The sequence below is a fragment of the Parasteatoda tepidariorum genome, chromosome 2, assembly GCF_043381705.1.
Source record: "Parasteatoda tepidariorum isolate YZ-2023 chromosome 2, CAS_Ptep_4.0, whole genome shotgun sequence".
In the NCBI taxonomy this organism is placed as follows: domain Eukaryota; kingdom Metazoa; phylum Arthropoda; class Arachnida; order Araneae; family Theridiidae; genus Parasteatoda; species Parasteatoda tepidariorum.
In genome coordinates, this window is record NC_092205.1 from 91,656,720 (window position 1) to 91,719,100 (window position 62,381).

At 30.3% G+C, this 62,381-nt stretch overlaps 2 protein-coding genes across 2 annotated transcripts; one reads left to right on the top strand and one right to left on the bottom strand.

Annotated features, from left to right (window-relative positions):
- Positions 1-8,561: 8,561 nt before the first annotated feature.
- Positions 8,562-49,156, top strand: LOC107439709 (fatty acid synthase). The gene is made up of 28 exons (XM_071177918.1): positions 8,562-8,766; positions 11,551-11,752; positions 13,743-13,895; positions 14,991-15,164; positions 16,329-16,529; positions 18,886-19,008; positions 19,092-19,322; positions 20,220-20,653; positions 22,260-22,496; positions 23,471-23,660; positions 24,347-24,576; positions 25,406-25,707; positions 26,474-26,844; positions 27,617-27,859; positions 28,164-29,550; positions 30,555-30,700; positions 31,967-32,170; positions 33,383-33,712; positions 35,039-35,158; positions 36,107-36,229; positions 36,822-37,054; positions 39,353-39,703; positions 40,500-40,743; positions 42,545-42,784; positions 43,685-44,151; positions 45,600-45,875; positions 46,815-47,066; positions 48,764-49,156. Exons 2-28 carry the CDS (start codon positions 11,620-11,622, stop codon positions 48,872-48,874), a joined length of 7,506 nt encoding a protein of 2,501 aa, XP_071034019.1. The 5' UTR covers positions 8,562-8,766; positions 11,551-11,619; the 3' UTR covers positions 48,875-49,156.
- A 2,513-nt stretch (positions 49,157-51,669) lies between these two features.
- Positions 51,670-60,190, bottom strand: LOC107439711 (N-glycanase Pngl). The gene is made up of 4 exons (XM_016052391.3): positions 60,037-60,190; positions 56,317-56,395; positions 53,092-54,397; positions 51,670-52,019 (listed from the first exon to the last, which is right to left on the bottom strand). The coding sequence occupies exons 2-4, from the start codon at positions 56,359-56,361 to the stop codon at positions 51,847-51,849; spliced, it is 1,524 nt and encodes a 507-aa protein (XP_015907877.2). The 5' UTR covers positions 56,362-56,395; positions 60,037-60,190; the 3' UTR covers positions 51,670-51,846.
- Between the last annotated feature and the right edge of the window lie 2,191 nt (positions 60,191-62,381).

Consider the following 62,381-nt stretch of genomic DNA (forward strand, 5'->3'; position numbering starts at 1 on the left):
TTCTGCTGCCGGCTACAAGTTCTAATTAAGTTAACAAGAGAGATCCAAAGAAGAGATATTTTATGTGTGGTTGGTACGTAACTCATTGAATTTATTTCTTTTATTTAGGCATTTATTTGAAGAAAAAATATGTAATTTACTTTATAACATAAGTCCTAATTTTTTTTTTAGTTGTTTGGTTGCATTTCAATTTGTTCAGTATTTTGATTTCAATTAAATAATCTATTTAAATACACCATTTGAGTCTTTTTAACAATATCTTGAAAACAAAATCAAAAAGAAAAAAATAATATTTTTAAAAATCACGTTTTTGTAGTGGAGAATAATAATTAAAAAATAAAAATTTGAAAAACTAAAAACGTGGGGAGCATGAAATACATAACAGTAATGTTATGTCAGTGTGTGTATGTGTGCTTATGAGAATATGTGTATGTATATCTGTAATTGTATCTGAATGTGAAATATGTTTGTGTATATGCATGTATATGTGGATGTGTATGTGGCTATGCATGTGTATGAGTAAGAAAATTTGTATATGTACTGTTATGTATTTCATGCGCCCGACGTTTTTCGATTTCAAAATTTTTATTTTTTAATTATTATTCTCCACTACAAAAACGTGGTTTTTAAAAATACTATTTTTTTTTTTTGATTTTTTTTTTGTACTCACTTCCAAAATCTCTTTTCACTCACTGTGCACAAAACTTTTCAACTGACATGTGACACTAATTTGAAATAATCGAATCGACAACAAAAGACAATCGCGAAAATATTAATTTTTCTTTAATTTTAATTTTATTTTACTTTGTATGTCTTCTTCCTCTTCATTTTCATGCATTGTCATCCAATTCTGAACTATGTGTCAAATTTGAAGTCTGTAGCTAGTCGGGAAGTTAGTTTAAAATCGTTTACGAAATTCCACCCGAACAGACAAACACGAAGGCAAGTTAATATAAACGTGGTAATAAAATAGTGTTTTTATTTGCAATATATAATCATTAGAGCCCGGAAGTTCAGGCAAAATGCCATAAATGCCCTTTTCTGCCTTTTTTAAACGTTTTCTTCTGAAAATGCCTTTTTCTTTCCTTTTGTTCATAAATGCCTATTTCTGTCTAATTTAAAATTTTTCTGCAAAGCTTTTTGTGCTTTTGACCGAGCATAAACGCAAAATGAGGAAATTTTGAAGTACAGAAATGGTTGACTGTCATCCGACGTATTGTAATGCATTTATAGAGATTAAGACTTTTGGACAACTCCCTCCCTCTGAGGCAGTGGTCACCCCTCGTACAGTACAATGGCTATTCATCTGAGTTGTTCATCATGAATGGCTATTCATCATATTCATCTTTCAATTATCTTCTCGCAAATCGGAATTTGCAATGGATTTATGCAGATCATTTATAGATGCCGGCATTCTGCTGTGGAAACTTGAAAATTAAAAGCATACGAGCTTTTTTGCAAAAATATATGAATCAAAGTGTGCCCTGTGAATCAACTTTAAGGAAAACTTATTTAGATGACTGTTACACCGAAGTTCTTAAAACTATTCAAAATGAAATCGGAACGAAAAACATATGGCTATCTATAGATGAAACGACAGATGTAACTGGACGATATGTTGCGAATGTTATTGTTGGTGTTATGGACCCATTTGAAAAACATAAAATCTTTTTGTTGACATCTGAGCAGTTGCAAAAGACTAACAGTACTACAATTGCACAGTTGTTCACTAATGCACTGGCTTTACTTTGGACAAATGCTACTGAGCATGAAAGAGTGCTATTATTTCTTACAGATGCAGCCTCCTACATGAAAAAAATCTGGAAATGCCTTAAAAGTTTTATTTCCTAATATAATCCATCTAACGTGCCTTGCTCATGCATTGCACAGGAGAGCAGAGGAAGTAAGAAGTCTCTATCCTGAGGTAGACTCGCTTAGAAAAAAGTATTTGTGAAGGCCCCTTATAGAGTTCAAGTGTTCAAAGAAATTGAGGCCAGACATTCAATTACCTCCTAAACCACATTATAAATATATGTGATCAGCAAAAAAATAATTTTTTTTTCGCCTAAATTTAACGCTCAGGTGTTATTTGAATTTAAACGTCAGCAACAAAATAAAGAATTCGGCATCATTCATCAAGTTGAGACACCAGGTTTCATTCGAATTTTTTGAATGTAGTTTAACTGGAATGTTTCTTAAAATAACATGTATTTTCAATATTTACTACTTACTAAAGCTTGATCAGGCATTTCAACATAATGAAGCTTTATTTATAGTCCCTGACCAAATGATTAGACGCACAATGAGATTCTACGTAAAATCATAATTATCAGGTAATACTATACAGCTTTATTGCTTTTACGCGACTGAAACAGGTTTGCACTTGTTTACGGTCGTGTATCGATTGGTTAAATTAGGCGATATACAATATAAAGTCGACGATTGGATAAATTAGACGATATATTATATAAATACAGAATATTTATTATATCAGGTATTATATTATTATATTGTAATAATTAGATCAAATTATTAGCGCATTGTAGTTTTTTAATAATTACATGCTTTGCACGAGTTTATCTGAAATACTTTTATAGTTAAATATATATGCAATGGGTCTTTATTCAGGAGAGTTTTTATATAGTTCCTATTTGTATTTATTTTTAAAGTATTGCATTACAATGTTAACCAATTGATACACGGACGCAAACAAGTGCAAACCTCGTAAAAACATTAAAACCGCATAGTATCACCTGATAATTAAAATTTTGCATAGAATCTTATAGTACGTCTAATAATTTGGCCAGAGACTGTATATGAAAAAAATTTTTTTTCAACCTATTTAATGCATCCTACTTTTTTTTAATGTTCTCCGTCTCGAAGTCAACTTTTACAAATCCAAATTTTAAAGATCAAGGGTGAAGATGTTGTACAAAACATTAGGGCTGCCTCTTAAAAGTTCGGAGACTGTTTTTATTGACATCATTCTATCTCTCTCTGAAACATTTATTCTTTTAATGACACACGTTCCTCACCTTTCCAATTGAATTTCAAGGTCAGAGGACGAAAAAATAGAATCCATTCAAAACTCGAATAAAATCTGTCACTTTTATGATGAGATGAGTTCCTTTTTCTTTCATGGAGCAGCGTTTTCCCCCATGGAGAAAGAAATGGATTGATGGAAGTCATGAAAAAAAGTCGACTTTACGAACACAGAAAACAATGATTCGGAAATTATTTTATTAAAAAGTGCTGTCGTTGTTATTATGCCTTTAAATAAATCTAAAGAACAGAGTCGTCTTAATAACATGTATTTCCCCCAGGCACAGAAATGTTTTGGACCTATATAACACGTCATAGTGTTCGAAATAGAACTAAATAACTTCACATGCATGAAAAAAAAGACAATAATTTTAAGATATTCAATAATTTTAACAAATTTAATCGCATTTTGATTACCCCAAAAACTCAATGAACATAAAATAAAGCATTTTTAAACTATGCATAATTTCAATAAAAAAAATAAAAAATATATATTAAGATTCTAATCAGTTGCAATCCTCAAATAATGCAATAATTTAAACAATCTTTCCCTGTGATTTAAAAAATTCTTATATTTTTAATACTTTAGTTAGAAAGCACGTGAGTTTTGAATCGCCCATTAAAAGAATTACTTTTTACGTGCTATATTTTTAATTATTTTAACATGAATATAATAAAAAAATTCCGAACGTTTTTTCTTTTTTCTTCTTCTCGTTATTGCTGCATTTTTACTTGTGATTTTGAATATCCTGATATTTTAACACAATCGTGAAATTCGATTCTGTTTTAATTCTTTTTGCTACTTAAAAAGTAATTACGTATCGTAGCAAAATCGACACCTTCCCAAGAATAAAAAAAAAAACGAGATGTGTAACTTTATATTAAACGCTGTCCCTTTAGCAGAAAAATAATTTAATGCACGTGCCTATTTCTATAATCCCATGAACACGCGCTAGTTCAACACACATACCTAACGTATTCTTTTTCGTTGTCACATGATTTAAAAATCACATATCGCGATTCATAATGACGCGTTTTTAAAATCATACGTTTTGATTCTTCTCGCAATTTATAAATCGCACATCGTAAATCATATAAACGCGATCTAAAAATTGCACATCGCATTTCGTATTTATATTAACTTGGTTTATATATCGTCCATTGCGATTCGTATTCACGAGATTTAAAATCACAGATTGCGATTCGTATTCACAAGATTTAAAAACCACCTCATCACGTTTTTTATTCACACAATTTAAAAATCCTATACAAATATGTATTCAAGCAATTTAAAAGTAACATCGCTATTTGTAATTTTTTTTCATGACCGTCGTTGAACAGCTGACACAATTTTATGGGATTACGACTACTAATGTTCAACTCCGTAGCCTTGTAATTTTGAACCCAATCCAGAAGACAAGGGAACTCCTGGATCGAGTATTGGGAGAAATTTGCCTTCTTGGAGGACTTTTTGATGGAACTAACCCGCATTTACGTTACATGGAGAGGAAGACCACGACAACCTCCCACGGTTAACCTGACGGCAAGGGGACTCTAACCCATGATCCGTCTACCACTGAGGATATTTCATGTCAACACTGTGGTCGGTGCAAGCCGTATGCGGAATTCGTATCAACTGGGATTTGAACCCGGTTCGCCTCATTGGAAAGCGAACGCTCTATCCCCAGAGCCATCGCGGCTCGCTTTTTGTATTTATGCTATTTAAAAATCAGGAAAGAAAGAGCACCATCTGGGACAAATTCCAAAACTGATTTGCCCTAAGTTTAGTACTGCCCAAAACAACAGCTCCTGTCGAATTCCCCTAAGTTTAATCACAACAACACCTTTTGTCGAAGGATTGTTTTCCAGAATGAATTTGGCATGTTCAAAATTGCAGAGCACTCTTGAAACAAAATCATTAAATTTTCATTTTAATGGTTCGAAAAAGCTATCACATGATCAAGTAGATAAAATTATTACAATTTTTTAAAAGTTTTTAAATTGCTGGATAATCATTTTCTACCTACATGGACCATTTCATATCATTTGTGATTATATTCTGGGAAATTGTTTGCATATCATTAAATTTCATCAAGATAAGTTTTGTTAATAAGTAATTTAAATTTTAATTAATTGTTAATACACACCGAAGAGCTGTTACAGTATGACCACCCTCCAGCTATAATAATGGGGTCGCCCAGGTTTTCGTGGTTTCTCGCCCAGGAACAATGTTTTCATGGGGGCACATTAGGACCCATAATCCTCATAGAGCAATCCCTGACGTCTCTAAGCTACTTGAACATAGTTGCAGACCAGGTTCACCCATTCGTGGCAACAGTTTGTTGGTGTTTGGCGGGATGGTGTTTACCAACAGGATAATGCACCATAATGTCATAAGGGTCGAATCGTCGAGGAACATTCCAGTGACTTTCAAGTCATGTCTTGGCCCCCAAATTCACCTGACCTTAATCCAATAGAGCATTTGTGGTCCTACTTGGAAAACCAAATTCGTGCTGCCACGCTACCCCCTCGCAATGTGAGGGAATTGCAGGACCAGTTGGTGAGCGCTTGGTACCAAATACCTCAGACTACCTATCAGCACCTTGTGGAATCAATGCCACGGCGGGTGCTAGCAGTTTTGAGGGCTAAAGGTGGTCCTACATGTTATTAGCAGGGTGGTCATAATGTAATGGCTCTTCGGTGTATATTTGTATTAATTGTATATAGTAAGTGTCATCCTGAAAAAGTATTGATCCTAAAGAGTTGTAAACAAGTATCTTTATAGTTTTTTTTATTATTAAGGAAAATAGTTCCTTCATAATTAATGTTTTCTCCCTTTCTCTCAGCCTCTTATAATTTATTTAAAATAAATATTTTAAGATTGAAGTATATTCCCTGTTGAATCTTATTTAGCGCTGAAGGGGTTTTGTTTTAATTTTAATCATCTCTAACCCTTCCTTTTTTTAAATCAAAATATTTAACTTACATTTATTTTAATAACTAGAATGTTTATTTTTTTAAAATTTAATTCTATGAACAACTTTTTTAATGTTAAAATTTATGTTTAAATGGATTTTTGCATTACGTAATATGATAAAAAAAAACTTGAATTTTCCCAATGTGTTTAATTATATAAATTTTTCTGAATCATTTTTTTCTGATAAATTGATTCTGGTTCTATTTTCCCCCCCTAAGTTATCAGTTTCGCAGTTTCTAATTTTAAACATTTAAAAGTCTTTAATTTTATGCAAATATATTACAACGTTAACTAAAAAAAATTATTTCGTGCCTAGAACATTAATGTTTGTATAACAATCACTTCCGACAATTACTGTCAACATGTCTGTCTAAATACTTTGGCATGCGGCCCTTCATTGGTCAATCTGCTGTGCTTGTGGCCCTTCACTCAAAAGGTTGTGGCAAGGGATCAAGACAAATTCAAGCCCAAGGCCCACCAAATTCGCCGGGACCCTTAGAAAATATTTTGAAATTAAATTACTGAAGTTTACATTATATTTTGAGTAATTAGTCCAAACAATAGAAAAGGGCAACTGAAGATTATTTTCTAAGATAAAGTTTATGTATCTATGAATTAAAGCAAAATATAAAACAACATAACAATGCTATGTTAAAATAAAGTAATTACTTTGGTGACCACATACAATTGAAACCAGTGATTTTTGCTGAAAAGTCACTGATTAGCAGAATTATTTTTTTAATGTAAGCTGTAATTATTTTTTTATTTAGTACTTAAACCAACACAAAACTATCTCACCGTTCATTAGATTTTTTACCAATTTTTGACGCCCCTCAGAAATTATGGGCCCTAGGCCCATGCCTATTTGGCCTAGGCGATAATCAGGTCCTGTAACCCTATATCAGAGTCCCCCCCGCCTCCCCCGCCAACGACGAACATGCCCACTCAGCTTCATAATGATGGGTTCCAGCTTTCTTGGGAAATAAAGGTGGCGTGTGCGCAAAGATGACCACATTGCCACCATCATGGTCATGGAATGGTGGAGCTTTTGCCTGCTCAAAGGGGCTGTCACAATGCTTTTATTACACAATTTCAGAAAAGCGTACATTTCTACAATTTAACTTATGCGATACAGAGGTAACATTGACGCGAAATCATACTTTTCGATGTTTTGTTTCATTAAAATAAGTCCCACAAAACAAACGCTCATCCAAGTCGATACAATGAATCTCACTTCGATGACAAAAACATCAAACAAACAACAAGTCACCTTTTATTTTATTTAAAAAAAATTTTTTTTTTTTTAGAATTATTGCAAAATAGCATTTGTAGAAATTTTATGTAGTGAGTCACACATAAATATTTGACGAAGAGACAAAATATTCGCTTAGTCTGATCGTGGGAATAATTTTCCCATCTCAGTTTTAGAAATTTTTATTTTTTAAAATTAATTTATTCCTTTTTAGAAAACATTTTGTTTACGCGACTGTTCATAATTATAAGAAGGCCTTTAAATCACCTTTACAGCCAGTGTTCATGAAATTAAAATTTAGGTTTATTGACCAAAAAGATTTTTTTTTAGAAGCATGCTATTGAATTTATGATGCTGATAGAAAATTTCTAAGTCCATGCTACCGAAAAAAAATTATGTATTTTGTCGTTAGGTTAAAAAAAAAATGCTCTACAGTATGCAAAATAATGGTAACTATAATAATGATAAATAAACAAAGAAAATCATCAAAATTCCAATGAACTAACTAATAATAATTATTTTTTCACCACAAATCCATCAAAAAACTTTTTTCTCAAACATTTTAGATAATCAAAGCTATGATACATAATTTATTGCAATAACAACTTTCTCTGAGTATTGAGAATGTATTAAATCTTAATGGAGTTATGTAGAAAAATATTATTATTTTACACTTTAAAACATCATTTAATATTTTAGTTCGCTTAAAAAAAAAAGTTTTCTAGAATTTAAAAAGTATAGAGCTTTAATTATTCTTGATACCTACTTAGTTTTATTCAATAATTTTCACACTTTCATTTAATTTTGATTAAGTTCGAATATCATCAGAACCAAATTTAAATACTCTTATTTACTGTCAGTTTTTTTAAAAAAAAATTTAAATGAAGTTCATTTGTTTTAATATATTTAATTCATTTCATTATTAATAATTGCAATCAATATAACATAGAATTTATTTCTGTATCCAGGTTATGTTGGAGTCGCCAAGTACTAAAAATAAACCAAAATTATTCCTGAAGTGTTGGTTTATTGATTTGTATCATATCAGAGCATAAGGTATTCTTTAAAAAAAAATAAATAAAAAATATCAGCTCATGCATGATGTCTGTAACATTCACGTTCTCTTTTGAAAAAAATTATTGTTTATTTTTATCATATATATTTTTTTTTCTTTCTTCCCATTCGTGTACTCATGATTTTGTTGCGTGTCCATTAAATGACCGTACCGAGACGAAAAATTTGCGATGCGGGTATTGGTAGTGCATTACCACGTGACGAGTGAGGTGATAGGAATTCGTCGTTCTGATTGGCTGTTTATCCTTTGGTCGCACATCGGATCATTACAGCGGCATAGATAGATTCTCATCCGGAGGAATATTAAAAAAGATGCGGCGAATTAGCCGGTAGTTATTATTTCTTAACAGCTGATTCAGGCTATATGTGTATTATATTTTCTGTAATTATTGAAGGATTTATTCATTTCTTGTACAAATAAGTAAGTCTGTAAATTTAGAATTATTAAATCATTTGACTTAATGAATATATTTTGTAAGTTTGCTAAAATAATACCTAATGCGATTTAAAAAATAGTCGTTAGTTATATATATTTGTATTTAAATAATCCGAATTATAGCTTTGAATTAACGAATTTATTTTCTATAATTTAGAATCATTGAGTGTTTAAAAAATTTTTTTGTTTTTACTTTGTTTCCATTTTGATGAATTGCTAATTGTATAAATTTATTCACTATAAAAAGTTCAATGAATAATGAAAAGTACTTTTTATGAATTTTTTTGTTTTATAGGCTTTTATAATTTGATATAAAATTATTCAGTATTTTATGAATTTCTTTCTATTTTTTAGCTGTTAAGTATTTTAGCAAGTTTAAATTGAATTTTTAATTTAAAATTTATAAATCATTTCAAATTCTATGAAAATATAAAATTTAGAGGTAGAGGTATTTTGAGTTAGAGGTAAAAAATATTTTATTGAAAAAAATCAATTTTACTTATTTTTTTAAATTTAATTAATAAATTTAAATATTTGGAATGTGCTTATTTTACCTGAATGTCAACACTCTTATTTAAACTGGAATTAAAATGCTGCCAAATACTGATTGTGACAGCTTCATGAGTGACAAAATTTAAAACTAACCTGAATTTTGAACGTTTATATCACGAACATAATTGTAAACATCTTTTAAAAATTGTGAATTGATAAATTATTATTTATTAAGAAGGTTTTTTTTCCTTTTTTTCTTTTAAGCAATGAAATTAAATTTCAGTTTGTAATTCTTATAATTTTAAAAATATTAAGTAAGCAGCAACATGTTTTATAAAGTTAAGAATACTTTTACGTCTATTAAAATTAGAAATTGCTAAGCTTAGTAAAATTTTTGAGACATTAAAAAGAAATATATTTTGAGAACTTTAATATATATTTTATATAATTATATGCATTAAATATATTTTTAAGTTTAATATATTTTTAATATATAAATAAATTTAAAACATTTTATTTCTATACTTTAAAATTGTATTTTTAAATTGATTTATATGAAATATAATTTTTGACTGTTTAATAAAATAAAATTTTTCGGTTTTTACTCCAACCAATTTAATTAAAATTATCACAAATATTTTTTTTTTAGTTATAAAAAAATTTGTATGTACAATGTAAATAAAATATAGTTTTTAATTTCCTAAAAGAATATTTTCTTGAAAGCGATAGGTTGCATATCATAAATATAATTAATATATATCATTTTGTTATGCTTTTAGATTATCTCCAGCTTATAAAAATTTATTTTTAAAGTTAAATTCTAAATCTGTAGTTCCTGGCGCCATCTATCCATATTACTTCAAACGAAAAAAGCTTATGAGAATAAATGTGTCATTATTTTAAATAAGAAAATTTAATTTAAAAATGCCTATTAAAATGTATAGTTCTTTCTCTTACAGTACTTTTTAAAATTTTTTTATTTAGTAATAAGTTTTTCTTTGTAAAAAAAAATATAAACGAAACCCATAAAAATATTACCCATTGATTAGGAGCATATTAAAATTCTTGTTAGAATCAGTTTTGTTATTAAATATTAAGCATTTATTGTGACAAATAAAAAAATGTAATTTTTAAAATATTTGAAGTAAAAAAAATATGTCATGATTTGCTAGGGTGTGGCTACAATTTATACCTAAAGAATATATCTCCCGTGTTATTTTGTGTGCCTTTGCCAGGTTGTCACCAAAACTTGGTATAGGTTCCTAAGCTTTCATTTAACACCTGTTTGCGCCTACTGCCACAAGATTGAAAATTTAAAAAAAAACAATGTATGCTTGCCCAACTGTCGCTGAAAGATCTACTCTTTTAAATATATACACTTGTTATGTTTCTTATGCCACCAGCTGTCGCCAAAACTTGGCGATTTATTTGGTGTATGTATTGTAGAGCTTTCTTTATTTTCTTCAATATATATATTCTTTTGTAATTATTTCGTATTATTTTAGAAAGGTATTTTTAGAATAAAAGTTTTTTCCCCGTTTTATATATATATTTTCTCATTTTTATGAGAAAATATACCAGTGAAATTTCCTGGCCTCTCATCACTGTAGAGGCCCTCTTCAGTGTTATTGTTCAGAAAAATGAGAAATAGAAGGAAAAAAAACTGAATATGAGAAAGTAGTTTTAGGCAATATATTTTTAGTATTCAGAAGAAAAAAAAGCAGTAACTCTTTTTGTAATCTTTTGGACAATAGATTATAAAACAATCTGTAATACTTGATATAATTACAGTTTTCAATGTTGCATCATGGCCAATGTACTTTACCCTATCAGATCTCTTCTTTTTTTTTTACCACTCTATAGAAAAATTTAATTGGATTTAATAAATTTCTGAAAAATTTATGCAAAATTTTAATTTTTGTATAAATTTATTTTTTTAAACTGAAGTGTTCTTTGTTTTTGTAACCATGCTCCTTGACCCACAGGCCATATGCATTCATCCTCTTTGCTCCCTCCCCTTGACTTAACCCCTGCTGTCCAGTGTCAATATTTTAAAACTTGAAATTTTATTAATTTTGAAAAATGTAAAAAGAGAAAGGTAACTTAAAAAAAAGAGCTATTAATTTTGAAAAATGTAAAAAGAGAAAGGTAACTAAATAGAAGCTATAATTTTGAAAAATGTAAAAAGATAAAGGTAACTTATAAAAAAAAAGCATAACATTTTTATTTTGTAATTATTACTGCCTTTTGATCTAATTTCTTCTTTCTTCATTTCAGAAAACGAAGCCAATTCATTTTGTATAAATTTCATTTTCATTGAAGAAATACTTATTTATTTAACATTCCATGATGGATTCTGAAGTTGTGATTACTGGAATTTCTGGTAGATTTCCTGAATCGGACAGTATTGCTGAATTCAGTGATAATTTATTTAACAAGGTTGACCTTCTCACTGAAGACAACAGAAGATGGGAACCTGGTCAGTATATTTTGATAATATCCTATTTTCAAATAAATAAAATTTTTTTTTATATAGATAAATAAACCTATTAACATCCCACCTTTAGGTACATTACCTCTAGTCAGATTGCTATTGTCTGAATTACTGTTTTTACTTTTTTTATTTTAAATTTTTATTGTCTTTTAATTTAATTATAGAATATTGCTTAAATATTTAAAAAAAATATCCTGAATTATTCTTTGATGTATTTTAAAATTTAATTTTATATCATTAGCATTTTAGTGGAATTTTTTTGTTTTTATTTTAGCTGCTTATTACCACAGAGTGCTTTTTAGATAATTTTGCTCAAAATTGGGTCAAATTACGTAGTTACGAGCTGAAAAATCATTAAAAAATTTTTGCAAACTGGATTGCATTGTTTTAAGGACTGACATTATCATCTAAAACAAAAATATAACTAATTTCATTAAATATTTTTTTACCAGCATTAAGTTATTACAGTCTACAATAATTATGATTTATATTGTAAATTGTTTGTAAAAAATATAGCCAAAATTATTGAAACAATTAATTGGTTTTTCTGAAAACACAGAATTCAAAATATTTTAAATCAATATTATTTCTTATATTATAACTATTCAGTTTATATAAAAGGTAATAACTATGAGTTGTTAATTATTATCAATCTAAATTTAGTTCTTTGATGCCACAATATAGGCAGTTTTTTTAGATTAGGTAAAACTGGTCGGCAATAATTGTCTAATCTCCACTTAAGCTCATTTTTGATTCTCGACATTTGTTGTTATTACTTATATGTAAGGGAGTAGTGTATGATTAATCTTCAGCCATGTTGGGTCTTTTTAAAACATTTCTACAAAATTTTTTAATGTTAGAAAAATGTGTCACTCTGCAAATTTTTTCCTTTTTAAAACAATTTGTGTATTTATTATTTTGAATTCCTTAAGTTTATGAGAGGGACTTTAAATTTAAATTGATAAATTATTACTATTTCAATATATTTTTATTTTTATTGTATTTATCGGATAGGCTCTTTTATTCAAGAATTGTATAAAATACTAATTTTTTTTCATTATATAAACTTGAATTTCCAAAAATATTTTGAACAAAAAGTTATTGTACTGTTAAAAAAAACAAAGAGGAAAACCTCTAAAATTTTGGGGAAATATCAATCTAAAGGAAAACTTGGTATGAAGAAATATTAGGATCTGAGAATTTTCTACACTCCTAATTATATGTACATGGATATTCCCAGATGGTTAAACTAATTACAACGCACAAACGTTTGTTTAAATGAGTTCATAACATAATTTTTTCAATCAATAAATTTAAGGATTTAATTAAATTACTATCAATATTTATAGTTATTAGAACAAATTTCCTAATTACATATTATTTTATAATTATGTTATAATAGTTTTAGTATGTCCATATTACAGTCTGTGCAGCTCAGCATCAATCAAAAGAATAGTTACGAATTTCGACCTTATTTATGCAAAACTGAAAAATGAACTTGGAGTACAGAGGGCTTCGAAGTTACTTTTTTGTAATTGCATGCTTCGGGGAAAAGGGGAGCTAAATTGGGAATATGAGAAAACTGATTTTACAAATAATGAATAAGATAATCGTTATGCGTTTTTATTTTTACGATGATTGTTTTCGTATTTTTATTTTCAATGGAAAAAATAAATAAATAACAGATTGGATGAATTGAAATTTTACACATTTTTATTTATAATTATTTTATATTTTCTTCACCAAAATTTTTGACAGTAACTGTCAAAGCGAAAAGAGAGTTTAATATTAAAATAGTTCAGGTACATAATTGATTGATCCCTTGTATTTTTATGTGTATGTTTATTTATAAATACTTCATATTTATAATAGCCAATTATCCATGCACTAAAATTTTGGGTTTTTGACAACTCGGCAGTTAATACATTGAAGTGATGCTTTAGTTAAAAACTACTAATTTTTAATAATTCCATAGGTCTTTATGGTTTACCAAGAAGAATGGGAATGCTGAAGGATATTACAAAGTTTGATAACCAATTTTTTGGAGTGCATCACAAACAGGCTCATCAGCTTGATCCACAAATCAGAGTTCTTTTAGAATTGACTCACGAGTCAATAGTTGATTCAGGTATTTTTTTATTATTATTCCTGTTATAATTTTATAAATATGATTTGTCTTAATGTAAGTGAACATTGTTTCATTTGTTTATAGATTTTTTTCTAACTTTGAATAGCCATTTGCATACCTAACTGTTTCTATGGTGTTATGCAGACCATATGACAACTGTCTGGTTAAAGGTTCTACGAATACTGAAATCATAAATTTGTATCATGTCGCTTAAGTGCAATTGAAAATGAAGGAAACTATTTTTTGCTGAATATTATCGATTTCTGCATAATGTTGAAATAAGAAATTGACCTAGACTGCTCAATTTGCTAGTATGATAGCTCCATGTTAAGTTGAAACGATATGAATGAATATTTGTAAAAATTAAAATAGAGTGAATAATATGAATGAAAAAACAGGGTGATTTTTTTCTTTTGTCTTGAGTTGTTTTTACCAAAATTTTGTGAATCCAGAGACCCCGAAACCAGGGGGGGGGGGACTTCAACCCCTTCACATTTTGTAAATGAATGGATACAGCCCCTTTTAAAATTAAAAAATATCACTCATTATTTGTGTAATTAAATTTACAATATGAAAAATAGATAATTTTTTGGTGTCTAGCGAAATTTAAAAAAAATAAATTTAAATAGACTTTCTGAAAAAAATATCTCCATTTCAAGCGAGTCTTAACATTTACTTGGTGAAATCTCTTATCAAATCATCCCTTACTTATCCTCACACAGAGGAAATATACGTTCCTATTACTGACCGATGGGGAAAAGTCTTCATGTCCCATCGAACATATTAAAAAAATAACGTTACATGAGAGATAAATAATTTACAAGTACATATTTTCTGTTATTAATTTTATTTTAATTTTAAAACAATTCGAACCACAAAGTTAAAATTGCAAGTTTGAATTTTTTATTGCCATTTTGTGTGGTTCAGATAATTTGGATTAATATTAAATAATAATTTGGTTAATACTATTTATATAAAATAGTATTAACCAAAGTTAGTAAAAGTTAGTGTTCTTCAGAAAAAAAAGAATATAAAAAAATATAATTATTTTCTTAAATAGTCAAATAGACTAATAGCTCACTTTATTTTTGCCAGGGTATGATCCAGAAGAGCTTAGAGGGAAGAATATTGGCGTTTTCATTGGTAACTGTTCTTCTGAAAGTGATGAATACTTCACTCGAGATCCAAAGAAAATTAATGGTTACGCTATGACTGGTTGCTGTAGAGCCATGTTTGCCAACCGCATATCTTACACTTTTGATTTCAAAGGTATGAGTTAAGAGTTATTATTGAATTTGCGACTCAAGTATTATATTCTAAGTGATTTAACAATTATTATTATTAAAATATTATTAAATTAAATGGTAAAAATTAGCAATTTAAGTACCAATGCTTCACCATTTGATATTTATTTTTTTAAAAAAATTATTTGAAAAAGTTTAAAAATAATGAGAAAGATAATTTTTCACATTTTTAAAGAGATTTGGAGTAGGGAGGATAGTTACATAAAATTTTCACTTCAATATGTATCTATGAATAAATTAATAAAGAATTAATTACTTTAAAAACCTTCAATGTTTTATATTTTTACTCAATACCTCAAGTTACAAACAAGGTTTTTTTTTTCTCTCCTTGAAATATATCTTTCAGGCTGCAATGTACTAACAAACTCTTAAATTACTCTGCAAGTTGATCATCTTGCTGCGCTGACGCTTATTATAATATAAATAGATAAGTCCTTTACCTTGCACTTGTTTCAGAAACAAAGGTTTTTGTAAAGTAAAATTGAGGTTTTACAGTAATTGGCACGAACAAGTTTTTTCTCTGCTGTAGTTCATTGAACACAATTGAACTTCAAACAGTCCCTCGAATATGCTAGAGCATTTCTGTGAAGAATTAAACCACAGCTTTAAACTTTCAATAAAAATTTACTTATATGTAATACTAACACCCTGCAGCGACCAGCAGGTTGACCTAAGTGTATTCGCTGCTTCTTGTCTATCTTGGTCAAACGTGTTCAAATGGCTAATAGCCACAATAATTACAAAATATCTAAATGAATCTTTTTTTTTCTTTTCTTATAATCCCATAAAGAGCATATAGACTAAATATAAAATATTTATCTTGGTAAAAAACGCATTGTTTAAATTTAAGGTCAATTTTTAGTGCCTACGATATATCTGCAATCCGGTATATAGACACACACACAGAAACACTAATTCTTTATTTTATTATCTGTATAGAATTTAATAACACGACGACTTAAAAAATTTTACAAAAAAAATTATTTGCTGTTCAGACATACTAGCAATCAAACTTAATTGCCATGTTTATTTCATGAGTTATTGCACATTAGATTTTAAGAAATAGCTTTTAATTACCCTGTATGATACTTTGATTTTTTTATCATTTTTACACCATCTTTCATTGCAGGTCCAAGTTTCTTGATGGACACTGCATGTTCATCTGGCGCATTAGCCTTATATGAAGCTGTCCGTGCTATGCAAAACAACGAATGTGAAGCGGCTATCGTTGGAGGAGCTAACCTATGTTTAAGGCCTGGAACTGCACTACAGTTTTACAAATTAAACATGCTTTCTGATGATGGCATGTGCAAATCTTTTGATGCTGCTGGTAGGCATATTTTAAATTTTTTTTGGGGGGGGGAACTATTAAATACTGTACTAAAATTGTTCTTATGTATATATACTGGGAAACTTCAATAATTTAAAGCAGAGCCATGGTGGCTTAAGGGATTGGGCGTTCGCCTTTCAATGAAGTAAACCTGGTGTAGGGTCCAACCTACCTTAATAAGAAAGTTTCCATAGGTGACAACTAATAACTAAAGGAAATAGCTGATAAACAATAACAGTTTTTATAGTAAACAAAAATAATAATAACGAAAACAGTTACTTAAATCATTCCGAATGAATCATGATGTTCCAAAATATGGTTACAATTAACCATAAAACAATAGTTATCAAATCATAGTTAAATTACAAAAAACAATGAGCACGAGAGCTTAAACGAAAGGTTAAGTGAAGTGTGTGCGGGGGGAACGGAGTTGCCGCTACTAGTGAAACTCAAAATCGCCAACGGCGCCAACACCTGGTTCGAATACCAGCAAAAGCTGGTCAATATGAGTTCTGCACCTTAATTGCACTGACCACAGTGTTGATGTAAAATACCCTCAGTGGTATACAGATTGTGGGTTATAGTCCCTTAGATATCAGGCTAACCATGGAAGGTTTTCCTCTCCATGTAACTCCCATGTGGGTTAGTTCCATCAAAAAGTCCTCCACAAAGGCAATAATTGATCCAGGAGTTGCCCTGTCTTCAGGATTGGGTTCAAAATTACAAGGCTACGGAGTTGAACATTGGTAGTTGTAAACCCAAAATTGGGTCGGCTGTTTAACGACAGTTATAAGATAACTTAAAGCACAATTGGTAACCAACAAAATGTTCTGATTTATCGAAATTCAATTTATCCAAAATTGAATGAAATGTCCAATTATAACATGAAGACAGTAAAAGATGCACTATATATTTTTTTTAACTTTTGAAACTGTCAAAAGTTTCCAAATTCAAGATTGGTACCTTTGTGCTCTCCATTGCCCTTTTCCTCTTCCTCAACGAGGTTACATTCATCTCTAGAACTTAAATTTTTAATACCTGTTTCTTTTTTCCAAATTGCTGATGCTGTAGAAAAAATTGAATTGGCCTAATGCTAAATCTGCATTGTAAGGAGTTCTAAAAAAATTGAAACAAAATAGAACACATTAAGTAAGTAATATATCATGTAAAAAACAGAAAATAAAATGTAAAGAGAAAACAGAATGAAATCTATAAAGCGAGTAGCGAATTCAAGTGAACTTACATGTACGGGGGGAAGCTTTCAAGAATGATTCAAAATATTTTCGTCATAAGATTGCAAGATTACAAAATATAAAAAAAGAAGCGCAAATGGATTTAAAAGGGTAAATAGAGGAATTTTGTTTTACGGCACGTTCTTACTGTAGTACTGAAGCTGGTTTGATTTGTTAGTTACCTAGGATTGGCCCAAAAATAGATGTGCGCTAGGTAATATATACAGTAGGGAACCGATTATCCGGAACGATCGGGACCATCGCTATTCCGANATCTTTTTTTTTTTTGGGGGGGGGGGCTGTTTAATACTGTAATAAAATTGTTCTTATGTACAATATACAATAACTTAAGGGATAGGGCATTCGCCTTTTAATGAGGTAAACCTGATTCGAATATGAGTTCTGCACCTCACTTGCACTGGCCACAGTGTTGATGTAAAATACCCTCAGTGGTATACAGATTGTGGGTTAGGGTCTCCTTGATGTCAGGCTAACCATGGGAGGTTTTCCTATCCATGTAACTCAAAAACAGGTTAGTTCCATCAAAAAGTTCTTCACAAAGGTAATAATTGATCCAGGAGTTGCCTTGTCTTCAGGATTAGGTTCAAAATTACAAGGTTACAGAGTTGAACATTAGTAGTAGTAAACCCAAAAGTGGACAAAATTGGGAATAACTTAAAGCACAATTGGTAACCAACAAAATGTTCCAATTTATCGAAATTCAACTTATTCAAAATTGAATAAAATGTCCAATTTTAACATGAAGACAGTAAAAATTGCACTACAATTCTTTTCTTTTTCTTTTGAAATTGTCAAAAGTTTTCAAATTCAAGATTGGTAGCTTTGTGCTCTCCATTGCCTTGCTCCCCTTCCTCAACGAAGTTACATTATCTCCAAAACTTAAATTTTTGGAGATGACTGGAAAAAAAAAAAAAATGTAATTTGAAGAGACGTTAAGAGTTAGAAATTGTTTTAAATTGAAATTGTTTTAAATTAAAATTGAAACACTCGATATAATTTTAAACTATATTCGCTTGCACGTTAAGTAACAAGAATTTTATTAGCTGGAAGCTGTGTGCATACAATTGCAGTAAAATCTCTTTTCTGTTTTTAATTCTTAATAGGTAATGGATACGGAAGGAGTGAAGCGATTGTTACTCTTTTTCTGCAAAAATCAAACATGGCAAGGAGAAAGTATGCATCCATTGTACATATCAAAACAAACACTGATGGATTTAAAGATCAAGGTAGTGTTTATATTTCACGTTTTTATGTATAATGTAATTTCGCCATTTTGTTCCCTTAATGTAACAATTTTTTCTCTCTCCAGGTATTACTTATCCATCTGCTGCTGTGCAGAAGCGTTTAATTCAAGAAGTTTATGAAGAATGCAAGTTGGATCCTCTGAGCATTTCATATGTTGAAGCACACGGCACAGGCACGCCGGTTGGTGATCCCATTGAAATGTCTGCAATTTCTGAAATTTTCTGCTCGGGTCGTGGTGAACCTCTTTTGGTTGGATCTGTGAAGAGTAACATGGGACATTCTGAACCTACTTCAGGTAAGTGTTATTTCTTAAAGGCTGCTGATTATTACTTGCTGTACTTTAGTTCAGAACCATCTTAATGGCGTCATGGCACAGAAACGTTTTGGATCCTTTTAATATGTCAGACTGTTTGAAATCGAACTAAATCACTTCACATACATAAAATAAAGCATTTTTAAGATATGCGATAATTTGAACAAACTTAAACACATTTTTATCTCCCCAAAAACTCAATGCACATAAAATAAAGCATTTTTAAAGTATGCATAATTAAAAAAAAATTTGGATGCTAACCAGTTGCAATCAGTAATAAAATAATTTTCAAAGCTAAGAAGCTAATTAAAATAATTAAATTAAAAAACATAAGGCTTTAACAAATCAAAAAAGTTATGAATTATTATGTCAAACTAAAGTCAGTTATTAAATTATCTTTCAATGCACATCAGACATAACTAGTTTAAAAGTTACTGTCTTCACTGTTAAAGTTACTGTGCTGTGTAATTCTAAACGCTTTCAATCATTACTTTAGTTAACTAATTAGGTATTAATACTAAACGGAATTGGTGGTGGTCAAGCATATCTAGAGAAATTAGTTGTGTATCCAAAAACTTAATTTTAACGTAGAGAAATAGATTTCAGTTGACCTTTCAAAATTTTCTGGTGATAAACTATTCAAATTACTGGTGTTTGCATGATAATCAATCATTATTTATAGAAAAAAAAATTCACACTTTTTACACGAGAATATATTTATTTAAAAAAATATATAATGGAATGTTTTTGCTCTTAGTTTTTTTTTTTTTTAATACCATATAAAAAAAGTAAGATTCTCAAGGCGTGAGGACGGTACTGTATGTTATACTTTTGTTTTATACTTATTTATTTGTGTCTTATATATGTTTGCAATTTTAGGGCTTTGCAGCATTGTTAAAGTACTTATAGCGATGGAAAAGGGACTTATACCTCCAAATTTACATTTCTACAATCCTAACCCTAACATAAAAGCACTTGTTGATGGTGAAGTTAAAATTGTGACAGAGCCCACGCCCTGGAGTGGCGGCTATGCAGCTCTCAGCTGTTTTGGCTTTGGTGGTGTCAATGTGCATGCTGTTCTTAAGTCCAATACACATCTTTCAGACAAGATAGAAGAAAGAACAATTCCTCAATTAGTTCTTTATAGTGGACGAACCGAAGAAAGCGTACAATATTTATTCGATGAATTGGACAAGAGTGCTGCGCCTGCAGAGTTCTATGCTCTCCTTCATAAAAGTGTTTTCACTTCAACAGCAAAACCATACCGAGGATATAAATTAATTGTCGAGGATCAAGTGATATCAGATATTAAGGTACCTCGATGAATATTTTTTATGTATAACATTCTTGTAATTATTAAATATTGTATTTCCTTAAATGCTAATGAAAATGTGTGTCTAGAAAAAAATATATAATCTAGAGTTTAATATATATATATATATGTTGCCTTGAATGACCAAAATTGTCGACTTTCGCCGGTGAATGTCAACAATCAAATAGTCGCTTTGGTGAATGCCTGAAATATTTGTTATTTCCCATCTGATGTTAATTTATTTATTGATATTATTATATTTATTCTATATTTTAATATCTACTAAGGATAGATTAGGAGAAACATTATTGTCTGGAGCGCTGGTTAAATGTGCAGTGGCATTTGATCTTAAAAAACATTGATATATATTTAGTATATGAGTATTATATATATGAGTATATATTTCAAACATTCACAGTAACATATATATATCTATATATAAATATTGAGTTAAGCTAAAAATATTGCGAAAACCTGAGAAAGAATGTAAAATTAAAAAAAAAATTATTAAACATTTTATTAAAAAAATGTTAAAACTTTAAAAAAAAACTAGAAAACAAATAATTAAATGGTGTTAATTATATATAATATAAATATGTCTATATATATGGATAAAATTTTATGCCTGTAGTTACATCCTTTCAATTTTTTGTGATAATCTATTTTTTGAATGAGGAAAGAAAGGTGTAAGACGGTAAAGAAAGACTGTGGAATAATTTTTATTTTATGTCATAGCAGAGATATATAGTTGAAGTTGGGAGTATGAGAGTTACTGAAAAAAACTTTCGTTTTTGTAAAAAGAAAATGTAATTTATAAAAAAAGTAAATTGGATAAATGTTTTTGGCAGAATTATTTAAGTTCATACAATTTTTAATGTAATTAATATTTATGTTATTTTCACATTTAAATCTAATCAGATAGTCATACAGAATGAGTTCATGTTTAAAATCTATTTTTGTCTAGAAATTTAAATTTTTTATTAATCTTTGTTTTAAATTATTCATTTTTTTTAAAATTATTAAAAAAATTCTAAAATTTCTGATGCAAAGATTTCTATTTTGCAGCAAATACCTAATGAAAAGCGACCTGTTTGGTATATATTCTCTGGCATGGGTACCCAGTGGCCTTGCATGGCAAAACAACTGATGAATTTGGAAGTTTTTGCACACTCGATTCGGAAATCTGCTGAAGTCTTAAAACCTTATGGTTTAGATCNAATGAGGAAAGAAAGGTGTAAGACAGTAAAGAAAGACAGTTGAATAATTTTTATTTCATGTCATAACAGAAATAGTTAAAGTTGGGAGTCTGAGAGTTGCTGAAAAAAAACTTTTGTTTTTGTAAAAAGAAAATCGAATTTATAAAAAAAGTAAATTGGATAAATGTTTTTGGCGGAATTATTTAAGTTTATACAATTTTTAATGTAATTATTTATGCTATTTTCACATTTAAATCTAATCTGACAGTCATACGGAATGAGTTTATGTTTAGAATCTATTTTTTGTCTACAAATTTCTAATTTTTATTAATCTTAGTTTTAAATTACCATTTTTTTAAAATTATTTAAAAAAATTCTAAAATTTCTGATGCAAAGATTTCTATTTTGCAGCAAATACCTAATGAAAAGCGACCTGTTTGGTATATATTCTCTGGCATGGGTACCCAGTGGCCTTGCATGGCAAAACAACTGATGAATTTGGAAGTTTTTGCACACTCGATTCGGAAATCTGCTGAAGTCTTAAAACCTTATGGTTTAGATCTGATTGATCTCGTTACCAATGGTGTCAAAAACCCATCAAATACAAGGAGCATCATTCCTGCATTTGTTTCTATTGCAGCAGTTCAGGTGATTATATTCTCATTAAAATTCTTTAACCTAGAAATTTTATTTATTTACCCTTTTATAAATAGAACTTTACAAGTTATGCTTGGCAAATTCATACAAAAAAAAATTTATTTTTAGGACCCTTATATTGATGCTTATATTTAATTTTTGGTACTTAATTTTTTGTATTGCTTCAAATGTTCTTCAGTGTCCTTCAAATGTTGTAATTTTTTTATCACTGTGTGAAAAAAATATTGATTGCATCATGCAGAGATGATTGTGCTCTGGAAAAAATCCGGATTTTTCGGTAAACGCGATCTGGAAGTTTCCGGAAATTCGAGGTCCAAAAATTTCAAGAAATTATTGATCACATTTATGTATTTAAAAAAATTTTATTTTTCATTTAGAAATATTAGAACTTGAATTTATATTTGGCATCTCTTTCATTTGTAAATATTTTTTCTAGTAGAATAATAAATATGATTAGAGATAAAAGTAAACTTATGCATAATTATTCATTTAAATTATGCTGCATATAATTTATTTAGAATTTCATGTTTTGAAAATATCAATGATTTAAATTTATAAAGACGTTACTTTTTTGCAATACGTAATTAATGATTTTAAAGGAGAAATTTTCAGGATTTTTGAGTTGGGCTCACAATCACCCCTGATCATGGCTTAAATCAAAATTAAAAGTTATTAAAGATTCTTATTTTTTTTTCTTACTTTGTGAGAGTACAGACCCTGACAAAAGAACACAAAGAGAAATCATATGCAATTTTTATTCCCATTTATAATTAATAAAAAAAATGATAATTGATAATAGTGTAGTATGGAAATTTATTATAGATTAATTTTAAAACATGCTCAGGTATCATTTTTATGTTCAAAAAGTATCTAAAAATAATGAAATACTAATTCATTAAGCATTTCCTTTTAAATTTAGCTGAATATGGCTAATAGTAAAAAAAAAAACATGTTACTCTTACTAGGTTGCTCTAGTTGACGTGCTGAAAGTGCTTGGAATTGAGCCTGATGGTTTCATTGGACACAGTGTGGGAGAACTGGGTTGTGCATATGCAGATGGTTGCTTTAATGCTGAACAAATGGTTCTTGCTGCTTTCTGGAGAGGCAAAGCTGTTGAGGAATCTCATTTGGAACAGGGAGCTATGGCTGCTCTTGGTAATTCTTTTCGGATGTCTAGTTATGAGATAATCAAAAGTTTTTTAAAAATGTATTATTTCATGTAAAATATATCAATTATATCTCTAATGTTGATGAAAGAAGAAATATGAAACGATGAATGTAAAAATTATGATAATGAATTTAAATTATAAGTGAAGTTATGAAAATGTAGATTTTTGATTTTTTCCAATTTCCATGTGGCTTTTAAAATCCCGATATATTTATTACGATATTGCAACTCATGAGTTATAAATTACGCACTTAAACACGTTTTTGATGTGCTTTACTTGTGTCAATTTCATCGTAAATCTGTATGATTTTATTTTTTAAAGCCGTTATACGCTTTTCCACATGATCTTGAAGATCTTGTATTTTTACTTCGATATTATGACATCCGAGTTTCATATTTAAATAATCCCTTTGACGCGCTTCGTTTTGCCGATTTCATTCTTAAAAAAAGAGCTCAAAAGCTCGAAAAATTTTTTAATTTTTATTTTAGTTTTTGATTTTTAATTTTTCCCCAAAATTATTATCTGCTGTTGTAAAAATGTCTACGTTGAGGTGGAAGCTCACGCTCTAGATGTAAATATGAATCCTGTTGAGACTATGTTTTGGTATTGTATTGAAAGTAACAATTAAAAATGAAGTTTGAAGAGTAGTGAATTATATCTTCCAAATTTTAGGTGTTACATGGGAAGAAGCAAAAGAGAGTTGTCCAAAGGGTGTCTATCCTTCTTGCCATAATGCTGAAGATTCAGTGACAATATCTGGACCGAAAAGTAGCGTGAAAGAGTTTGTGGAGAAACTCAAGGCTGATAATGTTTTTGCCAGAGAAGTAGATAGCTGTGGCTATGCATTCCACAGTCAGTATATATATCCTGCAGCTGGAAAGCTTCAAGAAGCCCTCAACAAGGTAATAAGACATCTTTTTTAAAACTGAAATTATAGTAGAACCTCTTTCACCTGAACTATTCATATTTGAAATTCTACTGCAGCTTAATTATTGTTCCCCATGTAGTAACATCAAAACTTTTAGGATTTTTTTTTTGTTTAACTTTTTTAAAAAGTGTTTTAAGGTGCTTATTTTCGATTTTCGTTTTTTAAAATCCCTTAAAGGTGCTTTTTTTATTGGGTGTTTTAAAAAGTGATTAATTTTCCTCTTTTGGAAATGAGGTTTTTTTTCTTCTTCTTTACAATGACAATTTTCGCCATGTATTATGCAAAAGCATGGTTTTCACATTGTTCTATACAACGTTTTCACAATTCATTCAAACACAATGTATTTAAGCATACCGTTGGTCTGTAGCTTATGAAAGCACCAATCATTGTGCTTGTTTGATGAAATACTTGTGGGTTCACATGTGGGTCGACAGAGCTGGGTCTGGTGAAATTCTTGCACTCTCATGTGCAACTCTGTTGCCTTTTGCAAGATATTCTCAATTTCTGGCTTCATTTTCCACCCTCTGAAATCAAACTGAAAAATCTTTCGATCTTTTTATGGTGGCTAATATAATCAAGAAAAAAGTTCTTTGTCAAAAACTAGAAAAGACCATCCATTCCAAAGATTTTAATTATGCAAAGTAAGACTAGTTCCAAATACTTTGGATAATTATTGTTCTATTGACCATTTTTTCTTCTTCCAATTTAGCTAAAAAATTCTACTTTGCATACACAAATGTTAACAGTTTATGTGATATTATGCAGTTAATGTAAATAATTCATATCTCTTTAAAAAATTTCAGGTCATTCCAAATCCTAAGCCGAGGTCTAGTCGTTGGGTAAGTTCATCTTATCCTGAAAATGAGTGGTCAGACGCTTCAGCAAAACTCGCTGGTGCTTCCTACTTTGTCCACAACTTGGTATCCCCTGTGCTTTTCCATGAAGCTTTACATTATGTACCCAAGAATGCACTTGTCATTGAGATAGCTCCGCATCACCTTCTTCAGGCAATTTTGAAAAGAGTCATTGGCCCAGATGCAGAATATATCGGCTTGATGAAGCGCAATACAGACAATACTCACCACCTACTGTCCAGCATTGGAAGGTAGCAACAAATGCTTTTTTTTAATTTATTATTTTTTAATAAAAAGGAATCATCTACATTTATTTTCTCAAGTCACACTTCAGGAGTGATTGTATTCCAGGTGTACCCCAAAATTCCAGGTTTTTCGTATCATTCTTCTGGATCTAAAAAACTAGAAGCAGGATTTGTGAATTTTCCGCGCATTGGTTCGCGGACTTCAGCAAATCAACCAAAAACAGTCTACGCTATTTCCGCCAATTTGATTATTTTAGTTCAGTGGATTTCCGCTATTTTGAATATTTGGAACACTGCGCTGGTATCTGCTAATATCGCGTTTCTTAATAACGTGATTTTAATATCAAATATTGATTTTCCCATCTACTTAATTTAAAAGTTACACGTTGCGATTCACATTCTCGAGATTTAAAAATCTCAAATTGCGATTCCCATTCACGGGGTTTAATAACCTGATATCACCATTTGTATTTACACGTTTTTAAAACCAAATATCGCGATTCATATTCACGCGAGTTCTAAACCCAATATCGTGATTCATATTCACGCAAGTTTAAAATTCAATGTTTTGGTATAATTTTTCTTGAATTAAGTTTCTATATAAGTGTGATATTCTTCATTAGTAGTTCATTTAGTAACTCAAAAAAAAATATGCTATGTAAGAAACATGTTTGGCTTATAAATTGATATCAATATTTAGGGTTTTTCACTTTGTGTCACCCCTGACACTTATATCAAAATATTTTTAAAAGAGTTCTAACTTTCCTTGCAGGCTTTATAGCAGTGGATTGAACCCCCAAATCGATAGGCTTTATCCTGCAGTACAGATGCCAGTCCCAAAGAGCACTCCGATGATATCGCCCCTCATTAAATGGGATCATTCAGATAGCTGGTTGGTTGCCAATTGGGACGACCTCGCTGATCAATCCCAAATGATTGTGGAAGTCAATGTTGCAGCAGAGGAATCCCCAGATCACTCTTTGTTAAACCATTGCATCGATGGACGCTGCCTCTACCCCGCAACTGGCTACCTAGTTCTAGCTTGGAGAGCACTGGCAGAGTTGAAAGGAAAAGAAATGACTTCTTTGCCTATAAATTTTGAAGAAGTGAAAATTCACAGAGCCACCGTGCTAACGAAAAATGGTAAATATTTACAATTTTTCTTCAACACATAACATTAAACGTTTATTAATTTCAAAATCATAAATTTTTTGGTATGTCAACTAAAAGTACAAATTTTTCATACTTATTTTTTTACAAATTTTTTATGGATTTATAAGTTAACACAACAGAATCGTGAAAAACTTTTGGAAACATGAGGAGATGAATTTTCTGATTTCTTTAAGGCCTTTTATTTTATCATATGTTTTTTTTACGGTTGGTCAGTGACCCCTTATTTTTCTCCCCTAATTTTTTTGCAATTAGAAACTAGATTTTTTTTTTACAAAGGAACTTATTTGTTTGATAATTAAATTTTTTTAAAAGATTTTTTTCATATTGAAACCAGTTTTATTTTTTGGAAGAAATGTAATTTATTAGGGGGCTAGATCTCTTGTTCACTGATGCTCACCAACCCCCATGATTGTTTCGCCACAATTGCTGCTTCTTGGCATGGAAGAGTTGCAATTATTCAACTAAAATTGTATGTACTAGCCTTACATTTGAAATTAAGAAAACTTATTTTAGATTTTGACATTAGAAACAGTTGTTTTATGTTGATTTCAGTCATATTTGTTGACAACAACATTTAGAGTAATGGTTAATGAAATGGGTTTTTATACCGATGTATTTTCAAGTATATTTTTACTCTTCTAAACCCGAACTTTATGTATGGCAAGTATCAAATTTTAATCAAAAACATTATATGTAATTTAATGTGGAAATAGTGAAATAAAAATCTTATGTTATCTTTTAGGATCAACAAAATTCCTTATTGACATAACAAGTGCTGGTGGAGACTTTGAAATTTCTGAGGGAGGAATGACTGTTTGTACAGGTCGAGTTTATTCACCCGAAGAACCACTGAGTGTCGATTACTTAAAACGATGGAAGAAGGCTCCTTTGCAGCTGAAACATGGAGACATTTATAAGGAACTAAAACTTCGGGGTTATGACTATGGACCCACTTTTCAAGGCGTAGCTCAATCTGATCTTGAAGGTTGGCAGCTCTTATTATTATCATCTCTCAATTTAACAATTTAAATAAAAAGTTAGAAACCAAAACTGCTAACTGTCTGCCAACACAGTGTATCCCCTGATAAAGTGCTGTTTTTTCTAACATACATTATCTTTCGTTTTTGCTTGTTTCTGGTTTTTAACGTTTTATTTAAATTGTTAACATAAGAAAAAATTATTTTTAGCTGCTTTTCCATTTTGACTTATTTTTTTTAAAAAATTGCTTAAATCAATTTTCCAAACTTTGATTGCATCATAAATCTAACTATTATTGTCTCTTTTTACAGGAAATCATGGTCTTCTTAAATGGACTGGAGACTGGATTGTGTTTTTGGATACCATGTTGCAATTCACCATATTAGGATCACCCAAGAGAGCTCTTTATCTTCCCACGAGAATACAAAGCATAAAAATTAATCCCATTGCACACAACAGCATTCTAGAAAAAACGCTCGTCGACTTGGAGGGTGTTCCCGTCCTACATGAGAAGAACACCAGGTGTTGCATGGCTGGAGGGGTTGAACTCAAAAACTTAAAAGCTACTTTTGCACCAAAGCACCAGGGAAAGCAAATCCCGATTCTCGAGGAATACCGTTTCGTTCCTTACGATGAGACACAAACTTTATCAGAATCGAGCAAGACAACCTTGGAGCATTACATCCGAATATGCTCGACTGTGGCCAAATCGATCCTCGAGAAATCTGACAAAACCAAACATCAAATATCAGATTTAATCAATGGTTTTAAAGAGATAGATGGCTCTGTTGTTTCAAAGTACCTTGAAACTCTCGGTGATAATGAAATTCTATTGAAGACTCTCAGTGATATTATGAGTGAGGAGGCAACCCATAGAGACTTTAGCCAGCGTGTAAAAAATCGCGTTAACGATTATTTGTCGGAAAGAGATGCGGATATCCTGTCGGAGACAATGCTCGGAGAAAAAACATTGAGGACATTGCTTGATATTGTGTTTGAGAATACAACTTCCAGGAAGTTAAAAATAGCTGAGGTTGGAGACAGTCCGATAGCGCTAACCTCAAAACTTACAGAACTACTACAAACACCTGGCATGCAACAAGTGAGTTATGCCATAGCTCATAGTAAACCAGACTTGCTAAAAAAAGACACTCTCCCCCAGAACTGTGATGTAGTGTCGTGGAACACAAATGCCGCATTTACATTCAAAGATGTCGATCTGTTTGTTATGAAATATCTAAACTGTCAAATGAAAGATCTTAAAAATGTGCTTGAGAATGCAGTACTAACTCTCAAAGATAATGGTTTCATTGCAGTGATACTGAAGACTAAACTAATTCCGGCTGAGATGTTTCTTTTGGCTGTTGGTGAGACAGTTGTTCCAGTTCACAGTGAAACTAACTTTGAGCAAATCTGCAAAGAATCAAATTTGAAAATTGTCTGCAAAAAGTCAGATTCACTTACCTCCACCTCTTATTTGCTGAGGAAAGTTCCAGAACTCAGTTTTAATGATGTTGTTATTCCGATTGTTGAGTGCAGGTATGAAAAGTGGGTTGATCAATTGAAAGATGAATTAGTGAAGTCTTCAACAGCAAACGAACCTAGGAGAATTTGGCTACTTAGTGAAGAATCCATGAGCAGTGGACTTGTGGGACTTGTAAATTGCTTAAGGCAAGAGCCCGGTGGTTCTAGCATAAGGTAAATATTCCATATGAATTTTGATATTTTGTTGAGTGTGCCCTAGCAACAATTTTATCTTGGCCCCACTTAAGTTCGAAATTGGCTCGATATGGATCCTAAATGAGCATGCTGCAAGGGACCAATATTGGGGTGTCTAAATTTTTTTAAATATTGGTCCTATACATTACAAGGCTAAGGGGGATCAATATTGGGATGTCTAGATTTTTTTTTTTAAATATTGGCCCTATACATTACAAGGCTACGGAGTTGAACATTAGTAGTCGTAAACCCATAAAATTGGGTCGGCTGTTCAACGGCTGTTATAAAATAAAATATTGGTCCTATGAGCCGTGATGGCTCAGGGGATAGAACATTCGCCTTCCAATGAGGCTAACCGGGTTCGAATCCCAGTCGATACAAATTCCGCATCTGGCTTGCACCGACGACAGTGCTGACGCAAAATATCCTCAGTGGTAGACGGATCATTGTTTGAGTCCCTTTGCTGCCAGGCTAACCGTGGGAAGTTCTTGTGGTCTTTCTTTCCATGTAACGCAAATGCGGGTTAGTTCCATCAGAAAGTCCTCCATGAAGGCAAATTTCTCACAATACTTGATCCAGGAGCTCTCTTGTCTTCTGGATTGGGTTAAAAAATGACAAGACTACAGAGTTGAACATTAGTAGTCGTAAACCCTTAAAATTGGGTCGGCTGTTCAACGATGGTTATAAAATAAAATAAAATATTGGTCCTATGCAGTGTCAATATCGCTCTATATAGGTTTTATATTGACTGAATAATGATTATAAAATATGGGACAAATACGATAATTTTATATAGGGCTGCTATTGGTTGTTAAGTGGCAGTAAAATATCGAGTGAATCGGACAATTCTATGTAGGGCCCATGTTGGAGAAATATCGGGCCTTTGAACCCTTATTGAGCCAAGATTTGTGAATATTGATCCTAATTATTTTGCTAAGGTGATTTTAATGTAGAAAAACTAAGGGACATTTATATATATTTAGGTGTATCTTCACAAGCAAAGGTGATAAGGTGCCTCCTTTCTCTGTGGATAGTAAATTTTATAATGATATAGTACAGAAGGATCTGACTATGAACATATTTAGAAAAGAATCTTGGGGGACATACCGCCATTTGAAAATGACTGAAGGTAAATGATCTTAGAATATTTGATTTGATTTGTGAATCAATAAATTTTATCATTTATTCTCTATTTTCTTTTTTAATTGGTTTATTTTGTGATATGCATATCAGTGACATATTTTATGAGAATGGCTTCAGTCATTCGAATTTTCATGCTTTTTGTTGGATACCATTTTTAATATTCAAAAATAATAAAAAATAAACATACATATATATTCCTTCCTATTTATGTTCTAAAAGTATTTTCCCTACATTCGATAAATAAAAGAAAGAAATGAAATTTTTTTATTGAATTGAAGAATTTTAAATTTTATCATTCATTTCATGTTATAAATTTTTTTCTTTAATTCCATAGTTTTTTTTATTTATAAATTAGAAAAAGACGTTTTAACTTCCTAGAAGTAAACAAAATCGTTTTTCTGTTATAATTATTTTCAATTGATTTATTTGATATGTAAACCAAGCAAATATTTCATAATTAAAATTAGAACTTTTTTATATGAGTATAAAAAAATTCTGAGATAGAGAAATAATAGATAAAATTATCTATCCACCTCTAAATATTTATTCCTAAACATTAGGTGCATAGTTATAAAAGGGAAAAGAATTAGATAAGATTGTATTAATATTGCGAAGTGTAATAATATATTTGAGTTGGTCAGTGCCTATTACTCTGTTACTAATTACTCCACACACCTTCTCCGCAGCTCTGCACTTTGCAAGAATTCTATCACTGAATGCTATTGGGAAGCTAGAGACATGTTGTGATTTATAGACTTTGTTGCAGCATCTTTTGTTTCTGTTCTTATTTTTATTCGATGTTTATGTATTATGCTGTTACTCTCTGTAATCTGCCATTGGAAATGAAAAAAAAAAAATTTAGTTACTTAGGAGAAAAATTCTGTTAGTCTTTTACATACACGAATAAGAATTCAGTTTGTAATGAGTGATAATACTATCTGGGATAATCACCTCATCGGTGATTAGCCCAGCACCTCATCGAATAATTTGAAAATATTTTTAAAACATGATGAAATAGTCATTTTAAAAATGATTGGGAAATTGTTATCTATGTGCCTATTTCAAAAATTAAAAAAACCATAATGATTATTTCATTAAAATCATGCTGATATGTTAATTGAAAACAGTTTTCAATGTATTTTTAATGATTTGTGTAATTTTTTAATTTTCCACTTTTTAAGTCAATTTTTTAACATGCATGGTATTTAATTTTAAATGTGCCATTTTATTAAATAATGTACTGATATTTCAGATTACAGTAAGAAAGAAACTAGTCATGCATACCTGAATGTTTTAACTCGGGGCGACCTGTCCAGCCTAGTGTGGGTGGATGCACCGCTGAAATTTTTCTGCCCTTCAGAAGAACACAGTGTTCTATGCCAAGTTTATTATGCCCCTCTCAATTTCAGAGACGTCATGCTTGCAAGTGGAAAGCTACCTCCTGATGCTATTCCTGGTAAATACATGTTCATATGTTAACTAAAGAAAAGAAAAAAACATTTAGCACCACAATTTTATGGATGGTAAACGGAATGCAAATAATAACTAGCTTCTTAAAACCGAAAGAAATTTAAAAATCTTCCGGTGTATCTCACCTCTTATGTTATGGAGGCGATGTGTGAACAGGCTTACTATTCTAGAGAGTTTTATTATTGCGATTTGTGTTTAAATTTACTCGTAATTTTACCATTCATCAGAGTTTTTTGTAATTTATGAATTCTAACAGGTCGTGAACCTAAAACAAATTGAAGAAGATTAATATCACAACATAAATAAAGTGAAAGGTTAGCCATGTTTTGAGTGTTATCCCTTATTTTACTATATTAGTGTAAAATAGCGCCGTTTGTTATTTTTTGGGTATCATCATAGCAAGCTTGGGGAGTCTTCTGAAGTCATTTGTTTCGTTGAAAGTTAGATTGGAAGAACGTGTTATATTGAAAATACTACAAGTACAGTAATATTGGATGGTGCATTTTTGCAAGCTTAGGTATAAAAATCAGTTAGAAGTAGTACCTAACCTGGAAGTCTTATGATGAATTTTAGCCCCAAAGATATCTGGGCTTAGCTTTACATGGTCAAACATCCATATTATTAGGAGGGGAGTAATTCTTAATTTGCAGAATGAGAACCCAACTTTGCCAAACGATTATCTATTATTTGCATGAAACTAGCATTAAATTAGAAGATCTATAAAGCATAATTCTCCAGAAACTGCATTAACATAATCTCTAAAAACTGTTTTATAAATTTGTTGAATATTATTTCTAATAGTTTAGATAAGTTAGATTTTTTTCTATTAATAATAAATACTTAAATTCATGTTTTAGTGCACAATGATATTTCAGAATAAATGCACAATTATCCTTTACCATTCTTAGTATAATAACAGCATTAATAATAAAAATACAGCATAAATAATAATGACTTCAGTTTTACTAAGCTTTCGGTTTGACGATTTTGTTAAGACTGTAAGTTCTTTTTTTTAATAGTACATAATACATTTTTAAAACAAAAATATCAGTCATATTATTCATCACATTTTTGATGCGATAAAATAAAAGCTTCTTTCAAAATGTCAACACTATTGTATTTTCAAATATGTTCCACATGTAACTGAACTTAATTAATGATTAAAAAAAAACTTGAAACCAATATAATTCTTTTCCAGGTGATCTTGTCTTACAAGACTGCATACTTGGCTTGGAGTTTTCTGGACGTTTAACAAATGGAAAACGAGTCATGGGTCTGGTTCCAGCTAAAGGTTTGGCAACAACTGTGGCTGCCGATCCAGATTTCGTATGGGATGTACCTGATGAATGGACATTGGAAGAAGCTTCAACAGTTCCTGTAGCTTATTCAACTGCATATTATGCTCTGGTCATTAGAGGAAATCTAAAAGAAGGTGATAGAGTACTCATTCATTCAGGAAGTGGGGGTGTAGGACAGGCAGCCATTTCCATTGCTCTCAGCTTTGGGTGTGAAGTTTTCACAACTGTTGGTAAGTACCTTCAAATTATAAAGCAAAGTTGGCAAAATATAGTGTAATGTGTATAGTGCTTAAAAATAATTTTTTAGTGTTGAAAGATTTGGCTACCCTGTTCTCACTTGAATATTAATTTGTTTAATCTCTTCCTTCTTGCTCCTGTGAAAATGACGGGCTGAGGTTTCGCCCTCTACTTCTCGCTCCCGTTATATTCTCGGGCTGGAGTGCTCAGTAGTAACGCACCAATAAGAACAAAACTAATTCAGTACTTTTGCCCGGAAAAAATTTTATTTCTCATTTTACACAGATGGCAGTACCAGGAAATTTTTAAGGTAATTGTAGATAGATGTACACGTAGATGTAGGAAGGAAACTCGGTACTACTGTCCTGATTGTGACGTTGGCCTCTGTATCTCATGCATTGAAATTTATCACACAAGAGAAAATTACTAATCTTTATTTATATTAACGTAAGTTTAATGAAATTCTTTTTTAATGTTTAAAACACATATTTTTTAAATTTTCCTTGCTTGCTGGAAAACCAACATTTAGTAAACACAATGAACTAGTAANGAGAAAGGCGGTTCAAGGCAAACTAAGTTTCCCCAAATTTAAATTCCAAACGTAGTATTCTAAGAAAATATTTCTACTTTTACAAGCATCGTCCGCGCATTCTTATTAATATTAAATCATATATTTTTTTGTAAATAAATAATTGATCAATTTATATTTTCATAAAATTAATTAATAGAATATTATGTTATTAAAAATTAATTTCTGGCAATTTTTTAAATAAAATATTGTAAATTTAAGAATTGCTTAACTTTACTTAATGTGTAACACATTAAAAGTGATTTATAACTAAGTTGTGTTAGTTAAAATGTGTCAATTGAAATTATTAAAGATGTGAGTTTCTTTGTTTCCATTATTCGCCCGAAATGAATATTTTGTGTTGATCATCAGTATAGGCTAAATACCAAATATTTGTATGTTGCATCTCTAATTTAGTAGCAGCAATTGTTGAGCAGGATCTTGTATCTATTTACAATTTAAAAACTTCTTGAGAAGGTTTTTAGCAATTTTTGCAATAACAGAACCCTATTTGCACAAATTCACAAAAGCGGGACCCTAGTTGAAAGAATGTGACTTAGCGTTTATTTTATATTCACAAATTATGAGTAGTTTTTTCACAATGTTACAAAAACAGGACCTTTCACAAAATGTCTGGACAGACCCCTGATAAATAAGTATGAAGAGCAATTTCTAAAAAACACCCAATATAGATTTTTACTTAATGGAAGAATACTATATTGTTTCAAACTTTTCATGTGATTTCTTTTAGGTTCGACTGAAAAGAAAGAATATCTGAAAAAACGTTTTACATCTCTACAGGATAGAAACTTCTGCAATTCACGAGACACATCATTTGAACAATATATTTTGAATGCAACAAACGGAGAAGGTAAGAGTAATACAGTAGAAATTTTTATATCGCATTTGAAATATGCAGTAGCTTGACTTAATCAAATATTTAAGTGTGAAAATAATTTTGAAATGAAATTTGCTTCTGAAAACTTTTTATTGAACATGTATTAATATATATATATTTAAAATATTATATTATGATTATCATATAATTAATATATATTTATATGAAAGCTTAGATTATTGTTTCTATAGTTTTAATTTATAATGTTTTCAAAGAATTTGCCCATTTTTTGTGAAAAATAATGTTTAGTTAACAACCCGCATTTCAATGTATTTATGTGATTTATAGATAGTTTTGTACTTGTTTCAATCGATTGATGGTGAATTATTGGAATGTCGAGGAAAACAGTCAGTTAAAAAATTAGAAAAATAAAATTAATGTATTTCTTATAATGTGAGATCACCTTTTAAATTTACTTATAAATTTAGTTCTAAAACAAAGTTTGCCCATTCTCATGTTTGCAATTAATTATTCACAATTATTAATAATAAAATTCACAATAACTTTTTAATTTAATACATATACTGAAGCCACAAGAAAAATCTCTTTTAAAACCAAAACCAACACTTTGAGCTGCTATAGATAAAAAGATTTATTCTGAAATTTGTTAAATGAATCAATTAAAATAATCTTTACATTTTAAAAAGAATTATTAAGTAAAAAAAATAAATAAGCAATAATAATTTAGGTTATCTTTCAGAGAGGTTTAGGCCTTGTTCAATTAAATCCACTTAACATTAATAAAAGGCTTATTTCAAATAAATTAAAAGGTGTAGTAGGGTGACATAGTGTTATGGTAGAATATATATATGCATATATATAAGAATAATGTTTAAAGACTTTTTGTTTGTAAACTGAAAATTCTTTTTTGCCCGCAATGTCTTCTGCATTTATGTGAGACACTCATATTTCTTTTTTCAGGTGTTGATGTCATTCTGAATTCACTAGCAGACGAAAAGTTGAAAGCAACATTAAATTGCCTTGCCCAACATGGACGTTTTCTAGAAATAGGAAAATATGATTTATCAAACAACAGTCCATTAGGTAAATCGAAAGTCTCATTTATGGCTAAGTTCCTAATTTTTATTTTGGTTGGGGGCATTTAAATGCATAACATTTAACAATGTTCATTATAAGAACTATGACTAGGATTACAAGTTAGTTTGAGGCTAAAAAAAATAGAGAAATTTGCGTGAAAATTTTTAAAACAGGGGAAATTTTTGCAGTATTATGTTGTGCAGTTAAACAAGGTTGTGCAAATAAACAAGGAAGGACCACCACTTTAGCTGGAGACCAGGGGGCGATCATCTTTTCAGGTCTATGGACAGTCCCACCCTGATTAAAACAGAAAAATCTAAAGAAGTTGATAGATCATACTCAATAGAAATGAGTGCCAAAGATGAAAGGCGGGCATTAGTCAACATAGATCTCAAATATGTTTTTATCAATTGCAGTTTTGAAAATGAACGTTCTGCAGCAATAATGGTTACAGGAAAATTAAAAAAATTCTTAAAGCAATCACAAAATTTGGCATAATATTAGTAAAATTGCTTTTGTACTGTAAGGTTACAAATGATCTAATTTTCAAATTGTTAATATTTAAGAGCAAATGATAAATAAAAACTTTAATTTTTAGGAATGGCAATCTTTTTGAAGAACATATCATTCCACGGCATACTATTAGATGCACTGTTTGAGAGTACTGGTTATAGCGGTCGTGTGAAGAAACAAGTTGTCCAACTAGTAAAGGATGGTATTGCTGACGGAACGGTGAAACCTCTCAACTCAATTCTTTACAATCACGAGGAAGCAGAACAGGCATTCCGATTCATGGCCAGTGGTAAACACATAGGAAAAGTTGTCTTAAAAGTAAGTTGTGCACGATCCTATAATGATTTTAAGCAGTTCTGCGAATGACAAAAATTATTTTTAATCCTAAATGTGTATTCTCTATACAGTAGGAAACTGAGTATCAGATATCTATGTTGATATGGTGGAATTTTTCCTTTTATAGATAAAAAACATAATGACTTATACTTCCAAAATTAGAAACGAGTTAAATGTTGAGAATATTCAGTAAAAACATCATTATAATGGATGGTGTTTTGTACACTAAGGAGCGTTGTAAGCAGGGTTGGGTTTTTGCCATGACAGTGGTAAAAACCGTTAAAAGCCTACTGTTTTCTTTAATTTATGGCATATAGCGGACAATATATTATTTTCACTTAATTGCCTTTATAAATGAATGTTGTAAATGATTTTGCAACTATATATACGTATTCTTATAGAAGGATATACATTCATACAGAAATATTGTAACATACTTATTGAAAATAGTGATGTACTTAACTTTTATCATTATAGCTTGATTTGCAAAGGATTCAAAATATTGCACTTCTTAATTGTTAGAAATAAACAAACAAACAAACAAAAAAACTTGGAACTATTAATAAATTCAAGAACTAAAAAGAAGAATTTAAAATTTGTCATTTCTTAAATATTAGAAATAAGCTAAACAAAACTTTCAAAACTTGTAACTACTAACAAACTCTAAATCAGGAATGACTTGACATTCTTCAGTAATGTAATATGTCAAACAAAATAATGCTTGGAAATGTTGAAAACTTTGTTTAGTATCCTAATATTTTACTTCAAATCGTATGATTTGATATAATCATGTTAGGAAAATGCTAAAATCTGTTCTTAAATATCTTCTAACAACTTTTTTTCTAATTTTATTGCCCAAAAATGAATTAATTTTAAATCATAAGCAGTTAAACTCAAAATTAAAATGCAATTTTATCAAAACTATGGGTTTTTGACATGACGGTAAAAACTATGGTATAAACCGGTAAAAACCGTCATGTGTCAAAAACTTGCCAACCCTGGTTGTAAGCTCTTGACTGCCTATACTTTCGAGTTACTGTTTTTGGCGTTTTTTAACCATTTGGCTCACAACATGATCATTGTGTTTTGAAACTCTTTTGAGTAGTTTTTCTTGTATACGTGTATTNCTTGACATTCTTCAGTAATGTAATATGTCAAACAAAATGATGCTTGGAAATGTTGAAAATTTTGTTTAGTATCCTAATATTTTACTTCAAATCGTATGATTTGATATAATCATGTTGGGAAAATGCAAAAATCTGTTCTTAATTATCTTCTAACAACTTTTTTTCTAATTTTATTGCCCAAAAATGAACTAATTTTAAATCATAAACAGTTAAACTCAAAATTAAAATACAATTTTATCAAAACTATGGGTTTTTGACAGTTTTTGACATGACGGTAAAAACCATGGTATAAACCGGTAAAAACCGTCATGTGTCAAAAACTTGCCAACCCTGGTTGTAAGCTCTTGACTGCCTATACTTTCGGGTTACTGTTTTTGGCGTTTTTTAGCCATTTGGCTCGCAACATGATCATTGTGTTTTGAAACTCTTTTGAGTAGTTTTTCTTGTATACATGTATTTGTTACCTGATTTATTATGTGTTTAAAAGAAGAATCGTTATAAGAATTGCCCTTTGAAGACCTGTCGTTTCAGGACATAAGTATTGTCTTTTGAAAAAAGAATTATTGTTATATAAAACACTTCTTACCTTGTCTACAATAAACCAACTTCGAAATATAAACCTAAATGATAATTTGTAAAATGAACTTAATCTCATTGCTATAACAATATACTAACACTAACGTATGATAGTGCATGGCTTGCACCAAGAACAAACAGAAGAAACAAGTAAAAAGAGGCCAAATTGGGACTGCCAAAAAAACGAGTTCTTTCTAAATCTAGCAACCATGTCACCTTTTTTTAACAATACATCTCTATATAACTAAAAAATATTTTCACTTCAAACTCACCAGAATTACTTGATATTATTAATATCTTATGAAATACAGCAAGTTCCAGCTTAACAATTATATGATTTATTTCTTCTGTTAAAAACAAAATTATTAGTTTGAAAATATCGCCTTGCAGATTAAGCTGTAGTAAGCAGCTGTATACTTTTAACAGGAAGTCGAGCAGGTCAAGATCTCGAGATTGACGTTTACATTTATATTGAAAACACCATCTATTCAGTTGTTTTGTGTTCATATGATTTTGTATTTAATTGTAAAAATTATGTTTAAATGCTTTTTTTTACAATTATCATTTACATTTTTAGATAAGAGAAGAAGAATTAGAGAAACAAGCAATTCCTACATCTGTTAAATTAACAGCATTAAATCGAACAATGTGCAACCCTAAGAAATCATATGTTATTATTGGTGGATTAGGAGGTTTTGGCTTAGAACTCAGCCAGTGGTTAGTTGAAAGAGGAGCACGCACTATAATTTTAACATCAAGATCTGGTGTGAAAACTGGTTACCAACAATTATGCGTGCAGAGATGGAAACAGGACGGCGTGAACATAGTAGTATCAAAACTGAATGTTGCCAACCAAAAAGAAACACAATCATTGCTGAAGATGGCAGCTGAACACGGTGTAGTTGGTGGAATTTTCAATTTAGCTTTGGTAAGTTTTTCAAAAATAACATTTAAAATACATAGTTGATGGAAATTAAATGACATTTTTTATTTCGTCTGTTAATTAAAAGCTTTTCCGACCTCTTAATATCAATTTAAAAACAGAATGATTTTCAACTCTTTCAATCTTAATGATCTCGAGATATGATGAGTTTAACTTTTTTAATGCATTTTTTTCTTTTTTATTACATACCTTTTAACATTTAAGATTTGAGTGAAATATTTTTTTCTAGCAGTAGTGAAATAAAGCAGAAATTTGGAAGAATAAAAAAGATAATTTTTTAGACGTTTATCCGAGTTAATGAATATGGATGGATGTTTGTACTTTAATGAAATAGATGTGGATTAAATATTTTGTTTTTGAATTGTAATAGAAAAAAATATTTTTTGTTGTTGCTTAACTCGGAAGTTTTAATCTTTCATAAAGAAAGTTCTATGAATCAGCAAATCAGCCTTATGAGCGTTAACAACCTTATTAGATTTTCAACGAACCATTAAATGTATTTTTAATGGATAATTACTTTAAATGATATTTATATGACGGCATAGTAAAATTTTATAAATTTACATACTTTAATTATTATTAGTTCAAATTTATTTTTCTAAGCAGTAAATAAATCAAGATATATTACCTGTTTTCTAACAAAATATTTTACAAAACAAAACAAAATATAATACAAAATGGTTTTTTAAAAAAATTTTAAATGATACTTTTGAGTTACTAAGTTTTACAGTGTTATTAATTTATTTCTTAATACAAATGTTTATGCATTGTTTAATTTCAGGTATTAAGGGATGCATTTATGGAAAATCAAACAGTAAAAAATTTCGTAGAAGTGGGTGAATCAAAGATCCAATCCACTCTGAACCTAGACCAAATATCCCGTAAACTGTGCCCCGAATTGGAATGGTTTGTTTGTTTCTCATCAGTCAGTTGTGGTCGAGGCAATGCTGGGCAGAGTAACTATGGATTTGCCAATTCTGCTATGGAGAGAATATGTGAGGAGCGCTGCAAACAAGGATTACCTGGTAATATTCTTTTACTTCAAAAAAAAAAAAAATATTTTTTTATAAAATTTGAATAAAAATTTTAATGTTAGCTTAGTTGCAATTCTCAAAAACAAAAAAATTTAATTAATGCAGGTTTCCTCAAGGTGGGCTGAGTGCAGAAAAATGCAGCAAGTTTTTTTTTTAGATTGGGCCATTTAAAAAATCCAATCTTATACCCACCAAGTGGGCTTTTCACATTTTGTTATTTCTAATTAATTTTCTTTGAAATTATCAAACCAAATTGTTCTTTGAAATTATCAACTTATTGTTTTATAAATTTAAATTTGTAACCTTTATACAAAAGTATATGAACATTATACTTATTACATAATTTATTTAGATTGTAAACCACTTTAAACCCTTTAGATTGTAAACCACTTAGGGACTGAAAAGCAAAGCTAGTTTCTGATTTGTTTAACTATTTCAATAAAAAAAATAGATTCCTACATAATTATCAATTAAATTTAATGAGCATTTCTACATATTTATTAAAATCCTAAATTATGTACTTAAAATGTTCAGGAAACAAATGTCTAAAACTTATAATCTTTTTTCATAAATTTCAAAAGTAAAGTGGAGATTTCTGTATCATCATCATCAGCAGAATAATCGCCAAGCCTTGGCAACTGCCGAACAAGAACTCGTGGAAAACTAAAAAAAAAAAAAATTTACTGAGTGGGGCCAACTTGTAGGATGTAACTTGAGGGCTCCCCCGGATAAACCTCTACATGTTTATTTTTTTTAAATGTGTAAGTTTAAAATCCATTTGCCGACTAATCACGCTGTGAAAATATCTCAAAAATTGATACATTTTTGTACATTTTACACATATAAAGAATTCATACACAGAGAAATACAAATAAACATACCAGGATGTGAAATGTCCTCAGTGATAGACAGATCATGGGTTAGAGTCCCTTTGCTGTCAGGCTAACCGTGGGAGGTTTTCCACTCCGTGTAACGCAAATGTAGGTTAGTTTCATCAAAAAATCCTCCACAAAGGCAAATTTCTTCCAATACTTGATCCAGGAGTTCCCTTGTGTTCTGGATTGGGTTTGAAATTACAAGGCTACAGAGTTGAACATTAGTAGTCATAAACCCATAAAATTGGGTCGGCTGTTCAACGTATGCTATAAAATAAAATAAACTAACCATATGCTACAAAAAAATATGTGCTTTTCATTTCATGAATGTATTTAAGTATGCAAGTAGACTATATTTGAAAAAACCTCACCTATTTTCGGGCAAAATTAGGATCTTTTCATGTAAAAAACCTGAGTAAATCCACTTAAACCCAAGCAAAATTTGCTTTTTTTCACAAAAAAGCCCATATGGGCTTGCAAACCCTGGTAATAGTACTATAAAATGATCATAAGATGTCTAATATAATCAAATTGCATTGCCACAGGTACTAGATACAAAAGAAAACACAATATATATATATATATTAAAGCTGGACTGCTAAACAAACACCTTCTTAAAATAAAAACAATAATTTTTTAATCATTAAAGTTTTAAGTAGTCATATAATACAAAACAATGTTTATTTAATTGATTTTGAAAACTATTTTGAATTATTTGTGCAATGATTTATATAAAATTTTCTGCAATGAACTGAAAACACACACAGTAGTCAATCTAATTTCACTGCATTTTGGGCAGAGTGCAATATCTCAGAATGATGCCCCTTAAACTATAATCTGATGCTTGTGCATTACTTTCCTAACAGCATATTATTTATAATCACCCTTGTATTTAAAAATAACTTTTTTGTTTGTAGGTCTTGCCATACAGTGGGGTGCCATTGGTGATGTGGGTGTCATTCAAGATACAGTTGGTTCTGATGTTGTGATTGGAGGCACCGTCCCTCAACGAATTCACTCCTGCCTCTCTGTTTTGGACAAATTTTTGCAGCAGTCGCATCCAGTCGTTTCCAGCTTTGTACCCTATCAACCATCCGAAACCACCTCACAGAAATCATCAAAGCACAACGTACTCTCGACAGTGGCTAACATATTTGGTATGCTTCAACAATTTTACTCATTTAATTAACACAAAAACAGACATTTGTTCTTATCATAATACAGGCATTGTGAGTGAGAAGTATTATTTTTCGACACTAGGGTGCGCTGCGAGCATACCATATGGGTTGATCTTTTTGGTGTATTTTAAAGCCAATTGACTCACAACGTAATCATTCTGTTTTGAGACTAGACTCCCTTAATTATTTCTTGTATATGTGTATTTGTTACACGATTTATTATTTTTGCTTATAAAAAATTGTCATTTGAAGACGTGAGAATCATGTGTAAAAAAAGAATTGTTATAAAACACTTCTTACCTTGTCAAAAATATACCAGCTTTGAAATTTAAACCTAAATGATAATTTGTAAACTGAACTTAATCTCGCTGCTCCAACAATATGCTAACACTAGCATATGATGGTGCACAACCTGCAATAAGAACAGCAATAAAAAAGTAAAAAGAGTCCAAATCAGAACTGCCAAAAAAGCAAGTTCTTTCTAAATCTAGCAACCATGTCAAATTTTTTAACAATACATCTATAAATAACTGAAACAAATTTTCATTTCAAATTCACCATAATTACTTAATATCTTATGAAATACATTAGATTTGAGCTCAGAAATTACATCATTTTTTTTAAAAACAAAATTAGCTGTTTGAAAATATCACCTCGCAGAATAAGCCATAGTAAGCAGCTGTATACTTTCTAACTAGAAGTAGAACAAGTCAAGAACTCGAGATTGTTGTTGTTTACATTTATATTGAAAACAACATCCATTAATTTGTATGCGTTTTTACCTAAGCACTGCATTACTTTGCTTAATTCGCCTTTAAGTTTTAAACCAATTTTGATGAATATTTCACTTTGTTTATGAGTATTGCATTTATTGAATAGGTATCAAGGACATGTCCTCAATTAATCCTGAACAATCACTCGGTGAGCTCGGAATGGATTCTCTGATGGGGGTAGAAGTGAAGCAGTTCCTCGAGCGAGATTTCGATCTCGTCCTCACCGTGCCCGAGCTTAGACAGTTGAAGATCAAAGACTTGAAAGAGTTGGAAGGAGGTGCAGACAGCTCAGAAACTCAGAAACCCACCGAGAAAACAACTGCCGATGATGATTTTAATGCTTTCTTGCAATTCTCCTGGGACGTTAAGAAGCAGCTCGTTCCATCTTCGACCATAGTTCCACTGAATTCAGTCAAAAGTGGAGTTCCATTGATAGTCATTCATCCAATTGAAGGTACGACAGACATGCTGAAATCTTTGTCGAAAAACCTGAAATGCCCTGTTTATGGTGTTCAGTGCACTCCGGAAGCTCCGTCCGATTGCATCGAAAATTTGGCGGCTTGGTACTGGAAGGTAAGATCATACATAGTTTTATTACAGGGTTGCCACTCCACAGGGAAAAACTTAGAAAATACAGGGAAATTTAAAAATAACCTAAAAATAACAGGGAAAATGCAGGGAATTTTGTTTTGTATTTTCTTCTTTTAATAAATGGTGACCTCTCAGTGGGTAATTTAAGGGATATTTAAGAATATTTCAACTACATTAAACTATTTCAGTTATTATAGCATTGTTTAAACATGTTCAGTTGTTCTTTTTTTTCTCTAAATTTTTCCAGCAATTAAAATTAGTATAGTTAGCTCAACATAGCTGAAGCAAGAGAACAGTAGTTGTTGTGTTTCTTCTTAATATATTGTGTATAATCTGTACAGGGAAAACACAGGGAATTTTTTTCCAGATTTGAGTGGCAACCATGTATTAATATAGTTTTAACAATTTGATACAAACAATAACTAATCATACTTGGAACAAGAAAATGATATGATTCGAAAACATAGAGTTGTCATTCAAATAATTTTTTAAAATTTTGAGTCAACCTACTTTTTATAATTAGTACTTTTATCATTTTATTTGAATAGAAAAAATTTAATTTATTTTCCTGATCAAAATAATGTAAGAATAGTGCGCAGCTATTAACAAGAAAATGAAAACTCCAATAGATTTTATGAAAACGTTATGCTAAAAATAAAGAATATTAAAAAAAAGTATAAAAACAAGTTCTACAAAAAAAGTCACAGGTTTTTTTTTAATCATCCATGTAGAGAAATAAGTAATAACAGAAACTGTACATTATATTAGAAATCACAAATTTAAATGAACTGTAAATTTTTTTATTGCAACTGGTATTTTTTAATAGGACATAAATTAAGAAAATTATAATGTTCATTTTATTTGTAAATATATAATATTCATTTAGTTTAGGTAGGTATAATATATTCCTCAATAATGCATAGGTCAAAAAAATTTCACAATAACAAAAATTAAAGATTTCTGAACTAATTAAGAAAAATTAAGTATCTGTCAAAAATCTAGGAATCTAAAAAGATTTTATCAAACTTATCCATTTAATTGAAATAGCATATTTCTTAAAATTAATTTTCGATTTTAATTTCACTTTACTGTCTAGTAATATTACATATATCAAACAACAATAAGTCTTGTAAAATATATGCACATTATATATAAATTTTGTGGGGGCATTTTCCATTCTTAACTTAAAGAAACAAAAACAACTGGAAACTCCAGAACAGTTGGTACTTACTTATTGTAATGTTCTCTTGTTCTAATGATTGAAAAAAGCACAATATGATTAAATATTACTATAAAAACAGTATAGTACTAATACTATGAAAAAGACTTAAATAGATTTTACAAAATTGAGTAAATGACTTGAGGGTTTTTTCTTTTAATGAAGTTATAATATTACATATAATGCATTTCTAATAGCTTTTAATTTACAGAAAATTGATGCAGCAAAGGTCGGTAAAACCATCAACCTTGCCGGATACTCTTTTGGTGCCTCCGTCGCTTTCGAGATGGCGGTTCAGGCAGAACGTAATGGTAAGCAGCTGCACCCTAAAGTTCTAAGTGTGACCATGCTTGATGGATCTCCTGCACTAGTGACAACCTATACGAAAGACCACAAAGCTCGTTTCCTAGAAAATGCTGAGACCATGGGAGAAGCACAAGCACTCTGCTCTTTTGCATTACAATTTATTGATATTAAGATAAGTGAGGTAAGTCACCTGATTATTAACACCTAGTTATTATTATTTTTTCAATGAGCAGAAATATAAATTATTTTAATGTTCGCAATGTAGCTATCTGTAACACAGAGGGAACAAAGCTGATTTCATTTAATTAGAAAGATGATTACATATATATGTTTTAGTTTTATTAAGCATAGTTTTTAGTCGAGAAAACGAATGTTCAGTTTTTTGTCAAATGGATCAAACAATGTAACAAATATGCTACTCAATAAAACTTCCAATTTTCCTTGCTGCTGTGCATTTCGTTGTAATCGGGAAGCGTCACTCAGTTTCTATTTGTAAAGTTTTTGAATTAAAAAGAGTCAACTAACTGCCTCATTTAGTATTTATTGTACATGGCGCGTAGCGTTTCTAAAAAGTGCTTATTTTCGTGTTTTAAAGGTGCCTTTTTTATAGGGTATTTTTAAAAAGTACTGCATAAAAGTACATAAATTTACCTTTTAAAAAATGAGATTTTTTTCTTTACCATATTGATTTTCGCCATGTATTATTGAAAAGCGTGGTTTTCACATTGTTCTATTTAATGTTCATTCAACCACAAGGCATTTCAGCTCACCGTCGGTTCCCAGCGTATGAAAGCAGCAACATGTTTTTTTTTTTACATGTTTGAGGAAATATTCGCTGATCTGAGTGTGCGTAAACTCGCTGTGAGATTCTTTCTCTCTTATGTGCAACTCTGCTTCATTTTCCACCCTCTGAAACCGAACGGAAAAATCTCTTGATCTTTTTATGGTGGCTAATATGATCAAAAACAGTGTTCTTTGTCAGAAACTAGTTATTTTATCATGATCATGTAAAGTCTTTGAAAATTATTTTGTATTTTGTTAATGTATATAGTGCTTATTTTTTGTTAAAAGATTTGGCTATGAACAATGTTGTAACATAAAAACAATTTTTTTTTTGCAGCTTAAAGATGAGTTAGTGAAACTTCCCAGCTTCACTGAGCGTGTACAAAATGTAGCGCTGAAAATCTCAGCCGCACACCCTAGTCTAAAAGTGGAAGAACTCATGACAGCATTTGATCTCTACTACAAGAAGTTGGTCTTGTCACTGCAATACACTCCTCAATACAGGTTGAACAGGGACATTACTCTCATCAAAGCTGCAGACAGTGTCAATTTGACTAAAACATTCTCAGACGCCTATGATCTCGAAAAAGTAAGTGGATTTTTATGGCCTTGTATTTGAATACCTGCCAACATTGGAGAAATAAAATAACGGAGATTTTACTAGCAAAATATTTTAGGTTACGAGTAAAGTTTTGATACATCAGGAAAAAAAGAAACTCAAAATTGGAAATAATATAAGCACTTACATTTAGCGAAGTAAAAAATAGGTTAAAAAATATTGATCTTAATCTAAAGATTTTTTTAAATCATTATTTATAATTACTTAAACTATAGACACTCAACATACTGCAGTACAGGCAGTAGCACCATCTGTTGAGGAATAAGAGAAGTATTTTTGCCATCAGCGGATATTTTATTGCCAATTTCTTTTTTTTATTTTTAATTTATTCGACTAATACGGAGAAATTTGAGAATATATGGGTAAACAGGAGATAGTTATAAAATACAGGAATCTTTGTTAAAAAACAGGAGACTTGGCAGGTATGCATTTGTTTAAACGCTTCCTCTATTGAATATCATTGGAAAATAAAACATTTTGAAAAGCTCCATGAACATTGATATTGTAGACATCATTATTGGCCGAGAGCAAGAATGGATAAAATGTATTTGTCCTATGTCTAGGCTATTCAAAAGTGTGGTCACCAATCTTGACCAAAAGATCTGTAACAAACTGCAGTGGATCAGAAGATAGAGCATTTGCCTCCAAATGAGGTTCGAATTCCAGCGGTGGCTGGTTGAGAAAAATTTTGCTCACATGTCGCACAGACCGCAGTTCTGGCGTTGCGGTAGACGGATCATGGGTTTGAATCCCCTTGCCATTGGGCCAATTGTTGGCTGTTTTCCTCACCATCTAACGCAAATGCTGGTTAGTTAAAAATTCCATGAAGATGGCTAGTTTGTCCCAATATTTGATCCAGGAGTTTCGCTGTCTTCTGCGTTGGGTGCAAAATTATAAGGCCATAGAGTTGAACATTGATATTCATTAACTCAAAATTGGGTCAGCTGTTCAAAGCTGTATATAAAATAAAATAAAACAAACTTAAAGCAAAAAATAATAATTCCAAAAATAATTTTAAAATTAAAAGTTAAACAGTTGGAGTGTATAATAAAATAAAAATTAAAGAATCACAGTTAATTGTTTTTTACAGACATGCTTTAATTAGGAAAAAAAATGTTTGTCCATGAAGTAGAAACACTTTTCAACAATACTATGTGAATATTATCATTCACCATACAGAACTGAGGTGGCTGTCACAACTTGCAAACAGATTGATAAAATATATGTACACCTTTAAAGTTTGAAATTTTTTTTTGGCACTATGCAGCTGAAAATACAATCGTGTATGGATGGTCAAATTGTTTACATTTTTTGCTCTGTCAGGACAACAAAAAATTTTGATCATTTGTTAAAAAAGCAAAACACGTTGTTCTTCAGTTAGCAAAATATCCTTATTACCAAGAAATAATTGTATAAAACATTGTTTCAGTTAAATAGATTTATTTATTAGTTAATTTCACCATGTCTAATTATTCTTTGAAATACCAAATTATCAGTTTTTTAGAAAAATTTATTATGATTTTTTTTAATGACACTATATAATAATTAGTACTACGTATTTTCTTAATACAGTACACCATTTTTGCATAAGTATATTTTTAAATATTTCAAATACAATAGGTAATTTATATCACCTATATTTACTAAATATTATGATTCTATTTTAGGTTTGTGATGGAAAAATATCTGTTCATGCGATAAAAGGAACACATCAAACTTTTATTGAAACGAGGGAAATTTCAGACTTGTTGAGCAAAACGTTTAACAGTGGAGATTGAGCTTTTAAAAGAGACTGAATTCTTTGTATTTTAAATATTTTTTAAAAAAAATGCAGCTTATTTAAATCCCTGAAATGTTTGCGGGACAAATTAATTTCATGCATTTGTTTTCTTCTGTAACAAATTTGTATTATAGTTTTCAAATCATTGTTATGTTTTTTCGTTATTACAAAAGATTCCCATTATAAATAAGATGTATTTATAATTTGTACAGACTTGAAAGTGTGTTGTATTTTTATTATTTCTCTAATTTCTATGAATAAAGTGTTATTTTTAAAATTGTATCTTTTCTTAATTGTTCCTTTGAAGAAAGCCCTATTGATAATATTTAAGTTAGTATAATGAAGTTAAGAATAGATAGTAAAAGAGTACAGGATTTCAAAAACAATGTGTGCTAAAAACATATACTTCAGAAATAATTTCTAAAATTCTGGAGCAAATTTTAAAATGTATTAGGGCCAAATGGAGTAAAATGGCATTAAAACCAAATTGTTTCTAATTTTTTTAGAACAATTTAACCTTTTGGTCTTCTAAAATTCCAGTCCATTACATATAATAAAACTTCGGCGACATAATGTTACCAACTTTCCAAAAGCAGGTTTTATGAAAAATGGAGTAAAAAAAAAGTCTTACTTTAGACAATTATGTTTAGAGTTACAATATTTAATTTAGTTACATAAAGCAATTTTCTCTCTGAAAATCTACACTTCAGTTGATAAAAGGGCTGTCTTAATGATAAGCATGACCCCTGGAGACACATAAATATTTTGCGCACCTATAACATGTCATACTGTATAAAATCGATGCATGTACAAAAATTTCACATACAACAAATTGAGCATTTTAAAAGATATACATTTAAAAATAATTTCGATGGTAACCATTTATAACCATTGATAATTAAAATTTAAATAATTTTCAAAAAAATTTAAAGCTAATTAAATAAATAAAAGGTATAACTATTTATTTAAAATGTTAATGAACTATTTTAAATGAAATTTGTGAACTTTTATTGTCGTTTTAGCATTAGTGAAGCATTTTTAGACAAATGGACATGAGTTTAACTGAAAACTTTTTTTAATTACAGACAAGCAAAGAGAAAATGACTCTTTCACATACACTGAAATAAATTTTATGCATTGTGTGCTTATTCACACACTGAGTGGAGTTATGTGGAGCATATTTTAAGGAACGAAAGAAGTTATTTCTGAATTGTTTATTGGAAAACATTAATTTACAGTTTAAATAAAATATTAGGAAATACTTTTGAATAGTTTTTTTTAGTTTCAATTCGGGGCTTAAATTATTATTTGACATTTTTTTTTTATAAAAAAAAGGAAAACAAATTTCTCCCAATACTAGATCCAGGAGTTCCCTTGTCTTTTGGATTGACTTCAAAATTACAAGGGTACGGAATTGAACATTAGTAGGAAGTAAAAAATGGGTTGGCTGTTCAACGACGGTGATAAAATAAAATATATCATCTTGAAAAACTAATTAGAATGAATATATTTTAACAACTTAGCATGATTTTGTTCTTTATTTTTGAAATTTTTAATGTCTTAGTGCAACATTAATTTAAAAAAAAAATCAAGATAGATGCGGAGAAAATTAAGGATGCAAGATGTAACGAATATTCGGCAAATTACTTTTCTACAAGTTTTTTTTTTGGGNAAGGTTTTTTTTTTGGGGGGGGGGGGGAGGGGATTAGAAATGATTTAATAAAGAGTAATTAATAAGAGAGTATTTTTTACTATACATTATAAGTTCTAAAACTTGCACATCACTGTTCTGAAAGACGAATGAAAGAAAAAAAATTTGAAGAATTGAAACTAGAATAATGCTGATTTTTTCTTTAAAAACAAAATATATATATATATTCTGGCAAGTCAATCTCCATGCTTTTGGAACACTTTTTGTTTAGGAATTGAGAATAATTTTGTTTTGCTGGTTTCTGTTTTTATTATAACGCATCATTTTAACGGACATTTCTAATAGACTTAATACTTTTACTGTCACTTTTTCCTTGAACGGTAAGACAGACAGGTAATTATGATTTTCAACTTTAAAATTATATTTTAAGAACTAAAAACAATTTTTTTAAATTTATCTTTTGCTTTTTTTAATTAACTTTTTTATCAGTGTTTACATTATGACACAGAACTTTTTAAAAAAGTTTCGTCAGAAAAACTTTTTTAGCATCCTTTTTTTCTAAAAAAGTGAAAACGTTTAATTCCCCCTCCCCCCGATTTTTTCTTGAAAATACAGTAATTGGCACACTACACTGAGATGCTAAGTTTTAAGCTTTTCGTTTAAAAATTAAGATCGATTTTTGTTTTGCTGGTGTATATTATCTTTTTTTAATGGAGTTTTTATGATAGTGCATTATTTTTAAAAAGCGTTTTTGATAAACAATATCCCTTTTAACGTTTTATGTATACTTTCGAAAAATATTTTTACCATTAAAGTTTTATTTTAAGATTTAGTAGAAATTTTTTTTCTATTTCTCGTTTTTTTCAACTTTACAAATTTAATTTAATAGTTTTTTGTCATTTTTTTTTAATATTTAGTTTAAATATTTTTAATGAATACGTATTATAGTTTTTCCCCCTCTACCTGGCACCAACAATATAGTAGATTATTTTTCAATAATGATTATTTCATAACTCTCAAAAATCAGAGGCCGGAGACAGAGGCATGAGTTAAGTTCTGATAAAAGCTTTAAGTTATGTCTATACACTGAAAAGCAATATAAAGAACTAAATTTATTTGATATCAATAAAAGATAAAAGGCGTAATTAAATAAAAATTTATTTAAAGATATAACTAATATAATTTAAAAAATTACAAAAATAGTAACAAATAATATAGATACAGTGTAAATAAAGATTAAATTATCGTGCTCTCTTAAAACTTTTTACCATCAGTTAGTTCAGAAGGTTTCTAATTTTTTGTGTGCTCCATATGATGATTTACAACTTTCCAAAATAAATTTCCACTTCAAATGGAAATTCCTTAGAGTCTAAAGGCTGTCTAAAGAGTTGAGCATGCTGCCAAGCTTGTGGACCAATACCTTCACATAGTTCAGCAGTAATTATGAGATCGGTGGCTGCTCCTTCAAAGTCAGAAAATGTCTGCCGCAAGACTGAAATTTAAAATTTGATATTTTTGACATCTTACTCATAATTGCAATTACTAAAACATGAAATTTTTGACATTTTACTCATAATTACAACTATTAAAATATTAAGAACATGACAATTTCTCATAATTTTAACTATAAGAATATGAAATTTAGAATATTTACTCAAATTTCAATTTTGGAAAATGAAAACCTTAAAAGAAAAAACATACTAAGATAATTAATTCTTTCTTTCCCTAAGTCAACACTCAATAAAAATAGATACTCCTCAATATATTACAGACTCATTAAGTTTCACAATATTGCAGCCTCATATTACACACAGCCTCATACTACACAGCCACAATATTACAGCCTCATATGTAAAGGCAGGGAATATGTAAAATGTATAAAAAAAAAAAGCAAAATGCAGCACCAAAAAATTCAAGACTCAAAAGCAATTATTTTATAATTAACTACCATATTTCTCAAATAAAATCATTATTTTTGCTTTGATTTGGATCATTTGATGAAATTCTTTTATTTTTTCTAATTGATTAAATTCTCTGACCAACCTCATTCATAACTACACTGTAAAATGAAATGACACATATTTTCTAAATATAATCGGATAAGGGACAGTAGGCAATATTTCGAAAACCTTGTTAGGTCAAAAAAATATTTTTCCACCCAGCATTATATATCCAACTAATGCTAATTGGAATTTTTGTGTCAAAGGGTTTCTTCTCAAAACCTTGCTATGCCAAATTTTTTTCTGAAATAGAAAATGAACTTTTTTTCACAAAAATCACAATGTAAGTTCATTGTAGCCCAATTATTTTCTATTTAATGCATACTAATTATTTCTGTCTTACTTTTAAAAATAAAATTATCATTGTTGTATTTAGACTTATAGTCAACTATCACTACATACATATTTAAAAGTAGCTATTCTACTTCGATGCTAAAACTACAAAATTGTATAAAATATTTGAAAAAATATACCCCCAATATATCAAATGACTATAGAAATTTGTACTCTCCTTTGAGGCCCCCTGTAAAAATATGAATGCAATGAAATTAAAAAACTACAGACCTGAATTAAGAAAAACTTTTTCAAAACATCCTCTAGAGCTTTTGATAGTCCATTTTACTTTACCATCTTGGAATGTCGTACCAAGAAGATTCAGTCTCAGTTTTTGAATGGCAAGACCACTATTTTCAAAATCAAATTTCCATACCATCATTCCCTTAGGAGATCCTTCTGTACGTGCAAGATAAGCCGTTTTCCAATCAGTCTCCACTTTTCTAAATATATTTTTAATATCGAAAACATACGTGTTCCAATTCTTGCACCTGCAACGATCGGCAGCAGAAATTCGAATGTATTCGTCGAGAGCACAACTGTATTGAATGTGGAAGTACCTTCTTTGCACTTCAAAGTCCCCCAAATTAAATGTGTACGAAACGGATACATCTTCAGCATCGATTTCTCTTCTCGCTAATCTCCAAGCCACAGAACCAGATGTACGACCTCCAAGTTCCTCCTTATTTGGTTTAGGAGGAGTTAAGAATTCAGACAGTTCCGAAACTTGCCTCTTTAAAAGAAAGTCCAGTTTCTCTGCTGTTGCATTAGATCGGCACCTTTTGGTGCAGTAGTTGATCCAGGATAAGACGAAGCTCTCCCGGCATTGGTACATCAATCTCCTCCTCAAAACTTCCGCAAATTCACAAGAATATCGCCAAGTAACGTCCTGAGCTTCATCTTTTGAGAAAGCAATAACATAAGAAAGCTTCTTTTTCCAACCCACTTCATACAATAAGGGCTGGTCACATACATTTTCACATGGATCGCAATGAATCCATTTTTGTCTGGAGGGCGAAAACGTTTCCGTCCACAAATGGTCCGTCCAATCAACAATTAAACGCGCATCTAAATCCAATGCTCTGCAAATAAGAGTAAAGCAAATAGCCCACTCTCCACACCTTCCCTTTTTAGTGTCAAGCAACTTCCTCGGATGGTTGTAGCGTGGAAAGCGGGTATACGTTTTACAAACAGAACAATAGTAGTTTTCAACAGTTTTTGCAAACCACACTGACTCTTCTTGTGTCGGCTCAATGGAACCTCTACTCTCGGTCGGCTGGCCGCAACGATGGCATTCTGGCGCATCTACCCAGGAGAAAAACGAATATTTAAACCACTGAAGAAGCTCTAAAACCAGACAATCTTCAAAGCAGTAGCAGACATCATCTTTTAGTGTTGAAAGAGTTTGAGAAGCTTTTATAGTTAAATCGTCGATTGGAATGCACTGCAAAGCATACTGGTGAATACTGTCGTCTTCTATTAGCTTTATGAGTTGAGAAAGCCATAATAATTTTCTCCTGAATTTTTCTTCATTTTTCTGAAGAAAAAAAAAAGAAGTAAAACACATTTGAAACATAAATATAAGCTTTATGAGATGAGAAAGCCATAATAATTTTGTCCTGAATTTTTCTTCATTTTCCTGATGAAAAAGAAGAAATGTAAAACACATTTGAAACAAATGGCTTATACTTTAAAAATATTTTTTGCTTGAAATATAACAGCAAACAGTTACTTAACATTTAAAGTGTTTTCTATGGAACAAGCATTCTTATTTCTGTTTTATAAACTGATAAAAATATTTAAGGTTTGCAAACTATCTGTTTACGATCAACTTATAAAACATTTTATTTTAAGCTGTTGATGAACTTTCTTCTAATATCATTAAAAACTGTTAGTTTTAGTTCAAACTGGCAGAGGGACATCTAAAGAACAGATCTGCATAGAAGTTTAAGAATAAATTTCAAAATTCTATTTACTATTAATTGTTTTCTGCAGTGGAGTAAAGTACATAATGGGGTAAAGTATGAGAAGGATATTTTTAATACTTCTGTGTTAGCTTTAGAAAGTTTCCAATGCTCTATATTTTATAATGAAATATCAAAAAAATAATTTATTTGGTTGACTAATTTATTTGGTTGATTTGGTTATTTGGTTGGTCCTACATACTAATTTTAATGCTGTAAACAAAATTTCTCTTAAATTTAATTTTTAAAGAGAAGAATGTATATTATACAATTAAAAAAATTACCAAAATAGTATAATGGAGAAACTTAATGGGCATACTTAAAGGTATAGATGAATTTTAATGCAAGTTTCTGCCTTCATATGACAGTTTTTTCATGGAAAACAAAACAATTTCCTTAAAGTAACTAAATTCAATAAAAATAGTCTGCTATAAATACATAGTAAAAACACTTTAAATTACCACTATAGATATTAATTTTTACACTTTTATTTATGTTTCAAATAAACCAAAAACTATGACTTTTCTTGATTTTTGATTAAATTGTGCAGAGTTCAGCAAAATATACTGCATACGAAGTGAAACCTAATTTTGATAGCCATAAACTCTTCAATTTAATAACATAAAAAAAATTTGTTTTTTTTTAGAACATGTTTTTTTAAAGTATAATCATGGTACATTTATTTTAGACCATTTTTATTTCTTAAACAATGTTTAGATATGCTTTTTAGTGAAAGATATATTAATTTTAGAACTATACCCACTTTACCCCACTGTGGGGTAAAAGGGGTACATCAAAACATGTTCTTTTGAATGCATTACCGCAAGAAAACAATCAAACAAAATAGATAAATTATGCTTCAGATTTAATATTTATTAATCTAATTTATATAAAATGTATCAAAATTTTCAGTAAAATAAATTTGATGGTCTGGTTTTAGAGCCTTCCTTAAAAAAAGCTTGATTTCATACCCACTTTACCCCACCTGACGCTATTAAATATTTAGTCACCTCATATTGTACGCTATTTTAGATCTAGTAAAATCATAAAAAATATTCAGAAAACACCTTTCCAAAGTCAGGAGGTAATCATGTGACAACTATTTCTTTTCTTATCTTATGTCTGTTTTTAACTTCTTAGTTCTATCTTTTTTTTTTTTGATGATTGAATTGGATTTATTTAATTTTTACTTACACATTCCCGTAAAAGACTCCAGAGGGTCAGCAAATAGCATGTATAGGTGGCAATTTTGTCAACATTATGCCTTTATTCCTAGACATGCTGATAGATCTGAAGCTGGAAACAAACTAAAACTTTTCGAGATACGTTCTGCATTATTATTGGTAAAATTCGTCATGAATTTGCTGTCATAGAAAAATCAGATGCTAACATTTTAAAATATTAACTTAATTTAACATGTCTCTCTTTAAGCAATGCTCTTTCACCAACCTAATACTAGTAACAATGAAAAAAATATTGATAAGCAACTTACAGTAACAGGTTCTATGACGGCAAGAGGAACATCTAAAGACGCCATTTCTAACACTAATTTCTTGTTGGTAGATTCAAAACTGAAAGAAAAAGACAAACTATGATAGAAGAATATAATTATAATTTCTAAATCAAATTGAAGACAAGGGAATAGTTAATGCCAGTCTGAAAATTCTTACACTTATGGTATAACACATCAGAGAAATAATTTTGTAGAATCTGCAATTGTAATTAAGATCTTAAAGTATGTTGAAGCAGTACTTGTAATCTACCTGACTAATAACACGCTGCAAATGGAGAATAAGAACACAATTTAGTAGAACACTATTTTAGTAGGTACACATCCTTTTTGGTATATAGCTGACCACCAATAGCCGCAAGTTTGTAACTTTAGCCAAATGCTTCCAATAGAACATAATTGAGGAATGGGGAAAAAAAAAAGTCATTGGTCCTTGATATAAGACAAATTACCAGATATAGATCTAACCTTGTTGTCTCATGCTAGGAACTTCAGATAATGCTTAATGAGAGATGCAGGACTGAGTCTCCGATGAAATCTCTAGCTTGATCAAGACAGAATGTTAACCATGATGAATACATAATTGTAAGTTGTCACACAAGGTTTCTTAAGCAGGGTACTTCAAGTTCCAATACTGCATTATCAGGCCGACTTTTGGAAAAATTTCTTCAAGTGGTAGTCTTAAGTTTATGCATTAATGTATTATTCTTTCATTTAGAAATTTGATTTAAAGAAATTTCTCACATCACAACTTGTAAATGATTCAAAGACCACTTTGTTCCAACCCTGTCATGGTAAGACTTTTAAAATGTCAGAAAAATTACCAAATATTTTGTAAGCTTTTGTTTTTAATAGCCTACCGCTCAATAAAATATTTTGCAAAAAGCGTAGCAGTTGGCAGCTTTTCATTATTTTAACATGGTGGCCCATAATCTGAGAACTTTTCTGAACCTTGCCCAAAGGTGTATTGCGATAAAGGTAATTGGTGTATTGCTAACTATTGATCTGCTACTAAGAATAGCTACCCGCCTGTCGCTTAGTTCAATGATGAACTGCTGTGCAAAACTCAAAATTTCAACTAGCTCTTCAGTAATTTATTAATCGCAGATAAAAATGAATGAGCACATAAAACAGTCACAATATATAAAACATTAAAATAATAGACGAACAATAAAACCGAAATTAAACACTTATCAGGAACAACCTTTCAGCTCATAGGAAGAACAACTGAAGATACTGTCACCAAATGATGTTCTGCAACTTTTAGTTCCGTCAGAAATTGTTCAAACGGCATTCTGTAAACAGTTTTGTTGTATATCTAATGATCAAATTTATTATATTTAACACTGGTTGCCCAAGGAAGTCATTTTGACTGCTTTTTAATTTCAATTAGAAAAACACTGATGACAAAATTTCTTAGAATTTTGTGACNAACTTTTAGTTCCGCCAGAAATTGTTCAAACGGCATTCTGTAAACAGTTTTGTTGTATTATCTAATGATCACATTGATTATATTTAACACTAGATTGCCAAAGGAAGTCATTTTGACTGCTTTTTAATTTCAATTAGAAAAACATTGATGCATATAATGAAAATTTTTTTTAGAATTTTGTGACGTTTTGCACAACATATAATTTTTTTCTTATTGTTAATATTTACTAATAACATGCTAGACAACTGCAAATAATGTAAAAATATTAAAAATTAATTTTAAACAAATTTCTTTACACATTAGTTATTCTTTCACAATCCAGTGATTTTGGCTGCTTTGGGGTAATATAGGTATACACTAAGTTTCAGTCTTTCAAGGGTTAAGTCTATTCCCAATTATACATATATTTCTTTAAACTTTTGATAGGGAAGTAACGAAGGGTAGGGATGTAACGAATATTCAGCCACTAAGCGGTCTTTTTGCTGAATATTCGGCAAAGTTTTTTTTAAATTTTTGGGGGGATTTGAATTGATTTCATAAAGAGTAATCTAAAATCGTATTTTTAATTATACATTATTAGAAAATGGCTTTTACACATATTTGTTAAATTCTAAGACTTGCAAACCTTTGTTTTGAAAGACAGATGAAAGAAAAAAATTTGAAAAATTGAAATTAGATTAATTTATACTGAATTGCGAGTTTTTTTGTACTGCTGACTTTTTTAAAAATTATATTCGAGCATGTCAATTTTGTCGTTTTTCCAAAACTTTTTGTTTATATATATTTTTGTTTTATTATTTACAAATATTTTTGTTATGCTTCTTTTCCAGAGTTTTTGTTTTTATAATAGCACAGAATTTTAACAGAGCATTGTAATTTTTTTAATTGGACAATAAAAGAATTCAGTCCATTTAGACTGAATTCTTTGATTGACTGTACTGAATTTTCCTTTACGGTAAACATAGTACATATTGTGCATACATAGTACGGTAAACATACAAACATGGTATACTAAACTTACCGATAACATAGAAAATTGTGATTTTTAATGTTAAAATTATATTTTAAGAATGAAGAACATTTTAATTCATTTATCTTTTGAATTTTAGGTTAACTTTTCTTTTTATCCTAGTTTTTTGTTTTAACAGTACTTTTTAAAAAGCGTTTCGTATGAATGTTGTTTTTAACCATCGACTTTTTTTAAAAATATGGCAATGGGAAAAAGTTAATTGAAATTTTTCTTGAAAATACAGTAATTGTGAAACTGGGAAGCTCAGTTTTAAACTATTCGTTCAAATATTAATATAAATTTTTATGTTTCGCTTTTGCATATAATCTTTTTTTAATGAGTGGTTTTAAGATAGTGCGACATTTTTTAATGAGTTTCAGAAAAATTATTTCTCATTTAACATTTTATAGATATTTTTTTCCTAAAAAATATTATTTTTAGCATTAGAGTTTTATTTTAAGCATTAAGAGGATTTTTTTCTTATAACTTCAAAATTTTTTTTAAAATAGTTGTTAGTCAGTTTTTTTTTATTTATCTCAAATTTCTAATGGATAAGTATTATAGTTTCCCCCCCCCCTTTAACCCATACCAATACAGTTGATTATTTTTCAATAATGACTAAACTTATTCATAAATAAACAATAATATTTATTAATGATTTTTTTTTAAAAAAAATGTTGCTATTGGGTATTTGGCTAAATCACTATTCCTTACATCCCTAATTCCTAGAAGTCAAAAAAAGTTTATCTTTCATTTTCTTACTGATATTTTATCTAGAAAAAAAAATCTTAAATGAAATACAGCAAATTTTTTTAAATAATATAATCAAACTTATTAATTATTTATATCCACGCTTATCCTTAATGTATTTTCAACTGTTGTGATATTAATTCATGTGTAAAATGCTATTAATTACATGAATATTAACAAAGAGAACAATTTCCATTTATAATAATATTAGAAATAATAATATAGAATATTTTCAAGCATATTCTTCAAAAGAATATTACTAAAAGTTTTATATTTCTAGAAATATCTAATGTAAAATGTTAACCATTTAATTTGAATTCTTAAAGTTTATGATGTAGGTTTTGAGTTTGCGTGTTTTAAATGTAGACAGAGTTAGATTTTTGACAAATTTCAAAAATTGGTTAAAAACGTCCAGGATGAAACTCTAAACATTGTATTATTTCACACATTATGTGCTCATTCCTAATTCTTAATAATTACATTAAAGTAAAAATTATAGTTCAAACTATACCTTTATTGCAATTTCAATAATCTTAGTTAATTCTAATCCATATAAATTTAATAAAATGGATTCTGAAAGTTACAAATTTCTTAATTAAAATGCTGCAGATTTCCTACGAGCAACGAAAAAATATTTTGTTTACAGATTAGATTGCAGAAGAGTACTACGAGCTGTTTGATTAGCTTATAGCTTTGTACTTCCATTAATGTATCTTATTGTTGAGGCTTGGTAGATAGCATTAAGTTGCAGTATTAGGTTGTTGTTGTTGTTAATTTACGTCGCACTAGAGCTGCACAATGGGCTATTGGCGACGGTCTGGGAAACATCCCAGAGGATGATCCGAAGACATGCCATCACAATTTTGATCGTCTGCGGAGGGGATGGCACCCCCACTTCGGTAGCCCGACGACCTGCGCGCGAAGTCGAGCACTTTACGGTAGCACAGTTTAACGAGGACCAGTACCGCACACCCTCGGTCCCTACGCAGACTGATCCAAGTGGTCACCCACCCGCACACTGACCGCAGCCAGTGATGCTTGACTTCGGTGATCTGCTGGGAACCGTGTCTTAGTGATCAGTTCACTGCGGGACTGCAGTATCAGGTAAGAAGCGGTTTGTGGCTTGGAAGAATTTGTAGAGGGATTGGAGTTTGATCCGAGGGATGGAAATGCTGGATTCTGAAGAGATAAGCAATGGTAAAGTTCTTTACGAGCATTCTGAAATGAGCGACAATTAAAGACGAGTAAGAACTGCCCGTAAGGACAGGTCGCTGTTGTAGCGCAATGTTTTAGGGCTAAGAAAATGGCTAATCTTGGGCCAATAAAGCCAGTAAATTAATAAATCCAGTAAAGCAATCAATGGCAAATAAAGACCGATGCATGAGGAAAAAGCCGACCAGAGATCGTCTACCCTTTGGAGGCATATATTCCGACACCAATTTTGTCTGATTGCTTGGATCCATCGGTTGCAGTTTAAGAGATTCTGATGGCGAAACTGTTAAAACAGAGCTCGAACCTGTAATGGGAGTAACGTTTTATTTTGAAATGGTAAATTGTAGAGATAAGTTGAACATTTGAAGAGATTTGAGTTGGAGGATGATTCAATAACTTTATCTTGAGAAATATTTTTGCTGTTCATCTATAAAGAGTATAAGTGGAGTCATTTTACCCTGTGGAAAGCTGGATGGATTGAGATGTAGTTGATGGTAAGCTGGAGAAGATGATTGGAGTGAGATGTGTCGTAAATATAATTTTGTTGTTGTTGTTAATTTACGTTGCACTAGAGCTGCACAATGGGCTAAAATATAATTTTGCAGATATCCATTTAATGTCATGAAGGTAGTATACTTACTCCCACTTCTTTGAGAAGCAGTGGAATGGGTGTCCACTATAGTTGTCACACGTAGTGCAGCATTGAATAATACGTCTAGAGTTCGTAGACTGGTTTGTCTGGAAAAGGAAAAGATGTGGCTTCTAAAGTCAAGGATGCTCCTGATACAAGAGTTTAGAATTCGGAGCAAGTGATCTGATTGATCATCCCAACATAAGATAGAGATACATATAACCGTCGTTGGACAGTCGACCCAAATTTTGGGTTTACGACTACTAATGTTCAACTCCGTAGCCTTGTAATTTTGAATCCAATCCAGAAGACAAGGAAACTCCTGGATCAAGTATTGGGATAAATTTGCCTTCGCGGAGGACTTTCTGATGGAACCAACCCGCATTTGCGTTACATGGAGAGGAAGATAACGAGAACCTCCCACGGTTAGCCTGGCGGCAAGGGGACTCTAACCCATGATCCGTCTACCACTAAGGATATTTCACGTCAGCGCTGCTGTCGGTGCAAGCTGGATGCGGAATTCGCATCGACCAGCCATCGCCGGGAAAATAGAGATACAGGGAAATACAGAGAGTTTCTTTAGGATTTTCCGTTTTAACACTCTGAAGTGATAGTGAAAGGACATGTTGCTAGAGAAATGTAGGCTGAGTATTCTAAGGCTTTTAACCCAGGCGATTGGTTCGTTGGAAATGTTAAAACTGAAATTTTCGGCAAGCCGTCTCCTAGAGAAGCTAATGGTAGTACTTTTTTTCTGGGACAATTTCCAGGTTCCAATTATTACATCATTTCTGAATTGGTGGAAAGAGAATTGCATCTTGTGCGTAATTTCGTAACTGGATTTTGCCACAGCAATAAGATAAAGATAGTCTCCGAAGACAAAGCATAGTACGTCACCAAGGAGACCCAGATGAAAGTCAGTCATGTAAATCATGAATGACTTTATGTTGTTGTTGTTAATTTACGTCGCACTAGAGCTGCACAATGGGCTATTTAAAAAACACTTGGTTTCAGTG

Coding starts and splice junctions, on each gene's coding strand:
- LOC107439711 (XM_016052391.3), bottom strand. CDS start 56,361: ATGGCGTCTTTAGATGTTCCTCTTGCCGTCATAGAACCTGTTACT. Junction 54,398..56,316: donor CCGTCATAGAACCTGTTACT/GTAAGTTGCTTA, acceptor TTTTTTCTTCAG/AAAAATGAAGAAAAATTCAG. Junction 52,020..53,091: donor AAAAGTTTTTCTTAATTCAG/GTCTGTAGTTTT, acceptor TTTAAATTTCAG/TCTTGCGGCAGACATTTTCT.
- LOC107439709 (XM_071177918.1), top strand. CDS start 11,620: ATGATGGATTCTGAAGTTGTGATTACTGGAATTTCTGGTAGATTTCCT. Junction 19,009..19,091: donor TGATGGATTTAAAGATCAAG/GTAGTGTTTATA, acceptor TTCTCTCTCCAG/GTATTACTTATCCATCTGCT. Junction 23,661..24,346: donor GGGAGCTATGGCTGCTCTTG/GTAATTCTTTTC, acceptor TCCAAATTTTAG/GTGTTACATGGGAAGAAGCA.